Raw genomic sequence first — 72,089 nt, forward strand, 5'->3', positions numbered from 1 at the left:
TATTTTTATCCCTTTTAACTGCATGATCCAATCGTTTGGCTTTTTCCAGTCTCTTCCATGAATCAAATTGGGGGCATAGATCAAATTTTTATCTGATATTTATCTATTTCTCCTTTTGTAACGTAACTTCGTAGTTCCTAGACTTTAAACTTCAAGATTATAGTATGAGTTATGCCAACTCTTTAAAAAGGAAAACTTTGTATATTTTGGGTTCTTTTCTGGTTCTTTGTAGCAAAGATATGCTTTGCATTTTTAATTTTCTTTTTATTTTCATTAATAGAATTCTTAGTTTTACATTTTCTTACCATTTTTCTATTTGTGCCTTCCTTTTGCTTTGTAATGAATGTTTCTTTTCTCCTTTTCTAACTTGTATTGTAATGCCCCACTAGGGAACCCAAAATAAATTAACCTAAAGTTTCACTAAGTTTGCCAAAAAAAAATTTGGTTGAAAGATAATAACTTAACAACAACAAAAATAATATAGCGGAAGCATTAACATACACATAAACACATACCATAAAACAAATTACAATTCTTACGGGTCCCATGATGTTGAATCACATTTAAGTTTAATTAATACTAAAACCAATATAGAACACATCCAAATTAAAGAATAACTATAAGTACGAATTCATTTAAATACTATACAATTATCTTAAAAGCCACTTGGCAATAATTAGAATGCACAATCATCCACTGTACAAGTCACAAGGTATGAAAGATTGAAAGAATATTCTTCATAAAATAAATACAACATCTCATAAGATCTCTTATAATAAAGTACAGTACAATAGAGAATAACCATCCATTAGAAAGAAAGGTACATCTGCACAAACACATCCAAAAATGACATCCAACGGTCGGATCTCAATGGCATAAGAAAATGCACTACCACTCGACCTCGTGGAACAAAATGGCCCACTCTCACCGCGCTAAGGAGATAGTCTCAAGTCCCAAATATGATAATAAAACATAAGTCAAAACTAACATCTAGGTTCAAGGAATCACCTGAAAGAAAACTATCTCAAAGGGCACCAAGACACAAGTATCAACTAATCCCAGAGGCAACAAGATGCATAGAAAATCTACTATGCAAGTGGGTAAGTGTCATCGCATAAGCCAACTCTAAGGTTACCCTAGTAGCCATTATGGACTCTAGGCCCCCTATTGTCTCTATGTGGCATCAGTATCCTTTCGTACAGACAAGGCATACTAACAAGTCAGCTCTAAGGTTACCCTGATAGTCTTTTAATACTCTAGACTCCCTAGTGACTTTTTGTGGTATCGATATCTTATTAATTCATTTTAAACCCAATTTAATGAAATGTTATCACTTATTCAAATAACCTACAATCAGCCTCTTTAGGGCCTCGACCTCCATTGCAAGCCACTTCCCAACATGATGTATAGATAGCCTACCCTAAGCTTAGCAAAAACAAAAGATCTCAAATGACCATAAACCACACAATAGTTCTTAAACAAGCAACTGTAAAGTACTGAAAACAACATTGATCAAAATCACAGATTTCACCAATACGATCATCCAAATAGGACTGATCTAAAATCAAGTACACATAAACCAAATCCATCTCATAACATGACATCACCAAAAAAAAATCATTTAATCACCTTAGTCATATATAAGTAACTGGGAAGCAATCCAAAGATAATCGATCGAAGACTCAAAGGTTATATCAAAAAAGTCACACCATTCACCTCAATTTCACACAAGAACACTAGAAAGCAAATACCACCAATAGATCAAACTCATCATAAAACACACATGACACATTACCATGGTTGGGTATAAAAGATCGCAACCAAAATAAGCCATACCATCATCACAGAACAAAACTCCCAAGCCTCTGATAAACATCTTGATTTGGTCAAAGCTAAGTCAACCTGCACCCAACATCAGTAAACCACAAATTGCATATAATACATATAAAAGTAATTTTCTCAATTCATTAGGTTTGAAAACATAAATGTTCAATTTTCACTATAGGTTTTCAAGTTTCCATTTTTGTTTCCAAATATTATAGTTCATAATGTTTTCGATCTCAATCAAGGTTTCATTTTCCATTTCTCTAGTTGCCAGATTCACTAAGGTTTCTGAGTTCACTAGAATCCCAAATGATTCAATAATTCATATAAAGTTGTTTAACATTGTTTCATAGTTCAATTCATTATAAAACATAAGAGTTCAGTAACCATCACATTATAGTTTTCGTCTTTTCAAAGTATTATATTTATTAAGGTTTTTCGAGTTTACAAAATCTCTAAAGGACTTAACAATTCATATAGAAGTCATTTAAATATAAAACCCCCATTTTGTATAACAAGAACTATCGATTTAACAACACTAAGATCCATTAAAATTCTCTAATTAAAATATCACTATATTTTCTAAATTTATGGATAACCCTATAAACATACTCTTAATAATAAAATGATAAAAGACCTCAATTAATTATTATTAAAATTAAATCAATAATCATTACACTATTAAAGATAATAATTATTTATTTATTAATAAAGTAACTTATATTAAATAATTAATAAAATAATTATTAATCTAATAATAAAATAACAATTAATAATAATAATATTAAATTACATTTAATTTTTAACCATTAATAAAATTTAACATATTTAAAACATTTAACAATTAAGATTTAATAATTTTTTAAAAACATAAATTAAAATTATTAAAAAATAATTTAAAATAAAAATAAAAATAACTACTAATGTTTATAGCCCATTGGCTTAAAAAGGCATGCTACTAATGGTAGCACTAGTTGCGACAATAGGCTTGGCTGCCGCAACAGCTGTGTTGCTGACGACAGCCCTAGTTGCCTTCGTAGCTAGCGACTAGCACAAGGAGGAAGGAGGACAGGGGAAGTCATGGCCCCTGATCTCCCATTTTCATTATATATATATTTTTAAAAACATAAAACCCTCAAATCACCCCCATACAAAAAATGCAGATCCCAATTTATTTTAAATTGATAATTCAAAACTCATCATATATATATATATATATATATATAATGTGGTAACTTTATATTATATATTTTGTTTTTACCCAAATTACAATATAGATTTGATAGGGAAAATAAAAGCAATCAATCAAATTTAGACCCTATCAAATTTTATCAAAGTCCAAAATACAAATCTTTACTAATAAAAAAAGGTTTTCAAATCATCAAAAGGCTTATAGAGGTTTTCGAAAATGAAGACCGATCAAATTCATACACAAGGGTTTCAATCTTCATTTGTTTACAAACGATTTAGAAACAAAAACAATAGAATCACAACAAGGGTTTCATATTCAATTCATATACAAAGGTTTCTCAAATGAAGAATAATAAAATCACATACAAGGGTTTCAAATTCAATTCAATTTTGAAAACAAGTTCACAAACACAAAGAAGAGAGAGAAATCAAGAACAAGCAACCATAACATAAACCCACAAGATCTTACCTAGATCTGATGCTCAAACAATGAACACACAAAACACACAAGAATTTCCTTCCTTTCAAAAACCCTCTTCTAAAAAATTAGCTCCTCCAAACCTTCCATTATTGTAAAATGAGCTCTAGATTTTTGATAAAGAGTTCTCCCCTAAATTTAGGGCTTTGATTGTGCAATCACACAAGAAGACTCGTTGATCTTTATCTTTTATTATTTTATTATATTTTAATTTTATGTGCAACCTTTTGCCATTTAATTAAAATATCTTTATCAAATTAATTTCTCTCTCTTTAATTAATCGTGAGATACTTTTAATATAATATTTATTAAATTTAACTAATACTAGTATTTTAAGTTTATTATTAAAATAAAATCCTAAATAATAATTATTAAATTAAATAAATATGAATACATCTAAATCAAAATTTTAATTAATCTTCTAAATTTAATTCTTTTATTTAATTAATTTCTCAATTAATTAAATATAATTAAATATTAAATTTTCTTTATAAAATTTCCATCAAATTAAATCATTAAATTATCTTTTAATTTGATCTAATTATAACAGAAAATCACAACAAACCCACAAAACCAAATACGACAACTCAACTGAAGACAAAGAACAAAATCAAACTCTGGGGTCAAAGTCACAAATTCATGTCACTTGACGAATTCAGACGGGTAGACAACTCCAATACTTGTCCTACTTTTTAGGACACTTGGCTTAGGTTAGGATTTGGACTCAAGAGTTATCTCCCCACTTATATCATTGAGATACTGTGATAGGGTACGCTCATCCTGGCAATTCAGGGAAGTCGATACTCAACACCTACAATCTACATAAAATCCATACATGGAAAAACACATATATTCTAAACTAAACAAGCAATGGAAGGGAGTGGTACATTGTGTAGATCCTGACTAGCAGGTGACTATGACTCCCTCTCTTAACCATATCAGAAATGTCAATCATAACGTAAAACATACACATACACCATACACATGTAAGTATGGGGTAAGTAACCATAGAACTGCATATAAATCATTCCTCTTACCAACATCATGAAATAACTAAAATCACTATATGAACATATATATCCTCATCGAAATAATCTTGAAATAACTGAAATAACTAAACAACTCATCACATAAATCAATTGAGTATGAAATACATTTAATCTAATCCGGTAACCAAGTACCGATACTCATGAAACACAATAAGAAAATAGGCCCAAAAGAATCTGACAATACAACAAGAAAAGTCATCTAGGGGTAGGCATTGCATGTATGTCATGTTAGATCTTTTTATAGTTGTTGTGTTGTAAAAAATCTTTTACTTCCAACATCTGATAAGCTATGACCTTCATACAAGTTCTTGGATAATATATTAGAGTCAAGATCTCTGTATCCTAGGGTCTTTTGTTAATATTATGTGTAGTTATAGGTAGATATTAACCAAAGTTTCAATTTGGTGCATTACCACATTTTCTTTTTGCATTTACTTTCATTTCATTCCTTCTCCTTTTCCCCTCAATGTAGTAGTTAGGTGCATCTTGATTCTAAGGAAGTTGACCTTCTGGAGATCTATCCTCAAAGAGCAAGTTCCACACTTGGAAGTTGTTTCCATGTTTCATAGAGTTGGTTGGGGGTCAAGTCCTAAGCATGGGTGGAAAATTTTGTGATGACAATGACTTTTGGGAATGTAGTGATGAACTTTCCTTTATCCTCCAGGTCACCTTTAACACCTAAAATGGACCCAAATTTGGATCAAAGCTCCTATTCGTAGAGAAGATCTTGGAAAGATACGAGAAATTAGGTTGGGGTAAGCAAAAATGGATGCAAGAGGAAATGCATGCTAAAATACAACATAGATAAGTAGAAAATTGAACGTGGATGCAATTTATGATGTTACAAGTTCATCCAAATAGCTCTATGCTTGGTTAGCATTGAGGAAAATGGTTCTCTAAAGAGAGAGGGTATCTTATGCCCTTAGTCCTAGAGTACACATATGGCTAGGAGTGGTCAACTTGTGGCGACCTTTATTGAAAAATAATTTATATTACCATTATTGTATCAATATTTAGTTATTTAGGTTGGCCTTGGGCCCAAATAGTCATATTTAGGTCTTCCTAGGTTATATCCTAGGCATAAATAGGTTGTCGATAAGAGGCAGTGAGCTATAGAAAACATGATACATGGAAATCCAAAGTATAAAACATTCTATATTATAAACAAGCTTTTGTTTGACTAAACACTGAGACAATATGCAATGCACTAATAATTCTAATAGTGAACCAATTATTTTCATTATCATCTAAGTTTCATTTATATTTACTTTTATAAAATATTATTAATATTTATCTGAAATCATATTTATAACTAATCTCAAATAATTGATAAGAATCTTAGTTGTGATATTGCTACCAATATTCAACTTTGTAGTTTTGGATCCATGTTTCATTAGTAGTGGTGCACAAGAACCCATCTCTCATGAGAATGAATGAAACACTTAACACTCATTGCATCTAAGTTTGGAAACTTCGTGGTTAAGTGCACTTGAGTTAGAGTCATATTGGGATGGTTGACCTCCTAGGAAGGCTCGATGCTTCACCCTGGAAGGAAATTCCATGGTTAGGCGCACTTGAGTGAGTCATACTAGAAATAGTGACCTCCTAAGAAGGCTTGATGCTTCACCCCTATATGCATCACCTAGATACAATGAGTTGTGGGTTCTATTTATTCTCATAAGAAATGGGTTCATGTGAACCACTACTCATGAAAAATGGGTCTACGAGTTTGACTCCAAAACTACATAGTTGACTCCTAGTATCAATATCATAATTTGACTTACTATGAAAAATTACCTCCTACTTATAAAGAATCATAATTCTAAATATATTCGTTATTTTAATTATCTCTTTAATTTGAAATTAGATTACATTTTAATAATAAATTATTAATTCTTATTTGAAGTTATATCAATAAGAATTACTACTTAAGCCTTAACACTTATGCAAATATTCATTAATAAAGTTTGGGTAAAGTAAAAGAGTTCATGTCCCATAGAACCATATTTGTTCCATAAAGACATACATATTTTAATTTCCTTTCGAAGGAAGGACCCTAATAGGTCAATGGTGCGCCATACATAAAATCTTCTTCACAAGGAAAATGTGGGTCGATTGTTATCATTCTCTTGCGACAGCATAATGGTCTTCAAAATCTATCCCATCAATTAGCCCACTAGTACAAGTGTTTCAATGTGATATGGATTGACCTTGATGAAAATCAAGAATCTTAATATAGTATTTCAAACCTTCATAGAAAGCAAGAATCATAACATAATATAATATTTCAATCTTCTCTATCAATTAAAAGAATGTTTGGCAAGCTACCTATGAGTCATGTCAAAGTATCCTACCATGGGACAACTACTATATGCTTATCAACTTACATATTTCATAACACACATGCACTAAAAACAACAAAATTGACACATAACTATCCAATGACCCATGACCTCACCATGCCAAAATAATTACTTATAATGCTGAACTAATGCTGTACCATGATCTCTAAGCCAATCCAAGGGAAAAAACCACAAAAACGTTAAGGTATACCAAATTAGCACGAATTAAAGCCTCACAATCCTCTTCCTAATCCATCGAAACAAAAAGTCAGGGAATTTTTTTGTTGGCCACCATAATCCCAGTATCCTATTACGTCGTTACGTGACAGAAATCTGGAGCACTGGGAGTAGCTATACCCAATAACAACAACAACCGGCTTAACGACCGGGACCTTCACCACGTCAACAGACTCCGTCTCTTGCAAGAAAAATCAACCGGTCTATTCATTACAAAGTAGTTGAAATGGTTTAGCTGCTGCCTTAAATACAATTGGATTTCATTCTAAAATCCCCGCTAAAATCAGCACTATACCCACATGCTAGTTCCCACCATTTCTCATGGCAGCTCACATAATGGTCTCTGGTTCGAATATGTGGGATAGAGCTTACAGGCCTCTTCCCTATCTTTTTCTGGCATCTTTTATAGTATGGTTCTTATTGGTTTGCATATGGGTTTTCAACACGTGGACCAAACGCCATTTCCAGGTACACTCAACTCAGCGTCATAAGATTCTAGAGTAAAGCCAGCCGTCTTGGAGTGCTTTGTAACATACCCAGCTTGTTCAATTTTTCCCCTGTAGCATATACGCTTCTGTTTGAGTTGTTTTAGTTAATGGGTATTGATTTACAGTACATGATTGTGGTACATGTGTGTTTGTTTTTTCGTTTTCCTACAGAATGGTAATTTACAGTGGATGATGACGATTGTTCCCGTCATGAAAGCTCTGGTGCTTGGTCTTTCATTTCTGTTCTGGTAAGTTTTTATACTAATTCCAGTACATGACTGATGTGTTTTTACTCGTTATATGTATTTTCTTCGTATGAATATATGAATTTGACAATCCCTGCAATTTTTGACGTCTCCTTTAATCAATTGCACCTTTGACTGCGCTTTTGAATGTTCTTTTGAAACAAACGATTGTATGAATTGTCTAGCATAAGCTTGAAAATATTTAAGGTTTTCTTCTTCCGTTTTAAATTTTTTTTGGGTCGTTTTTCTCGGTAGAAGTACAAAAGCCTTGGCTACATGATTGATGATAGGATTGAAAGAAATTCACATGTATATAGCTTTATACACGGAGGATTACGGTTCTCAAACAGAAGATGGGGTTGGCTCTTTGACAAGGTACTTACGCTTAACGCACAGGCACATCTGCGTTAGACTTGATAAAGCACAAAGACTTTCATTCATCGGTGAGAATCGAACTGATGACTTTGTACTGGGGAAAGGGGTGGCAGTTTCAGGGCCAGAACTTGTCCCTGTGAAACCGAGATTAGTTATTAACGGGGAAACACTTATGCGAAATACTTTTAGAATCGTATGCTCGCTACTTACTATTTCTATTCCAATAACAAATCTGCGAATCTTGGAAACCTGGGGTAGGGTGCTGTTTTGGAGATGGGGACTTGTCTTGAGACAGAGAGACCAGCAGAAGAAATTTCTCAGAAGGGACGACCCCCAACATCTCCGGATGCCTCAGTAGATATGCTATTAGTAAAGGAAACAATAGAAAATTAACAAAATACTCTAAGACGTAGAATGTCAAAAAACCCCACTCAAGCATGCAAGCACTAATCACAATGGAACAACTACACTTTCAGCAAGGATTATATGTTTATAACAGTTTTACGTGGATGTATACCATATATATCATGTACAACTCTGATGCTGAGCTTAAGTCTGAAAATGCCTCTCCCATCAGCACTTCTTATCTGAATCATTTTACCCCTGTGATTGATATGGATAAAATGATAATTTGTGGAAACATCATAAAAGCTGCAACTTATACTAATAAATCTGGGAAATGTAGTTTATTTAGCAAAATTTTAAGTAAAATATTTTTTAATGTTTATAAGAAAAATCTGCAAAGTAATTAATCAATTGTACGATACCCCCAAAATTTTTCTCGGGCATTCTATTGTTTTACCACAGTTAAATTTTGTGTATTACTATAAGCACTATTTAGTATTTACAACTTACCTACATCTCCAATATAATTAATAGAGAGTACATACAGATGAATTAAATGTTTTTGTTTTGTAGATTGAGTCTTGATACTTAAGGAAGGAGAAAATGCGGTGGGAAGTGATCCTCAATCTCTTGATCAAAATAACATGTTTGTAGTTGAGCCCACAGTTGTTTTGAAGGTTCTTTTTATGATTATGAACTATACCTCGCAGCAACTTAAAAACATTCCCTTTTATTTTGATCTCACGTTCTTCAGTAAATCAGTTGCAACAATGAGACTTGATCACTGTGGTGTTCTAGATCATCTTCCTCTTTGAATGTCAATCATTCAGACACATTTCATTCTTCCTGAGAAACTTATTAGCAGTGAAGGCTGGGTTTGATCCACGGAAACTTGAAACATCTAAACTAATTTAAGTTAGACAGTGGTTAACTGAGCTTGTTAAATATTGCCTTTAATGATAACAAACCAATGAGTAATATGCTATGTTGTGCTCTCAATTTGATTGTAGGTTTAAAATGAATTTAAAGAGTCAACTTATAGAATGATCCTGCAACTTATGTGATCTTTAATTTGAGTATCTGGTTGTCATTGGTTAGAAACGAGGGTTTCAAATGATTATGCTACTGTTCTGCCTGGAATGCAAGTGACTGGGAAATGAAGGTGCTAAAGTGCTGCTCTTTAAACAAATGAAATACTGAGAAGTACATGCAATGTAACACAAATATCAGAGCTGGGAAAACCCCTATTAGTGGTGAAAAGTCCAGTAGGTAGGAGCAAATGCTATCTACTGGATTATATAACTGAGAATAATAGTACAAGAGAATCCAATCCTCATGTCCAACCTCGTTCTTTCAGATTCTAGTTATGGAAGTTACAACTTCCAATTGCCCTTTATCCCTAATTTGGACTTCCAATGGTTCTTATAAGTGCTAGAAGACTCTCTTGATATAACAAAGCCTACTTCTTAGGATCTGAAGGCACAACAATGCTTTTTATTTCCAAATTCAACTCGTTTTATGGCTGAGGCAGAACTGCTGCTAATTGATCTGAATCACTGCTAGATGATCGCACAATTTCTCCATTGATCAGAATATCACCCAAATTGATTATAGAATTGCCACTTCATCATAGATTTGCGCTGATGATCACATAATCATTCCTGTTGCTTTCAAAATCATCACCTGATAAAACTGGTAGTATTGTATATGGTATTTGCTCTTCTCCAACTTTTGAACTGAAGTCTTAGCTGGATGCAGTGGACCTCCTTAATGTTGTGTGCATGTATATATATATGGTTTTGTACTTGCAACATGCTAAAGTATCTTTCTATTTGAGAATTCTTTTTGTCTTGATCCAATATGAATAATTATGGGTAGATTGTTGTACTGGTACAAACATGTGTTGATTGTTTTATGTAAGTTTATTCATGTTGATATCCTGTTTCAGGGACTTTAAAGCATTTACTGGATCTATGCTTGAGGATGTGTAATCAGAACTAGCTTATCTGACTTTTCTTCTTCTTTTTCTTTGGAATTTTGTTGGACAAGGTAGTTTAACACCATTTTATCTTTGCGATTTTCAGGTACTCGTGCCTTCACTTAAGCATGTGTTCATTCTGGGTTGCATTTGGGATCTTTGTGACTAGAATATTCTTGGAAACAGCTTGTTTTGTTGCGTTTCTTCTTATTTCACATGGCTATTGCATTATGCGTGAGCAACTCTCTATATCTGAGCGCCGTTCAATTGCTGGCATGGTGTCCTTGTTGTACCTGGCTCTCACTGGTTATAAGGCTGCTGTGCCACAGTTTTCTGTAAGTTGCTTGAATATTATTGGTCCTCTGCTTTCCTATTTCCAATTCTATATTTATTTTCATTGATTTTGTGGAGAAGTGTAATTATCATCATAGCAGACACATGCCTTCTATTATTTTTGTCTTTATCATGCGGCAGTTTTGTACTCCTTTATTTGAGTGTATTAATGTAAACCAGATACTTAGATGCTAAGAGGATATTTCTGTACTCTGAAATAAGGATTTGATGAATTTCGAAATGCATTCAGCTTGCATGACTTCAATATGCTTGCCTATTTGTATTATCAATCCTTTTTTTTGGAATTTTGTGGATGAAGACATCCTTGATTTGAATCCTTTTTGTTGATATGTAGATGCAAGTTGTTCGGAAACCTGAAAAGTAAAAGTTTCTTTGCATGGTACTTACCTTGATGTGCTTCATGAATAATTCTGGCATATTTATGTGTCCTTAATCATGTCCTTAATCATGCCCAACACTTTTATGATGTTTATCCACTTTCAGTGCCTTAGACATATAGCATCGTACATAGGTAGAAGCATTGGAGCAACTAGTATGTTCAACATTTATTATTAAAACAAAAATAAATCAAGCAGTTAATGTTATCTTCTTTACGATATTAGACTGGTTCATCACCGCTTATTCCCTTGGTCCAGTTCTCTACTACAGTGCTTTCTTCCCCTGAAGGACAAACCTGAATATTTTGTGACCTTTGAGATCAACTCTGCAGGACGAATTGAAACTTTGTCATTCTCAATATGGTTTTTGAATCCTTTTATCTTTTTATAGTTTATGAGATCTATCTTACGGAACGTTACAAAAGGGTTATTTTCAATTAGCTTAAGTAGTATTTAATCATTGTACTCCTGGGTTTAGTGCAAGCCAAGATCCGTAGATTTCTATTTGTATTAATTGTTTAACATAAAATTTAAATTTCATTCAGATGTATTTGAACATGATAATAATCAGGCCTCATTATTATGCAGATTGATACTAAAATAATTTTGGATTGTGTGGATGAGGAGGGAGATAATCCTAACATAAATATATTGCTGAAGCCTGAAAGACAGTGACCATGAAGCTGGAAACTTTGTCTTGTAAAAGTTGGATGGGTTGAAGGTTGTGATGATTTCAATCTCTAAAATTTGAGGGATAACTCTCAATATTAGATCCCTTACTAGAATATTATGATCAACTTCAAGGTTATCATGGTATGAGGGTTTGGGGCTATGAAGGATGCGAACATGGAACATGATTTAAGGAGAAAATAAAATATGATTCAGGGTGATTTTGCAAGTTCTGTTCAAACTTTAAGGGATGTCTAACTTGAGGACTAAGATTTCCTACAAGGAATCATGGAGGATGCAAGTTATGATATTAATAGGAGAAAGAGGAAGAATCTCTTCTTTGGACCCATCCATCACCTCATATGGACAGCCCATGGAATTTTTAGCTTCATCCATCTATGTGAAATCCGAATGGTTTTGCCTCCTAAAACTGAGTGAATTAAAAAATAAAATAAAAACTAGAGGAAATTAAAAAATTAAAAATATAATTAGCAAATTGAAATATTAAATCTTACAATAACAATAACTTGCAAAATCACAATTTTTTTGGGATCAAAAACTTACTTCGATGATCATTTTTATGGTCTTGCAATTAAATTATAAAAATCATTCTGCACAATTCTCTTTGCATATACAATGTATCTTTATATTGCTTTTTTTTCATGTTTTGCCAGTTTTGGTGTATTTTTGGAGTGGCAGTGAAACAGTCTGTCTCACTGTAAAAACTGGTGTTTTTTTTGAAAACCTTCGCAATCCAAAAATCTGAGTAAAATCTGCAAATACTCACCCAGCTAAAAAATCACTCAAGTATTTCACAAATTTACAAACTATGGATCTGTATGAGTATATTTAAGTCATAAAATTCAATAATTTTTTTCGGATTGTATTGCTTTGTTACATGAAATGAAAAATATTGTGTAGATTGTTAGAACTTTAAACATATAAAACTTCACAACAAAATATAGATTAATTTATAATTATATTTTTAAATAAACTATATTCTACTTTTGAAAATCAAGTTTGAATGGATGAGTGACAAAAATAGGCTTGACGGGTAAGGTTGACTATTCATTGAGGCTCTGGAGGTGTATATTGAAGTGCTCTTATATTTGTTCAATTCGACATTTTAACAATATCACTATTGCTTGGAGATAATTTGAGAAGAAAAATAAAATATCAAAATACACGTGAATAAGAAAACGACAACTCGTTTTAATATATTGAAGTTAAAATATCAAATATTCAAAATACATATAGATATTGCAAGTTGCAGAAGACCTATTATCAAAGATTTGAAAGGAAGCTGATGTGTTTGTAGACTAGAACACTCTAATTGGTAGCATCAATATTTATGTAGAAATAAAACCCTTGTGATACATTATAAAAATGAGCTTTAAATATCCAAATGAAACTGCATACAAATGTTATCACTTTTGGTTGGCTGACTCAAATCGTAAGTTGCAAGTTTGGAGATTTTTTATGAGTTTAGGAAAGATTTTTACAAGAATTGTAGCAAGTATTGCTATGAGTAGGGGTTTTGACTCACACTTACTCGTGAGTCCTCTGATTGTCTGTAGGGTTTTGCATGTATGGTCTTAATACTTAACTTTAGAGCTAAATTCAGATTTCATGAGAGGTTACATGCAATTCAACGAACCCATTGTTTTCATTGTGGTTATGCATATATATTACATAAAAATTACAACAAAATGCCCAAAGGTTGCAAACTTCAACTCAAAAATATTAAAAATATTGAGAATCAACTGCTTGCCCCGACCAACATTTTCTGATATCACATCAAATTTGGAGTTTGAGTTACTGCCACAATGAGGAATTAGCTCATCCAATGGAAACCCCAAACTGATCCTTTCTATGTTTTCTCTTCATCAACTTTTGTTGGATCTTAATGATCAGCATCTCAATTTCTTTTCTCATTGAGGGATAATTCTGGTCCTCTTGACTGACCAGATGAAGCTATACGTGGATCAATTTCTCTTTGCAATAGAGGAACTGTCGCCTATGAAAGTAGGTTAGTAATAGACATGCTCACCTTTATCCTTGGCATACCATGTTCACCATCCAGAGTCAATTTGAACTAATATAGCTTGACGTGTACTCCCCTTTGGATTAGTAATGCTGGATTGTGGTGGATCACAATCTATTAGAATGACAATTATAGTATTTAAAGATGTACCAGTTGTTGTTCATTGACCAATCAGTTTCCAACGTAAAGGTCTATTAGGAAAGCTTGTCCACTTTATTTTCTTTTATGCTGTGGCTGCAGATGCCATGCATTCTCTCTTATGTGACTCTAATATTATGCTTCGTATTTGATGTTAAGTAGTTGCATAATATGCCGTTTCTTGCTGGCTCTACATTTTGGTTGAGTCTGAAGCACAGAAAATTGCTACATTTTGTCATCTTATTGCTTGATTTTGGGTTTAAAATAGGTTGGTCCAAATAAGAGACCTTCTTGATTGATTGGCAGCATGGAATTGCAAATGGTATGGTCCAGGACAGGTAATCAGGTACTTGGGCATTCATCTTGCACTAGGTGATTCTTTTGATGATATTTGGGGCATTGACTTTTAATAGAATTGAATATACTATTGAGAAGTGGCATTGTAATTTGCAATCTTTGACTGGTAAATTCGGGTATGCTAAAAGGTTCTTTCAAGCATTGCATTTCTTTTCTGGCTTTTGTTAGTTTGCAGTAAGTTCTTTGGATGGTTCAAAAGTAGAGAACATGAGGTATGGTATTAAGTGTTAGGAACCTGTGTGTTCCTTCTGTTTATTTTGTTAGAGTAGTGTTGTTGGACGCATATGCTTTGTAAGTCGTCCCGCGAGTATATTTTATTATCCCACATGCATAGGTAGTATTACTTTCTAGATCGTACCCAGTATATAAGAATAGGTTGAGGCCCTTGATGGGCACGGACGAATTTATTGTATTGAGCTTGCTCAAAGGAGGTTACCCCCTCGAAGTGGCCTGCGATCAGTAGATTCATTCTGAGTTCTGCTATCACTTTGTATTCTGTTATTTCGAGCATTCTCACGATATTGCTATAAGGAGGTTCATCACATCTGGTATTAGAGCACTCTCTTGGGCTCGCTGGGTGGAAATTACATCAAATTTTTTTTTCTGTCGTGGCCTTCAGGTTCCTTTCACTTCTAATATCTCTTGTTATTGCAATAACTCTTTTCAGTTGTTCTGTCTGTGAGTGCATTTTTCTAAGTCGACTGTTAAAAAAAAAAAAAAAGAGTAAAAATTTTTCTGTTTTTTAGTCGTAGCTTCCTTGTTTGCTTTCTGTTTCTGCTCATACTTCCGCAGAACGTCTGCAATATCATTTCGCATACTTCCTTCCTTGGCGACCCAACCCCAAATTTTACATATCAAAGCCCTAAATCCCTCATTTATCTAATTTTAGGGTTTGCCCTATCTTTTTCACCTCTCATCCAATCGCCACCAAACTGAGCCACAAGATTCAATTCCTCATTTTGCTCCCTTATCCCTCTTGGACTGTTCGCCTCATTTCGCCTCCCTACCCTTGAAACCCTCATTTTTCTTTTTCCCTTGTCCCCAGATAGTCTCCCACCACCCGTCGAACACCCATTTCCTATATGAGTTTTACCCAAATCCAAGTTTGCCGTAACTAAAAAAGTTTTTGTTTCTCATCTTCTACCCATTCCCCAAAAAAAAAAAAAAAAAAAAAAAAACCTTGTTTTATGGTTGTTACGCGTACAGGAGCAAAAATCATGGAAGAGGAAATTGCATCCCTCAAAACCAAACTTCAAGATCTGGATGACAAAATTCTGGGTCTTAACTTTCAGCAGTCAGCCATGAGCCGAAACCATTCAGGAGATACTGGGTCCTCTTCTGGCAATTTCCGTGGACCAAAGCTTGATTTTCCGCGCTTCGATGGTTCTGATCCGACTGGATGGATCTATAGGGCAGAGCAGTATTTCAGCTTGCATAATACTTTGGATAACCACAAAGTCCCCCTTGCATCTTTTCATTTGGAACATGAAGCTCTTCAATGGTTCCGTTGGTACATCAAGGCTAATGATGGCCCAACGTGGAGAGAATTGTGCACCCTCATTTTGGAGCGCTTTGGCCCTAGTTCCTTTGATGATTTCACAGGAGCACTCACTAAACTGCGTCAAACAGGCACTGTAAGAGAATACCAGACAGAGTTTGAAAAATTAGCTAATCACACAGAGGGCTTGTCTGATGAATTCTTCCGTAGTTGTTTTGTCAGTGGTCTGAAGGATGCACTTCGCTCAGAAGTCAAAATGTTTCGACCTACTACAATGATGGAAGCCCTTGGGTTGGCTAAGTTAGCGGAAGACAAGATTAGTGCTCTACAACGCTCCAGATCTAATTTTGTTCCATTCAGAAATACAGGTTCTCACAACCCTCCAGTCATACCAGCTCTCAGAACTACTCCGATCAAGCACTTGTCTGAAACAGAGATGCGAGTCAGGCGAGACAAAGGGCTTTGTTATAATTGTGATGAGAAATGGTCTCGGGGCCATAGATGTGTTCAGCAAAAGCTCTATCTCTTGGATGTGGATTCTCCACCGGAACTGGAAGAATATGTAGATGCTCAGGAAACAGTGGATGATGAGGTTGAGCCTCACCAGCCTGAACCTCCTTCACCAGAAGCTCCACCAGAGATATCTGTCCATGCTTTGGCAGGAGTCACTACTCCACAAACCATGCGGGTCCAGGGTTTCTTCAAGAAGATCCCTCTTACTATACTCATTGATTTTGGTAGCACTCATAACTTCATTGATCCACGAATAGCCAAACAGGCTGATTGCTTTATCCATCCCTGCTCTAGCTTTGAAGTCATGATTGCCAATGGGGGCACTTTACCTTGTAAAGGGAAATGTCGCAATGTGCGTCTCTCTATTGGAGATTATAACATGCGCTCTGACATGTTTGCCTTACCCTTAGGTGGCTGTGATGTGGTTTTGGGTGCCCAATGGTTACGCACTCTTGGCCCCATTCTCTGGGATTTTGCTGAACTTTGGATGCAGTTTTCAGCCGAGGGGCACCAACACACTTTGAAAGGCTTACAACCAGGGTCTCTCAGCATCATCAGTTCACACCGTATGGAAAAACTTCTTAAGAAGAATTCACATGGTGTCATCGCTCAGCTCCATTCCATTCAGATGCAGCCATCAGCAGTCTCTAGCACTCCTGCCGATCTCCAACACATTTTGGACAAGTATTCTGGTATATTTGCTGAACCTGTGGGATTACCTCCTTCTCGTCCAGAGGACCACCGTATTCAGCTCCTTCCTGGCAGTGTTCCGCCCAACATCAGGCCCTACCGCTACCCATTTCATCAGAAGACCGAAATCGAGATACTTGTCCGTGACTTACTGAAGCAAGGTATTATTCGCCCTAGTACCAGTTCCTTTTCTTCTCCAGTTCTGCTTGTTCGCAAAAAAGATGGGTCATGGCGACTCTGCATTGATTTCCGAGCACTTAATCATCTCACTATAAAGGACAAGTTTCCCATTCCAGTTGTTGATGAACTTCTTGATGAACTTCATGGGGCTCATTTTTTCTCCAAGTTAGATCTTCGTTCTGGGTATCATCAAATTCGGGTTAATGAGGAGGATATACCTAAAACTGCCTTCCGCACACATGATGGTCACTATGAATTTTTAGTCATGCCCTTTGGCCTCACGAATGCTCCTTCAACATTTCAGGCAGTGATGAATAACATATTTCGACCATACCTCCGAAAATTCATTCTGGTCTTCTTTGATGATATCCTCATATATAGCAAAACTTGGGCTGAGCATCTCCATCATCTGGAGCTTGTCTTGCAACTTCTCTCTGATCATCAACTCTGTGCAAAACTATCTAAATGTGTGTTTGGCCAGGAGGAAGTGGAGTATCTCGGGCATATTGTTGCACACCATGGAGTGCGGGTGGATCCTACAAAAATAGATGCCATGAAAACTTGGCCGCATCCTAAAACTCTCAAGAGCCTTCGGGGTTTTTTGGGGTTGACTGGCTACTACCGCAAGTTTGTCAAAGATTACGGGAAAATTGCAGCACCATTGACAGCTCTGTTAAAAAAGGATGCCTTCTCCTGGACCCCTGTTGCTGAGACTGCATTTGCACAACTGAAACAGGCTATGTGCAGTACACCTGTTCTCGCGATGCCAGATTTTTCCAAACCCTTCACTATTGAGAGTGATGCTTGCGGCAATGGATTGGGTGCTGTTCTCCTGCAAGATGACCATCCTATTGCGTTCACTAGCAAAGCCCTCTCTGGTAAGAATCTAGCCCTCTCTACTTATGAAAAAGAAATGATGGCTATTTTGCATGCTGTACAGAAGTGGCGGCCATACCTCTTAGGGAGTCATTTTTGCATCAGAACCGATCACCAAAGTCTGAAATACTTCCTGGAACAACGGGTATCCTCTCCTACACAACAGAAATGGGTCAGCAAACTCATGGGGTATGATTATGAGATCACCTACAAGAAGGGTAAGGAGAATATTGTGGCAGATGCTCTTTCTCGCACATGTGATAATCAAGCTTCCCTTTCCGCTATTTCTATGCCCATTCCCAATTGGTTAGCGTCTGTTCAGCAGGGCTATGACAGTGACTCTTCTTTATCTCAAATCATTCACCAGCTAGCCAATAATCCTTCTGCTATACCACATTACTCTTGGGATGGTGCTTCTCTTCGATACAAGGGTCGGCTAGTGCTTCCTCAGAACCCAGCTCTACATCAGGCTATTTTTTATGAACTCCATGCTTCTCCTTCAGCAGGGCACTCAGGCTTCCTCAAAACTTATGAGCGAGCAAGGAGAAACTTCTTTTGGAAAGGGATGAAACAGACGATTCAACAGATGGTGGCTGAATGTGATACTTGCCAACGCCACAAGGGTGAAACGACCCTCCTTCCTGGCTTGCTCGAACCATTGCCCATCCCTACACGGATTTGGACTGATATTTCTATGGATTTCATTGAAGGGCTTCCTAAATCCGGTGGCAAGACAGTGATCTTGGTTGTGGTTGATCGTCTCTCGAAATATAGTCATTTTTGTGCCCTCAGCCACCCCTATACTGCCTCCTCTGTTGCACAAATCTTCATGGACTAGATATTTCGTCTTCATGGACTCCCTTCTTCCATTGTCTCTGATCGTGATGCAACTTTTACCAGTCATTTTTGGACTGCACTGTTTCAGAAAACTGGCACCAAACTGAAGATGAGTTCGGGCTATCACCCACAAACTGATGGTCAAACTAAAATTGTCAATAAATGCTTGGAAACTTATCTTCGTTGCTTCACTTCCGAACAGCAACATCAGTGGGCCAAGTGGCTCCCTTTAGCTGAATGGTGGTACAATACCTCTTACCACACTGCCTCTAAATCATAGACTTTTGTTTAAGTAAAAATTATATTTTGAAACAAGAAAGGGGAAAGAAAAAGAGCAATTCAATGTAAGGCATCTTTCTATATTCACTCCAGTGTGTAACTGCTGTAGTGCCCTAATGGTATTTTACTGTGAAACTTTAATAAATGGAGCATTAAATGAATCTTTCCTAGTCTCCTGTTTGGAGTGATAGATTATCAATCTTCATTTCAAGTCCAGAATTATGCCTTTCCACCCCTTTCTTATACCTCAACAGAGACACATTACTGGAGCTCTTTTGTTTAGATTTTCATCAGTAGATGATTTTCATGTCTTTGAAACAAATAATTATTATATCTTATTATTTAAAATTTAAATCTTAGAAAATGAATTTACTTTCCAAGCTAGTTCTTTGGGTTCTTTTCTTTTAGACATAGACGTGAGTTACATTGCACATGCATTGAGAAAGATCTTTGCAGGGCGTTTTGCAAACACAACTATTGTTCTAGCCAACTGGGTTAAACACGAGAAGCTAGATCAAGTTCATTTCTTTTCATCTTGTTTGATATGCTCTATTTTTCTAGGGAATCGCAATGTTCTAAATCTGACCATTATAGGAAACAGATGATTTTTCAAACACTTGGAAGCTGGAATGATGAACAAAACTAAAAGTAGGTGCCAAACTCTGTTGAAAACTAATGTTGATCAACAAGATGTTAAAATTGCAATTCCTTATCTTTACTTTGGGCCATCTATTTTTTAAATTTTCATTTATTTTGTTTTTTCCCTCCCAATATTTAAGCTATATATTTAAATTTAAATTACATGCAAGGGCCCTTTTTGAAAAACATTTTGAATTGTGCAAAAGCATTTTCTAAATATTACATAGAACCTAAATAAATACAAAATGATTGGGCCTACTTAAATATTATTATTTTTATTTCCCTTGCTCTGTTCTTTAGCCTTTGGGAATAAGGGATAGGCTAGAGGTCTTCTTCATGGATTGAAAATTGTGCAAAAGGGGATATGGCATTCAAATTAATATTGCTTCTACAATCATTAAGTTCTGCATCACTGAATTGTTAGTCTTTCAGTTTGCAGTCGTTTTGCTCCATAATTAACATTTTTGACATACTCCTGAGATTTGCAATTATGGCTTTTGAGCAAGAAATTGGCCTATTAATTGCCATACTAGGGAGCAAACTGAGAGTCAATCAGCCACTATGTATGACTCTTATTATTTTTTGAAATATTGTTCTCATATTCAATTTTTGTTCCCCACCTTTTGAATATTCAGAATATGACAAGTTTTTTAAATCACTTGCCTCAATGTGTATGTGTTGAGTGAGAGTTTTTCAGCTTTGTTTTATCTTGTGTTTCCTATAGCTACTGATTGCATCAATGACTAAGTTATCTGGGCTTTGCAAGTATTCTTCCTTGACTCCTAATAAATTTAGTTCCACTTTAGAAGATGTTTTTTAAAGGAAATATGTGATGTATCTTTCTAGTCAGTTAACCTTTTTATGGCCATGCTCACATCAGAAACAAAATCTATTTTAATTTCCATTAGAATCAAGTTAAGGCATTTGATTCCCTTGATTGATTTCTAGTGAAGAAGTGGGTATGTAAATTACTTGCACGTCATTAAAGCAACACATATAAAAGTTGACATAGTACATTCACTGAATAAATCATAATTCATGTTCTGATCTACAGGTGTTTATGATGGCAATCTATATTTTGATGTTGTATGTAATCTTTCTACATCTGTCAAAAAACATTGCATTTCTAAGAGAGCAGCTGCGGAATATAGAACATGATGGTGTTCAAGTTATGCACACAGCAGTCTATACCAAGTATTCAATGTTCAAGTATGGGCCATGGATATGCCTGTTTCCATTGTAGAACTAGATGATAATGAGCAATTCATGGTTAAACACTCTTGTTATTTAAACACTACATTTTCTATTTAGATTGATTACTTGATGCTTATTATTTCTTTGCTTTATGCAGGAAGTTCAAGGCTGCAATGCTGATGATGGTGCTAGTTGAAATCATGGTATCAGATCTTTGTGCGACATTTTTCTCTTTCCCCCAGCCTCTACTAGAACTTGCTTAAGTCCTCTGACTCTTTGTTTTAATTTCAGATGAATTTAAAATGCAATGGAGTGGCAAGTGAATATTGGGTTCATTTGCTTGTACGTGAATGGACTGAAATCATCATATTCTTCTATATTGGGTATGTTTCTATCTTTTAGAGTTTTCTATGAAATGTGCAATCTTAGCTTCTGCTTTTTCCTCAAAAACTACTTAGTCAATCTTTTAACACACACACACACACACACACACACACACATCTTATCAAGTGTATAATTTAGATAGTCATAAGTGGTGTCCTAGGTCATAATTCATAGTAATAATTGAGACTTGAAGGAAAGAAGTCTCTTGCCATTGATTTTGCAAGGCATTTGTTCCAATTTTATAAGTTTTCTCAAAAGGGGATTTTACAATGAACCACCATAATAGTCCCAACAATAACAAGGACCAACAAACTGAGAAAAAGGAACCATGACATACAAGAACTTATCCAACTTCCCAGCACTTCATACTAGATGAAACATCCTCCCCACTCATGGAAACCTCCTCAACCTTCACCCAACTGCCTTGTTCACCAACTTGCTCTTGAGATCTTGGAGCTGTCACATCTACTGAAGTGAAACACACTCCATGGAACACCTCTTTGCATCTCTGAGCATGATTAATGGAGTTCACACGGAAAACAGGATATACTTGTTGGGAAGCTTGACGTGGCTTCTAGTAACTGAATGACATTCCATGACTTTACTTATGTCATCACAGTAAGACCTGTTGCAGATACAACACAGCAAGCATAATTTAAACTCTAACTTTCCTTAAACTGCCAAACCCTCTTTTATAAGTTATAACAGAACTCATTTTTAACTGATAGTGCCTCCCACACCTTAACACTTGAGGTCTTAGTATCTCAAGGCAAGACTGTGCTGCCAAATTCCATAGGAAGAAAAAGATTTAGAAGCTTTAGCTTCAATTCTTTGTTCAGTGGAGTCTCCACAAACTCTGAGTTATCGCAGATGTTGATATGCACATCCAGTGTTCAGTTTTGGTTAAAACCATTTGACTCCCAAATCATAGAACATTTCAATGGCGTGTGGTTGATTTTGAAAATTTTCAGTGGAAGTCATTATTTGGATTTTTTAATTGTACCATAAAAGGCTAGACCTAGATACATGTCAAGTTGTCAGCTTAAGGGTGGTAGACATTTTGTCCAAATATAAAGGGGTATTTCAGCTGATGAATTCTGACTGTGTTTCATCCCGTCAATGATTGTTACTAATTTGGCATACTATTCTCTTTGATTCAATGTACTTGAAATCTTACGATGACTCAGATTTCTTCCTAAAAATGACATAGGAGGAAAGTTAAAATGCAGGATGAAAATTGAATTCCTTCATATACCGCTACAGCAAACAACTTATGAATTGTGGACATGACAGAAAAATATGTGCCATTAGTTGTAGGATTCATTAGTATCCATCAAAAACTGTCCTTTATTTGTAGAAAATTAAAGACTCAATTATGTGACAAAAAACTAAAGGAAATCTAACCGCTTTAATGATTTCTTATGAAGATCTTTTCTTTTCTTGGATATGGAAACTTATTATTTGTTAGCTTTTTGCCAATTTCAGTAGATTCTCTCCTTTCCATGCACTTTAAATGTTAAAAGAAAACTTGTTATTTGAAATGTGCTTGTTCTTTTATGTCAGAAGATACAAGTTGACCAAGTCAATGGTCATTTCTGATTCCTGCACATTTCTTTAATCAAACAGGTGGACCTTCAGATCTCGAGAGCTTTCTCCATTCTTTACAATTGTCCCTACTCATAATTCTATGGAAGAAAGAACATTGCCACCTATGTTCAGTATTGTAAGTGCTGCACTTTAAGAATCTGTTTTGGATTAAATCATTTGAGTTTCCTTTTCCATTACTGAAATAAAAGGAACCATTGCTTTCTTAAAGCTGACGCAAATGTACATATAGGAATTTTTTCCCCTACAGCATGGCTTTATTAGCTTCTCTTTGTTAGTGCTATAACAATTAGTATTAATATAGAAATGAAAGCAATCACCTAACTTCTAATTTTTTTTGACCCATATGTTGACTCTTTCTTGACCATTTTAAAATCCCATTGAAAACAGGAATTGCATTATACCAATTCATTTTGGTTTTAAGTCACTGAACATATGCTAGTTGGGCTTTAGCAAATGAATCCTTCAATCTCTTCGTTTTGGCAAGATCATCTTGTTGCGTGCTTGCAATATTCATTACTTTCCCATGACTTCTTTGAAGGCTAATGTTAATCTGCTTAAATAAATATACAGTAGACACTTTTCTCCAGGCTAGCTTTCCCTTAGTGAAAGCTTTAAAATCATTTACAGGTCCATCTCAAGATTCTTGGGGCAGAATAAATCTGAAATTTTTCAAAGAAGAAAAAACACCGAGGCCTGAATAAGTGAATTAACATCACTCAGATGTCCAACAAGATGTCTGAACAATACCAAAAGAGCCTCGTCCCATTGTGTCTGAACAGTACCAAAAGAGCCTCATCCTATTGTGTCTGAACGGTACCTAAAGAGCCCTGTCCCATTGTGTCAAATATTGTTTTACTAACTTGAAGGAAAACAATACAGATGATTGTCTTTATGAAGCTGCAAAGACCTTTATGAGAGAAATTTTTGGGAAAAGCAAACCAGATTTTCTCAAATTCCAACGATGACCTCTCAAAGCAGATGATCTAACCCTATGATCAACTCAGTTGACCTCCTAATTTGAACTTTTTTGCCCTCTTGGATATCCTCTTTCTGACGTGGATGATCAGGGACAAGTATTTTTTTTTGGCATATTCTATGGTTGACTGCCACTGGTTTCCTGTGGAATACAAGGTTTATGGCAACTTCTCTGAAGAAAACTCCCCCTTCATTTTGGGGGAGTTGAGGCCTTTTAAGCAGAATTTAGTTATGCTTGTCAAAGCCAATCATGCATGCTTCTCTAAAAATGTGGATTATTTGCCTTTAGAGGCAGAAGCTCATTAGATTTCATCTTTTCTAGCTTTGCTAGGGTTGGAATTTTTATCATACTTCTTGATGTAATATAAGATTCACTATGTTTAAATAGTATATCACACCTTTTTAGAACTCCCACCCCTGTGAAGAATTTTGATGAATCAAAAGTTTGAATTTAGGGATCTGAACTTTAGGGTACACATCCGATCTCTGTTGAACTTCAATATCTACCTTCCAGTTTGCCTTGATGCTTCTGATCTGATTTAGCTAATTGGCAGTGTTTAGGTACTCTGTTGGGGAGTTTTCTAAGTAAGGATCGATTCTCTTTTAGCTAAACCTTTGGGCAGTGTGTAGAGAATGCCCTGTAAGCTGATGCAAGTAGATATTGATGTATTACTGCTTCAATTTTGATGCCAGATGCTCTTTAAATTATCTCTATTTGCTAGGTTGTAGATACCTGAGTGATGCGGAAATGAGTTAGTGCTTCTCCTTAAATACAACTCCAAATGTGGCAAGTGAAATATTCTGTGCTTTGAGATGGCACATAACAGCTAAAAAAAAGTGTTAAGTCAGCCCCAAATTTGAATTTGAATTTGAAAATTTAAAGTTTTGGGCACAATTTTGCAAATCACAGAATTGACCTTAGTCAAATTTGCAAACTGTAGATCTGAACTTTTATGGGAAATAGATAAAGTGAGGATCAAGATGGATGAGTGTGTACTGAATTTGGTTAAGGCTCTGGTTCTATGCCAACTCCTAATAGAAATTGTGCCACTTGTACACTTACTCATTGCATAAATAACAACTGGCTCAAAGTGAGCTCAAAATGAAAAATAAAAGTACCAGTATGCAATTTTTACCATTACATTTTGTCACCATATTACTTGTGTGCAAATTATTATGAGGATCAATCAGTCACTATGACAATAAAATTAACCCAACACTCAAAAAAATCTACAGATAAGGATCTGGATGCTGTTTTTTGGCATACGGTTTCTTGTAACAAGTGCTACATCATGGAAAGATGCAAAGATGGAAAGAAAACATTTTTTTAGTGAGTTGCATCTTATAGTCGTTTACAATAAGCAGTTATTGTTTATGACCAGAAAAAAGTAGAAAGAGGATAGAGATATTCCACTTTGGGTGGAACGAGGATACTTCTTGGGGGAAAGCACATTAATAGCCTCTGCTTTTGAGCAGCAAAAGTTATGCGGGATAATCTAAAAATAGCATAGGATCATAAGGTAGTTATTACAAGAACACTCAAATTAAATCTGGAGAGTATAAAAGATATATATAAATGATGTAAACATTGGAGTGATCAATAATCATAGAAAGGTTAGGATATCACATATGTTCAGAAAAGCAGGTAGTTTTGTGTTCCATAATGTTGCCTCCAATGTAGGGCATTAAATAGAGTGAAATTAGCCATGAATGTTAGATAAGGATCCTCTAGGCAGCAACAAATTTGAGATATCTCATGAGAAGCTGTGTCACAGGGTTCTTCATGCAAAAACAAAAATCAAAACAAATTAGACAATAAAAAATATGAAAAAAGACATAATTCCAAGGTTGCATGGGTACTCGTACCCGCACCCCTGGTACTCGTACCCATGTACCCAAGTACCGGGTACACGTATCCCACGTACTGGGTACTCGGTGGAGAGCATCATAGCTAAGGACCTTGATTAAGATTCTGATTTTTTTTTTCAGTTTTTTATTTTTGTTTTAGCTTGTTGCTTATCAAACTTAATTCAATACCAAATGAGTTTGAAACTTTGATACTCATTAACAATAAACTTTATCTCTGTTCATGTCATAAGTTTATCATTTGCAATATGTCATTGTCATATGATTTAGGATCTTCTTGTTCATGTTTAAAGTCTGCCTTCTTTGTTATGCATCTAAGCATTTATCATGTATTATTATTTCAAACATATAGGAAATCTGAAACTGAAAACAATACATTACATTTGCAAACTTTATCACTGTTCTTGTTTTGAAAAACCATTGTCATGACTCATAATTTCAGATTTTTTATAAATATAAAAGTATAATTGTTAAATAAGTTTTACATACCCAAGTACATCCGTCCCCGATTATGAAAAATAATTTAAACATTAAACATTGAGCAATAGCATATATATATAATAATTTGACTTATGGTTCATATTTTCAAATTTCTTGTTTTGAATGCTCAATGTCATGACTCATGACATATATTTTGATTTTTATATTTTCTATAAAATATTAATTATATAGAAACAATTAGGCATACACACGTACCCTCGTCCCCTATTTTGGAAAATATGCGTTCCCGTTCCCGTACCCACATATCCATGCAACCTTGCATAATTCTACTAATATAAATCTAATCTAAATATTCTACATGTATTAAATTAAATTTATTCAAATAAATAAAAATATAAAAATAAATACCTACACAAATATGATTATGAATTAAAAAGTAATACCAATGTAGCAGTCAAGTAGAATGACCAGGTGCAAAAAAGCACATAGCCTATATAGATGATCCGGGAAATTTGCATCATGCACACCTATGGACTAAGAAGGGAACGGAAATGAAATTAAGAAGGTTATGGTAAAGAAACAGAGATCATACTTAAAATTCTGATCTTTGCATTAAGCAGTGTGTATGAGATGGTAAAGCTCATGGCAGTATCCCTTCCCTCTACAATGGAAAAATAGATGTGTACAACTTTGTAGGCAGAACATGGATCTCAACTTTATTTTTTCTGCCAGCTGCAGTTTCAATTGAGTTTTCTTCTTGTTACCATTGCTTGCACCAAGGAAGACAATAACATACACGTGCTCTTTTATCAGGGCTGTTTAAACATGGAATAAAATTAGGGAGGTTTGGGTTGGACTTTGAACTAAGTTACTATTACTGGTAGAGGTATGGTATGAGAATTCGAAAAGTGGGTACATGCAATTGTTTTTGCCCTTGGGTACATGGTTTTGGGTACATCGATACGTGTACATATTATATTCAAAAACTCAAAGAACATACAGAATTTTAAAATTAAATACATTTGATAGTATGATACTTCATCGTTGGTCAATGCTAGATGCTAGTTGATAGTTCGGACTTTCAACATTATGTCATATATATTTAGGGTGACGTTCCAAATGAAAATCATTATAATTACAAAATTGACAAAAAAAATAAAAATAATTATCTTATATCTTCATCAATCATCAAAAGGATCTAGATCAAGATCATCATTATTTGTTTCAAGTTCAATGTCATTTGAACCCAATGCAATTCTACTCCTACTAGGTGCATCATGTGTAAGTATCTCATCATCATCATCATCATCACCCATATTGATTCTAGCAACATTTTTCGGTGGTTGCATCCAAGTTGGTACATGTAGTGGTTACATTCGAATGCTTTGTTGATCCATCCTTGTAGTGGTGTTCCTCGTATGATAGAAGAAGCAAATTGGAATGGACATAGACCAACTCTTCTGCTTTTTTGCAGCCAACCAGTTATTCTTCATTGAGTGGATAAAGTAGTATGTACTTCAAAACATTTAGCAGAAGAAAAACTTGCAACTTGTTGAAATTGGAGAGAGAGCGAACAATCCTTCTTGAGACACTCTTCGATCAATCCCCTTCGAAAAAAACCAGCCTCGCTTCAAAATGCCAAAATGAGAAAAGAGTGTATAGACAAAATGAGCTTTTTCTAGGCCAAAATGCTGTTAGCACAAAATGATTTTAAAATGTTTTTGTTTTAAAGGTGACCTGCACATTTTTATTTATGGGTTTGATCAGGGGCGTACCTTAGATCCTGAGTGCACCTAGGGTATGGTGCTTGGGGCATTACCTTGGGCGCATCTAGTTGTACCCCTGGAAAAACCTGTACTTAAGAGAACTTGGTGCAGGTGGGCTGGTGAATATGCACCTACCCAGTAACTTAGGCTTTGGACAAACCTATAGCAGTCCCAGCTTGGTATCTAAAACTAAATCATTTTAAAGAAACCCAAATCCTTTTCTGTACAAGTTTTAGGGAAGATCAAAATGAGTTATTCATATTTTCATTATGTTCACTAAATTTCAACATTCAATTTCTAATTTGATCGGCAAATCTTGTGACATAGATGAGAAGCATTAGAAAAAATATGATCACCATAAAACATGTTATCATAAGGTGCAAAAATCATTAATATTAACATGAGTAATCCCATGTTCCCTTGTAATTGCTTAAGTGCACTTTCTACTTAAATTTAAGTAGTTGTAGTGTTCCTATGCAAATTTAGAATTGTGAGAAAAGGATTATTTAGAATCTTCCCTATATTAGTGAATCAGCTATTGTTTAGGATTAGAAATAAGTTGTAGAAAAAAGCGGGGTCTGGAAATTAGCAGCAACTGCTTATTGCCAAATATGCCACATGGCTTCACAAATATCAACCCCTACTTTATAATTTATGGCCGGGAAATTAGCAGCAACTTCATATTGTCAAATATGCCACATGGCTTCACAAATGTCATTCCCTCTGTAATTTAATTTTTCTATTTTTTGCCTCGTATTTTAATTACATAAATTATTTTTAATACTATTAATAAGAGCTTTATGGCTGCTTGAAAATGAGTAAAAAATTTAAATATTCATGGAGCAACCAGCTCCACAAATAACTCCTAAATAGGCTGAGTAGTGGCTCCTAGCCAAAATAAACTAAGCAACTGCACGGGGCTTTGTCCTAAGTAGGGGTAGCAAAAAAACATGAGATATAAACACAGTGGTCATGGAAGACCCCTTAATCATTACAATAAAGATCATGTTAGTGAAATAAGCATAGTTCTATGGAGTTTTTTTGATGAAGATGAGGGACGAAGGGTTTCAATTTGGGATGGGGGGGTGATGGAGCAAGGATGGTGAGGTGGTGGCGTAAATACATATAGTACTTGAAAAATCAATTAAGAAAAGATGCATACGAAATAAGTAAAAGCGTTGAAAATGACATTTTGACATACTATATAGAGTTTAGCCTAATAAATGCTAAGAACATGAAAATGATTGCATTGAAACTTGACCATTAATAATAGTGGGTAGGATTTTGGAACTTTGGGAGAAAATGAAGATTCAGTATAAGAATTGCAAATGAAACTTTGACATGCCAAGTGAAGTTTAAACCAATAAACATAAAATACATAGCAATGATTGCATTAACAATGACAATGGTGGATGGAGGATTGGGTTTGGGGGCAGAACTCCCAACGGGATCAAGGTGTTACGGTAAATCTATGTTGTATTAAATAGAGGATATGAACACTCTTTATATAGATTTAGAAAGACGGTTTTTCTAAAAGAAATAATCATGAAGTAAAGAAGAAAATAGAAATGACCTAATAAACTAAAGACTAAGTAAGTTGACCATTAAAAGAACATTACAATATTTTAATACCCCCCCTTGATAGGCACTGTCTAACTACCTTGCAGAAGATTGTAAATGTATTGTGGTCATAAATTCTTCAGAATATTCTATTGTTGTTGAGACCCTCCTTGGATCTGTAGAATGCCAATGACCAAGAGTGGCAAAAAATGTCCAAAAAAAACAGGGAAGTTTTTCCCTTCTTCAAAAGACTCCATGACAAGAGACAAAAGACTGTACATGTATTGTGGTCATAAATTCTTCAGAATATTCTTTTGTTGTTGAGACCCTCCTTGGATCTGCAAAATGCCAATGACCAAGAGTGGTCAAAAATATGTCCACAATAATAGAGAAGGTTTTCCCTTCTTGAGAAGACTCTGTGACAAGAGACAAAAGCCTACCACTAACTCGACCATTGAGATGAGTCTGCTACTACCCTCCTAGAATTTCCAAAACTTCTAACTAGATTTCATCACAAAACGTACAACCTGATGTTGGATAACGAAGTTTTCCCTCCTTGTTGCCAGAGGCATACTGAGCACAACTGTCATGATTTTGAGGAAAAGTCACCATACCCTCCAATTTTTTGCAAAAAAGCACGACACCTCAAAAAAGATTTCAAAAAGTCAATATTTTTTAGGAATATATTGACAAAACGAAGATTACAAATCATTGTTCCTTTTTCTGAAAAATGTTTAAACCCACAAAGGAACCCTATGCAACTTGTGCAAATTATAGAATCAAACTTTTTTTAAGGGAAAATTTTATGAAAACCCATCACTTCTTAAAAAGTGGAAAAATTATGAAAATCGGTCAGCATTGTTTTAAGGGAAGAAATTATGAAAACCCATCAGGATTCTTTTAAGGAAATTAATTATGAAACCCATCAAAGAAATCTTCATGCGAAAAAATCCACATTGTAAACAACATATATAAGCAACATACAATCACAAGAAGTACATACAAGCAACGTGCAAGTCCATGCAACTTTTGAAAATTAGAGACTTTTGCTTAAACCAAGAAATTACATGATCAAATGCTCGATTAAGCTCATTGTAATGTCCCTTTTTGGGACTTAGCATAATTTATCCTAAATTTCGTAATTAGGGTTTGGATTGTAATGTCTTTGATAGGATTAGTCATTCATCTCATGAGATTTAAGTTATCTTTAATGCTTATGTCCAACCTTATTATTATCCCTGCTCAAGATAGAAGTAGTGGTTAACCAAGTTGCCTAGATGCCAAGTTTGCAATGGATTCCCTCAAAGTTTACAGATCCAATCCCTTAAGCATTTCTTGGGATGATGCACGCAAGGCGCTCAGGGCTGCTGATCCCCCACCCTATCTTGGGACGAAGGTCCATTACTTGGATTTATACAAGCTCCTCCTTGGTAACATTACAACTTCCCTTATATAAGTCAATAGTAATAAGATTTGGTTATATGTATATAAGTTTATCAATTTGTTATATATATATATATATGATTTAGTATTTCTTGTGTAAATTAGTATTTCTCATTAGTATGTTACAACATTAACTTTGTTAAATAGTGCTTGCTAACATTGCAAATAATTCATTTCCTTTGATAATAATCATTTTGTTTCTTTATATTCAGTGATGTAACTCCTCCTTCCTTTATGATGAGTAATAATTGTATTTATAATCTGCTATTCTTCCATAGAATAGCAGATATGATATATATTGCATAGGAAATGTTTGATGATGGTGTTGAATGGGGTGGGAGAGATTTTATTTTTATATCTCCAAAATTGAATGGATGAAATCTTTTAATAATTGATAAGACATTCCTCGATAACTATTAGTTTACAAAGAATACCAATTACATTTTATATTATCATTTATTAATAATTCTATCGAATAATATAATTATAATATTGATTATATTAATCCTTTGGATCACACAAAGATTATCTTACCAATTGATCTCATTGTGAATATATTTGTTTATCCTTGAATATATATTTATTACTTATGATTTCAATATTATAATTTAAAAAAATTATTCATCTTATTATTATTTAATTATATATTATTAAATTCTATTTTTGAAGGGGGACATCACACACACGATTTTCAGCCAAAATCTTCGAAGACGAACCACAAAATCTTCATAAGATTCCTCCAAGGATTTTTGTTTTAAAAAAATGAAAAAAAAAATTGGAAAAAAACTTCCAGATTAGAAGAGGCTTAAAGTTTTCTTAAAAAATTCATCAAATTTAATAGAGAAGCCATTATTTATCATATTTTTTGGTTTCACTTGGAGTTTCCAACTAGGCATCCCTAAGACCTAGTTGCATTACTTGCTGAAAACTTTATGAGTTTTGAAAAACTTGCGAGTTTTTCTTGGCGCTTAAATACTTGCCCACATTGGTAAGAAAGGCTTGCAACAGAAAAGGTTCATTTCATTTGCATTTTTCTTGCTCTTGCATGCTTCTGATAAGAAAAAAACCCTTCTAAGCTTCTCCAAGGTCATTTGCAGCAATTTTAGTTGATTTGAAAGCAATTTTGGATTACTAAGTTGGTTTGCTGGTTTTTTTTGTTTTTTTAAAAAACAGTTTATTTATTTTTTGTTGCATCTAGGTTTATAGAAAATCAACAATGGCCTTTCCTAAGCACGTAAATTGTTCGAGTCCAATGAACAAGATTATAACACCTTTTTTGACAATTTTACTAGTTCTTTTACTGTTTTCTTAAGAATGTCAACTTTTCAAAAACAATTCTGTTCAAGTTTACTTTGGAAAGTGCCTTTCAGAAGTGATGTATGGCCATAACTTTTGAGAGGTTAATGTGGGCCCCACCTCATGTGTGTTAGGATTCTCTATTCTGAGCTATCCATTCAATCTCTGCCATGAGAGGATTGATGGAGTTTGGTGCTGCTGCCAAATTTTTGGTACCTTTGTAGATGAAATTGTTTGGCAAGAATTGGATCTGATCTTAGGCTCAAATTGAAAGTATTAATTACAATATGAATTGAATAAATAATTCTTTTTCTATATTATTGGGAAACATGTTCCCTATATTTGGCCTTCTAGTAAATGTCCTAGAAATGCATCCCTTTCCGTCCCCTCATCCTCATCCCCAAGTCACCATGGAACACTTCAAAAACTAACAAAAGTCAATGTTTTTCTTAAAACAATAAAGTTACAAATCCAAGTGGACTTTAACATTAACTAATGGTTCCAAGCTGGCACTAAGTTGAATCTATGTTTCATGCATGCATCAAAGTGTTCTAGTTGCAAGCTTATTTTGTGTCTCAAACAAGACATTTTCTGATTTAACAATAAATGTTGTCATTAAAAATTATTTAAAATATTATAAAAACTATAATATATTAATACATTTTGGAAAATACACACATATTTTTAAAATTGTATACTGCTTTCTCCACCCTTCCCCTATTTTTGGCCCTCTAGGAAATGTCCCAGAAATAGGTCCCCCCATCCCCATCCCTGAAACACTGTGGAACATAGTTTTTATTCATTCCTTGGGCCAAACTTGCTAGGAGATTCACCTCTTTTGAAGATTTAAATTAAAGTAGAATTCAGTGTTGTTATTGGGGTTGAACCCTGTTGATTTGGGCACCCAATTTGGATGTTAAACTAAAACATTTTTTGGGCCGACCTTATCTTGGCACCCAAGTTTGTGTTAAAAAGAATCTAAAAATAAATAAATTAAAACAATGTTAAATTGGCTGAAGTGTCAACTCTCTTTTTCGAGCAGATCTAAAACGTTTTTTTAGGCTGACCTTATCTTGGCACCCAAGTTTGTGTTTAAAAAGAATCTAAAAATAAATAAATTAAAAGGATGTCAAATTGGCTGAAGTGTCACCTCTCTTTTTCAAGCAGATCTAAAAGAAAAAAATTAAATCAAGTGTATAGCAGATCTAAAAGCAAGATTATGGGAGATTGTGAGGAGATATTAAGGCAGATTTTGATGAAGTCATGAGCATATTTGCAAAGTGAATTAGAGCTGATCCAAGAAGTTCAAATATTTATCATGCAATTCTTTTGGAGGTTGGTGCCTCCTTACAAAGGAATTCAAGATGTTGCTACCTCTCATTCAAAAATATTGCGTCTCTCGCTGGGTTGGTGCCTAGTTGTAGGGGATTCATGTGCCTCGTTGGTTGGTTCCTACAAAGCTTTGTAAATAGTATTTCATTTTGTTGAGGCTGGATTTGGACGGTAGACCTAAGCAACCATTCGTTGCGGTTTTCTCTTGAAAGAATTTCCACATAAATCTCATGTCTCCTTAGGGTGTGGATGTTTTTGATTGCCTCATCATGGTCACTAAAGTTTTAATAATTGCAGATTGTCATAAACACATTCAGCCCCCCTCTGAGTATAACTATGTGTGTTCCATCAACGCTACCCTCCAGCACCCTTGATCTACCCCGTTTATCGACATATTTATGTGGAGCATGGGAGCTCCAAAACTCATCCATATTGTTGCAAGGATTGTTTTACTAAGTCATCTTGATTCCAATTGTGTACTCGGCAACCACCCTTGAGAAAGTGGCCTTTTCCTCATGATAAAGAGTTACTACTTTTGGTAAAATTATTTAAAATGTGATTTCATAATAGTAACGTTCTTTGCAACCTAAGTAGTAGGAGGATTGCAAAATCTAACTTCCTCTATTTTTTGATAAGGATGGAACCCTCCCTTTCTTTGAAAAATAGGGATGAATTGTGTGCTTGTTCTTTTCCCTTCTAATGGGAAAACTCTTCATTGCACACGTAGAGTCCTTGAGAGCATAGATAAGGGTCTATAGTAAGTGACTTAAATCTGAAGATAAATGACTGGGACTGCAGTGACTCTCCCTTCACTTACATATTAAAGCTATTGATGTATTATAGCACACAACTTTCACGTGGTATAGCCATGGCCTACCAAGTGAAATTATAAACCTAACCAAAAAGGGAACAACATATGTATGAATGACAAATACTTCTACATTAAATTGACTTATCTTGAATTACACGGGTGCCTTCATAGGCTGAAATATTGACTTCTAGTTATGATTTAACTCATTAATATTAAACTCAGTCATCTAAATATAACATTGATTTAGCTAGAAAGATTTAGGGTACTAAGTAGTGTTGCCTTCTAATCAGTGTTATAGAACTCTGTGAGTCCCGAGCCGAGTTAGGGCTCCAATGTTTTTTGGTCTCTGAACTTTGACTTGGTTGATTCCTGGTAATGTCCTACAGGACTTGCAGAGTCCATGGACTCTCTTGATTCGGAGAGTCTTGTGGCCAGGACTCTGCTACGACCAGTTGAGCCATAAAGTAAAAATAAACATTTTAATTTTTTTTTAATGATTTGTTTTGGCTTATATAATTGTATTGCAATATCAAGTTCTAAAAATTTGTAATGGTGATTTCCAATAAGGCAATCAATTTGGAGTAGTAAAAGATGTCTTGCATTGTGGCAAGTATAAGACATAACAATTTGTCTATAAAGCAGATTACAAATAGGATTTCACTAAAATTTTGGCCAAAAAATTCTGTAATCACAAAGTCTTGGAACTGAGTATTTAAAAATTTAAAACAACTCTATCGCATTTGAAAGCATTGCATCAAATCAAATACTTCCCTTTTAAAGAATTGGACAACTCCAAAACAAAAAAAATACAATTTTAGGGTTTGTGAAATATTGAAAAAATTAAATGTATGCTAAACCAGTCATTTGAAAAAGTTAAAAGATGATGAAATTTGAGCTATTATCTACTTGATATCATTGCAGAAATTTGTAATGATCTTTCTAATCCACTAAGAACAAAAAATTGAAGCGAAGCAGTTATGAAATTTCTTGCATGGTAGAAGAATATAATATGAAAAATTCTGTAAATATTTTGATAATAATATGCCACTTCGAGGGAGCAATTTTTGTAGTCCACTTCAAGGGAGATACCACCAACAGTCTTTAACATGAACACAATTCTCAACATGATGATAATAAATAACCTATACCTTCTATAATTTCAGTTTAACTTATTTCTTTCTGAAATTTACATTGATTCTTATGTGATCAATGCAAACTTGTGCATGTGTGCAAAGTAGCTTCTATTTATCTCAATTATGGCGCCTTTGATGTTAATTGACTAAATGATGCATGACAAAAAGTTTTGAATCCTTAAATATTTGAATTTCTTGGGTTTTTCAATTTTCTGAGTCCTTGGCGAGTCAAATCCGAGCCTGAAACCAGCTTGCTGAGTCCGAGGCGAGTCCAAGTCTTGTAAATACGCTTCTAGTTGAACATGAGATGGATATTAACTTTGTCGGCAATTAAGTTATTTTTCTGAAATTAAATAATCTAATGGTAAACATAGCATGATGAAGTGTCTAAATATACGACTTAAAATGCCCTGTGATATTTTTATTAGGAGGCTAATGTTTTTGTCCTTTAGATCATTTAAACTTGATCCATCATCAGTTTAATTAGGAAGTAAACTAGGGTGTTAAGTAGGACAGACTTCTAGTTCAATAACCCGAGTTGGATGGTATGATTTATTAGTATCTATTAAATAATTATTTTGCATAAAATAAATAACAGTAACCTAAACTAATTAAAATAAATTAAGGTAGACTTAGTATAATAAAGTGTATAAGTGTTATACAACTGAAAAGGTTTTTGTTATGTTTTTGAAATTAAAAGCGACCAAAAACAAGGGGGTCAGCCCTTAACAGTCAAAAGGCTGGTAACCAGCACATTATCAGCCAGTAACAAAAACAGACAAATAGAACAGGAGTACCAGCAGGCAGAGACTTATACCATAAACCAGAAAGTTAGAACCAGAAAAGGAAACAACCTAGTTACTAACCACATAGTCCAAAAAGGCACCCAGGCCTAATAAAATCTTAAATACAGCTGATTACCAGCAAAACCATAACTGCCATAAAAGTATATAAAGTCTTTGGATCCTTAGATCCCCATAACTGAACAGAACTAAAAAAGACAAATTTCTTTTTTCCCTTTTCCCCTTGCATGAAGTAGAATCTGGGCCCAGTCATCGGCAAGAAACTTGAAGAGTAATTTGTTGTCCTCCATGTCCAAACCAACTTCCTTTTTCTTCTGTACCAGCAATTGGAGGGTAGTGGCAACCGTATGAGTAACTTTAAGTCCAAATTTGGAGAAGGTGAAAAACCCCTCCTCCAAAGCTTTGACCCTTTCCTCCAGGTTCATGTAATGCTCCTCCATCGCCTCAGTCTCCTCTTTATGCTCTTCGACCTTCTTTGCAGCAACCTCCTTCATTTCCTGTCCCTGTGGTTTATCCTGTAGCACCCGTGGGTTAGAGGAGATCTTCGAATTTTCCTTAATAGGGGAAGAAATGGTAATTGGGGAATTATCCTTTTTGCTCATCTCATCACAAAAAGTAATAGGTTTAAGTGAGAAGCTCGCTGAAACATGGGTTGTCTCAGTATTCCTTTCTTTGCCGTCCGACACTTGAGTTTGAGTATCATCCATCAAAATGTTCCCAAAATTGAAACTTTTTTCCCCCTCCTCATTATCTTCATCTTTTTTGGAGTTGGAAATATTTTCCTCCTCCCTTCTGTCACTGTTATTACCTGAGCTATCTTCTTCAACTTCCTCAACAGGGTATCTGATGGACTTCTGATTAACCCTAGCCTGGGACTGAGCTAACCTACCAGACCTTCTTCTTGCTTTTCCCCCAATATCCTCACCAGAATCCTCTACAACAACCTCAACCACCTTATCAACTTTAATTTTCTTGTTTCCCTTTTGTTCTAGGGCTATGTCAGGTTTTTTCTTTTTCTTAGTATCCTTGCTAGGAGATGGCCTAGGAGTATAGATTTTCGTCCCCGTATTGGAGCTCGGGGGGGAAATTAGACTATGGCGGGGTTTTCCACTACAACCTCTCTGGGGGGACACAAAGCTAAGTGGAACTGATACAGACGGAAAATTAACCCTTGATGAATAATGGTGAAGTTTAAGCCTTTACCCTTTTTTTCCCTTATATCATTAATCATATCCTCAAGCGAATGCAGAAGGAAAAACGAAATGGAAATGAAATCCCTATTTCTAAAGTGATTCAACAAAGGAAAATGATAATAACAGCACACTCCAAACCTGCCTTCCAGCGTGAGATACTTCATCAGGACCAGACACATATCATCCCAGGGCTTAGGTAACTTATCCCTTTTAAACCCTCCTCTGTAGCGAATCAGCTCCTCATTCTCCACAAAGAAGTTATTCATGCTAGCCTCATCTGAGACTTTAGTGACTTTCTTCTATTTTTTGCCCTTCACTGTGAGTCCTGTTGCCATGGCAATTACCTCCTCCATGACTTGAAATGTAATGCCGTTGATTGTAACCTTCCTATCGTTCCAATTATTCACAAGCACAATTTTCATCGTACCCAGCCATGGACATCATATAGGGCAAAACACCCCCTTCTTTCAGAAGATACCAAGTCGCCATCCTGTCCTTGAAGTTCTCTAATCTCGTTGGTTCCAACCAATTCAGATCACCGCCCATTTCAATTTCTCCACCATCCGGCCTCTCTTCCTCAGAAATACGCATCAGAACTTTATCACTTTCAAATTCTCTGTGGCTACTCTCTTGCTTAAATCCTTTGAGGAAATAGGGATCAAAATTGCAGACCCGTGTATGATGTGCTCCAGAATCCCATTACATCTTATTATGAGATTCGTGGGTATTAAAAAACCTAATTTTCTCTCCCTATCGATTTCTGACATCCCAATCCATAATATCTATAGTACTTCCTTTTGGAGAGCGATTCAAAGCTTGCAGCGAGTTTCCATAATTACGAAAAGACAATTTCCTTAATTCGTAATTACTCCACTTGTCATTTGTACGGTCACATCTGTCTCTTATTCCAAAACGCTAAAGTTTAATTTAGCGACAAAGTTCTCCATCTTGCCAAATTTGGCCTTACTTTTAAATTTAGTGATCACCATTTTGAATTTTGCCGCCTTTTTCCTTGTATATCAACATCCTTAGATTTTCGTTGATATCAACTAAATTTTCCCAGCACGTGATTGCCCTAACGTTAAATCCCATGGAAGCCGCAGCATCTGCCACTTGATTACCCTCCCAGTAGATATGCTGTAGGTGGACCATTCTCATTTCCTCCAATATATTTTTAATATCCAGGATGATATTTCTAATCTTCCATCCCAATTTTGCCTCCCCCTTTACCCAATCGATCACTAGTTTAGAGTCCCCTTCTATAGTTAACTCTAAAATGTTTCTTTCCCTAGAGAGTTGAAGACCCCATAATAACGCCGTAGCTTCTGCCACATTATTGCTACCAATCCCCACCTGGCCTGCATAACATAAAAGGTTTCTGTTATGTTATTCAAATCATGATGTGATATTTTTATTAGAAGCCCAATTGTCTTCTAGATCATGTAGACTTGATCAATCACTGGGTTGGAGATGCCTGTCAGAGTGATTTCTCTTTACGTTGTTTGGATCTTTTCAATGTCAAGAGCCAAACTTCCATAGAGGAAATGATCTTCCCTGTTAGTGTGGTGTCTACATTGGCAATGTAAATATTAATATCATCTTTACCCCCTTGATAAATATTAAAATAACTAAAGAAAAAGCTTTTATTTTAAGATTCATTTACTATTAAACAATTGTAGATATATGGGTCTCCATCACTAAATGCAACATAGCGTATTTTCAAAATCCACCTGTTAAATAAATGGATAAAAACATAATCCTGCCCTAAAATTATCAGTTCTAGCATAACTACTTACCCATAGATTGGTTTGTGGTGTATTTTCTATTGCTGTGAAGCTCGTCAGAAGATTTATTTCTCTCTTTTTAGAATACACAATTCTGAGTTGGAAGACACCAAAATAAATCTGCTTCAATTTTTGGTTGATTATACTTCGCTATAAATATACTGTATCAGGATGTTCACACCAGAATTTTCTTCTCTGATTGGGCTTGTTCATTTTAAAATAAAGGCTATTGGATTTGTTTAACTTAATGTTTTTTTTTGTAATCCACTTAAGTGATGTAAATGCATTTGACACTCAATTTTCTAAACACAATGCTTGTCTCTGTCTATTGGATTTCAGTTACCTTCTTTCCAGGAAGATGGATTTATTAAATATAAGAAAGAAATCATTATTTTTTTGCAATAAAAGCTCAATTGTTGTCTGGCTTTTGTGACAGGAAATGAATGAGAAGGACTTCAATAACTTGAATTTTAAAGAGTGGCATATTGGTGTGGTAAGTTCAATTAAACATTGAAATGAGTTTCCTGTTGGCATGTTGACTAATTTAGGAATACTGTTATTCATCTTTGTTCAATCTACAAATTCTTTGAAGTTTCTTATGCTTGGGAAGTGGAATTTTTCCTTGTCCTGCAAGTGACAATATTTTGATCATGCGATATTTTCATTTTCATCATCTACTGTATGTACATGTGATAAATTTATTAAGAAGCAACTGGGGGAAAAGATGGGGATTCAAAAAGATGGATTCTTATTTCTTGTCTTTTACCTATTTGAATAAATGCCTTTCTTTGACTGGCAACATACGTCATCCAAATGTTGTTTAACATACTCGTTTGTTTGAATGTGGGTATGGATAGAGTATGAGAAATTGCATGTTCATAATGACTCATTTTGTAGTACTTTTTGGAAATTCAGTTGGAATTTAATCCTTGATTTGAATTTTGGTGTAAATGTTGTCTAGTGGTAAACATAGCTACATATATTAAGGCTGAGTCAGACTGGTGTTTGCACTGCAAAGTCCTAGGATTTTATAATAGTACCATAATCCTTAGGCTAGCTTCCAAACTTCTGCATTTCTCTCTTCTAGAGCTGCCCGTGACTAGGCCTTGATTAGTATGGTTGAGCAACTAAAACTGAATTTCTTTGATGATGTTCGAGTTATCAGATCCTGGATAAATCCAGATGAGGTTTGATTTGAACTAGACTTTTTGGCTGGAAAATTCCAACCAGTTCAATCCAGACACCTTTTTTGATATTGTATATATTTTTTAAACAAAAACATTGTTAAAGAAAAAGAAAGTGAAAGTATACATGTAAAACAAAAAATTAGAAACTAGCTTGTTTATTCAAGAAATATGCACCATTTTTATCTTTTCAAATATATTCATTTTATTTTTAATTTTTTCTCAAACAGAACTAAATTAAATTAGAATCCTGGTATTCCAAATTTCGTCCACCTCCCAAATGAATGAATTGAACTTTTGGAAGCTGGTAGCTAAGGCTAGCTTCCAAACTTCTGCATTTCTCTCTTCTAAAGCTGCTTGTGTCTAGGCCTTGATTAGTATGGTTGAGCAACTAAAACTGAATTTCTTTGATAGTGTTCGAGTTATCAGATTCTGGTTAAATCCAGATGAGTTTTGATTTGAACTAGAATTTTGGCTGGAAAATTCCAACCAGTTCAATCCAGACACCTTTTTTGATATTGTATATATATTTTTAAACAAAAATTGTTAAAGAAAAAGAAAGTGAAAGTATACATGTAAAACAAAAAATTAAAAACTAGCTTGTTTATTCAAGAAATATGCACCATTTTTATCTTTTCAAATATATTCATTTTATTTTTAATTTTTTCTCAAACAGAACTAAATTAAACTAGAATCCTGGAGTTCCAAATTTCGTTCACCTCCCAAATGAATGAATTGAACTTTTGGAAGCTAGTAGCTAAGGCTATCATCTTATATCTATCCATATAGATCTTTGCCTCAACTGCTTTCTCAGCTATATAGTCCTTGGGGTTTTTTCAGTGTTCTACAATTTCTGCAGCAGTATACATTGTTTTTAATTAATTTAGGAGTGCAATCCTTGTATTTTCTCTTTTCTGGCTTAGAAATATGATCTACCTGGAAAAAATATCCTTTTACTTCCTCATGGTCAGTCAGGGCAAAGACGCACAAAATTTGGAGCTGAGGGGAGGGTGGGCACAGGGGATGGAGCTATTATATAAAAGGGTGTTGGAAGTTGGAACTGACATGCTTTGCTTTCAAGTTGCCCCGAGGATTGCCAAGATTTGATCCCCAACCATATTGCTTTTAGGTCATATCAAGTAAGAGATATGCTTTATCCATCAGGCCCTTGAAAGTGAGAGGAAAGCAAGAGGCAATCTTGGGCAGTTAAAATTTGCAACCAGTCTTCCTTCCCCAACCTAGACTTGAAGTTATAAAGGATCTTAAATCAAACTAGGCATTAGCTAGAAGCCTAGAACATTGCTAGCCTGTTTGGCTCTTTCTAGCAATCAGCAAAGCTGATCAATCAGGAACTTGGAAAGAGATTTCATACTTTCTAAGTATACACTTTAGTTTCAAGCTGGAAAACACTCTCCTCTAATCACCCGTGAGTCTCCTTCCACCTTTAGATACAATATCTTCAATTTTGTTGTCATTCATAGACCTTTTACCAAGTTTATTGGTTCCTCTGCTTGTTAGTATCTGTAATGATAAAAATGGAGGAAGAATCCACATAAACTTTCAACTTATTTCTCAAGATGCATCTAGCCCTTTTGATGGTATCCACACAAATAATAATAATGGTAATAAGACAATGTAGAAGATAGATCACACATCACAGAGAGATTTACGGGAGCCAAGATGTCTTAATATCCAATCTACGTAAAAACTGTAAGGTACAGTTACACCATACAATACTCTCTATGGAAGAAGGTCACTACATGCTATATCTCCAAGAGATCCCAAATATAGTATCGTTTGCAACATATCCTTACAACGATAAAAATCCCTATTACACAGATCTTCCCCCAGTAACATTAAGGGAGGGGTAATCTACTGACACCAAATATAATTAATTACAGAAATTATCTAAATTATGATCTAATATAACTAGTTGAAGGATGATGCATACTCAAGATATATATCTGGCTTCCTAGAGGTAATCTTTTGGTTTTTATTGTAAACTCTTTTACATGTATTAATATAAAGGCTTCTGCCTTTGACCAAAAAAGAAAGACTAATTAAAGGATGTGTGCCATAAGCCAACATCTCTATCCACTTAGATACATTATAGTAAATTAATATTATATCCCTAAGTTTTAACTGACCCAGTTGTAAATCACATGTAGTAGTGTATATATGTGTTGGTTTAGGTCTAGTTTATTTGCTTCTGATATAAGCTTCAAGGTAATTGCATTTGTGTTTACTAGCAGGAATAGTTTTGCAGTTTAGTTACACGTACACATATTGGTAATGGTTACATTCTAGATAGAATACTGATTTTGTCAGGTAACTTTCGCTTGTAGAATTTTGCATCTCTAGAAACTCATTACACACCAAAGGGATTTGCACAAGTTTCCTGTTTGATTTGAGAACTAGAAACATATTGTATTATTTTGAGTGGAACGTAATATTTAAGCATCTCCCATGCTTCCAACAGACATGTAGTTAAAGGTATTCTTGTGTTCGCTATATGGAATGAATATGATTGTGTTTGCTATATGGACATGAATATGATTCAGAATATTATTTATTTTCCATTCCATCGCTGATGTTGGATTTTTAATTTTTTCAGCCTACACCACAGCCCATGGATGGGGATGTTCACTGGCCAATGTTGGTTGTAGTACAGCATCCAAGTGCGTCAAGGGATGAGTCTTTTAAAGATGTGCCTTGTTCTAATGAAGCACTGAGTTGTGTATTAAAATCTTCCAAATCCAGTATCAACATTTCTAGAAGCATAAGTTCCCCTTTACTTCGAAGTCACTCATTCTCTCTGGTACCTGATTCTACATCATTAGAAAGTTTGCAGTCCTCTTCACAGAGCTCTCAATATCATGTCTCAAAAGGTTCAAAAGGAGAAAGATACTACAAGAATGATAGCCAGAAATTTTATTCCAGGAACAACAGAGTACATGAGAAGGACAGTGTGGAATATATGCCAGATGTACTTGTAGATATTAAAGGCATCAGAAATTTTTCATTTGATCCGTCTGGTAGAAGCAAGAGAAGAGAATGGCGGGAACTTCAGCAAAAAAATTTGGAGCAGCGATCATTTGTTGATTCAAGTGCTTTGGCTTTATATTGAAATAAGAAAATGTTAACCAAACTGTGCAAAATTGTCTACAGGGAATGGGCAAGATAAAAAAAAAGTCATTGTTGTAACGTGTTGCCCCCGATCAACCAACCTGTAAAACATAAAGAAATAAAAGTTCACTCTGATGGCATTATTTTGTAGAGTTTACAGGGGCAAAGCAGTCATGCGTGATCAGCTAATTTGTAAATTTTCGAGAAAATAGAAGTCCACTCTAATTATAACGGTGCTGTTTAATAGATTTTACAGGGGCAGAGCAATCGCGCCTCCTCAATTGTACAGAGATGGGGATAATACAAAAGAAAATGGTTCTCCTCCTTATTCACACGTCTCTTGAATATCTTAATGATTTCAAATGAATTGCATGTTAACCAGTTGAGAATAATTTCCTAAATTGCATTATAAACAATGTGATATTCGTGAAGACTAGTATAGTACTACCATATTGGTAATTATCAAGAATCTCTGCCATAAATAAATAGATTTAAATGTTAGAAACAAAATACTTAACAATTCATGTGGCCCTTTATTTTATCGTTGCTTCTAAATGGCTTACCACGAAGTCGACTTGAGAGGATCTGAAAGAGTGTATTTAGACTAAAAGCATAAAGGAACTTTTCTTGGCTGAAGATTTTAATTCGAACCATTAACCATGACATCTTGGCAAGAATCCAGTTTGTGAGATCGCTTTAGCCTTGATTCTGCTCTTAATTTGTATGTTGGGTAACTACGACAGCAGCCATTGCCATTTAGCAAATAGAGTCGAATCCAGGAATGGTACACCACGGAATCTAAAACGAAAATCAGTAACCCAAGCAACATATCTGGTTCTTCAACCCCTTTCATATTGTATGCGCTTGAAATTGGCGGAGACTTATGTTTTCACATCGTTTTACATTAATTAATTAATATATATTTGGCAATGGTATAAATTACTCTTACTCTATAGTTTCTAATAGTTTTACTATATTAATATTTTTTTGACTGTATTTTCTTGATTTGTGATTGGTCATCCTTATTTTAGCTAGTGATTTAATTGATTTTTTGGTTTTAAAAATAGGATTATTGTACTTGCATATTACATTTAAAAAAAAAAAAAATTGCACCAACCAAAATATTTTATATAGAACCAATTTTTTAGTAGGACCAATTTATTTCACATTTTTTATAGGACTATATTTTAAATCAAAGTTTAAATAATTATAATATTAAATTGATATTAAAATAATTTCATTTAATCATTTTTAAAAAATCTTGATATCATTATTAGATGACACGCAATAATTTTATTCAGATTATTCAAAAGACCCACACACTTATTGAGAGAAATAAAGAAAAAACTATATTCCTATTTACAACACTCTGCACAATTATCTTACTCTTACTATTTTATTTATTTCTTTATTGTTACATATTGTCATCTAAAAATTTCAAGGATTAAATGACTCTTATTGTAGCCTTGAAAAAATAAATAGTTATAACAATTGGTTGAGCTATAATATGAACGCTGACATAATAGAAGAGACAAAAGGTCTTGCATGAACAATTAAAAAGACTTTCCATTACAAAGGCTCAAATTTTCATTCAATAATTTTAGGCTCTATACCTCAAGTATATTCTTGGTTATTCAATAGTTTGACATTTTAATCAGAATTGACTACTGTTCTTTATAAACTTATTAAAATTAATTTACATAGAGCTTCTATGATGTTTTATTTATCTATGCTAAAATGATTTGCTAGTTTCAATATATTAAGAGTTAACTCTTTAAAATGTAAATTGGAGTCAACTTGTAAAACTAAATCAAAACAACATTTTAGCAGAGTTTACAAATCTTTTTTAACATTAGGCGGGACTTTAGCTCTCCAGAGCTCTTGTTATTATTCAATTAATTATGTATTTCATTAATTCATCTACACTATTTCTTATTCTAACTCTCCTAATTACTCATATTAAATTGTTTAATTACACACTCCCCTCATGACTAAGTCGCTTAAATCCACTTTACTAGACCAACTCACTTGACACCTCATTTTAGTCGAAATAAATAATTTTTATTTTTGTTAAATAAGTCTATTTTCCCTCACTCATGAGCCCTATTTGTAAGGGTTAAAAAGGGTTATGTAGCCTTATAGGACTTGGTCTCATGACCATACATCCTTACAAGACCTAGTCTATGTTGCCTACAACTTAATGTCTTGCATAGCTACCTCATGGGATCATAGGTGACTCATAGGGACACTTGTGGAAAGAGTCCCAATGAGAAATAAGTCCTTCAACCTTCTTCTCAACAATCATTGAGAAACACTTGGACATGTGTCTCTTCTTCCCTCGTCATCATAGGAGGAACATGTTTCCTATTCCTCCTCTCACATTCCAACCAATCTCTTGTTTCTCTCAACTTTCCCAAACAAGTTAATCTTAGCCCTTGATTTTTCCACTTTTCAATCTCCATCATAGAATCTTGCCGCATGGGTTTGAGGCCTCCAAAACTCTATAGAAAGAGCACCATTTCCCTTATTCGAGCTAATTAACATTTTTGGAGTGAATTTGCAATATTTTTAGAATTAGCAATTTGAGAGCATTTTGTGATATTGTAGTTTAAATTATATCATTAGCATAAGCATATTAACATCATTTTCATCCATCTATCTTTGTGTATTTTCATTTTGTCTTGCATTTTGAACAATCTTGGAATTAGCGTATTTACATTTCAAAGAAATTCAACATCTCCAAACTTTTGAAGAAATCTTAGAAGAATGCTGATTTGAAGATTTGAGAGCTCAACAACAAGATTTCAAAATTAGGAAAGTAATGAAGAGCTACAAAAAGTTAGTTTAAAAAGTAAAAATTGTAAGTTTAAAAAGTAAGAATTGCATTTTAAGTTTCTTTACTCTTCATTCTTCATTGTATATGCATCTTAGATAGAATTTGTAGCTAATTAGCGAGTTAGCAATTCATTTCTATAGTTGGATACATAATTTGCATATATTTTTGGTGTCCATCATGGGGCCCTACCCTCAAAATTTAACACAAAATTTGAGTTTTTTCGTGTGTAGAACATTCACATGTCATTTATGTGTATTTATTTTCTGCAGACCTGTGCATACATACACGATTTTTTACACATTCATTAAGTGCTAAGTGTTTCATTTATTCTTATGAGAGATGGATTCATGTTGAATCACTACTCATGAAACATGGGTCAATGAGTTTGACTCAAAATCACACAGTTAAATCTTGATAGCAATATTGCATTCATTAAGACTGATAATATCATTCTGTTCCATGTTCTTTATTATTATTTTGCATCTGTGCATATGTAGTATGTTGATGTATATTTATCTAGAATACTTGTGTATTCATTCTTGTCAGATTTTGTTGATTAACACTTGCACTTCTACATTTTACCTACACAATTGTAGAAAATGTTTGCACTTTTGTCATTATTTGTTGTGCTTTTGTCTTTATTGAGCACACATTTTGATTTTCTACGCTTTCATTTCATCGTCTCACACTTTCATTTGATGTATTTAGGACTTAAATTTTATTAGTTTTGATTTTGCATTTTGGGTTTTAGCTAACAATATAACCATTTTTTCATTTTTTGTTATTTAAATCTAGGTTGTTTTGTAGGTACATTTGACAGAGGCCCATTTTAAATTATTATCTTGTTTGCAGGTTCTTTAGAAGATCAAGGGGTTGTTTTTTAAAACCATAATCTTGTTTGGGCTTTAAAATACAACATGCAATTTCTTTTTCACGTGTCTTCTCTAGATTAGATCAAGTGTTTGTTGTGTATGGCTTGTAAAGTATTTTGTGTAAACCCAAGATTGATACAAATGTATCCTCTCCCCTTGCCTTCTTGAATCTTGAGTGTAAGAGAAACTTGTATCAATCTTTTTAGAGGGTGACCTTTAATGCGATAAATGGTATTCAACCAAAGGGATGACCTAAGTAGTAACAACCGAAGCTAGCCACTACAAACTACAAATGTGGTTGTGATTAGTCTCACAGTCAATGGGTTTAGTGAACTATGTCGGTGAAAATGTCCCCTGGTACCCGTGTGGTGTGTTAAAATCCCTCATTGCAACACATAAACCACATTGCTTCGAACGGAGTAGGAGAGACCCCTCAACCAAAGTAATGAGACTCGGACTCGGCTTGGACTCAGCAAGGGTAGCTTGACTCATGACCCGGCTCAACGGTGACTCGGCAAAGTGAAAAAACCTCAAAATTTTGAGATTTTTTAGGATTTAAAGAACATTCCATGCACCCATTATTGAATAAAGCGTAAAGACACAATAACATCATTAAATAGAAGATAATTTGATCATAATGCACATACTTAAAGTTAAAACTTAAAAGTCAAACATTGATTACATAAGTACAATACTACAAAGGTAAATTGCTAAATACTATATTACTAGTAATTAAAGTTTAAAGTTTAACTTTAACGTTTAAACAGTAGCTGAAGCCTGAAGGAAATATTATAAAAGTAAAAGTGTAAAACATAGAATCATATATAAAATGATAAATCCATGCACATTGCAAACCATCAAAATGTATATGTATTATGTATTATAAAATCCAACACATCAAGATTCAATAGTCATCATCAAATTCAAATGTTCCAAATTCTGATCATATATTAAGTTAAACAAAAAGTTAAAAAAAGACTATAAGTCTACAACTATGACTCCTATTCGGAGTCCTCATCATCATCCTCATCCTCATCCTCATCGTCATCCTCATCGTCATCATTATCCTCATCCTCATCCTCAACCTTAGGCTCAATATAATCTATAAAATGCCTCTTAGTAAGGCGTCTAAGGTAGGTCCTAGATATCTTAGTAGCCATAGCATCAGCTTGTGAGGTGCCTCTAGGATCAATTGTAGTCTCTGCCAATGTCTGTGAGGTGCCACTAGGAACAACTGGAGTTCTCTGGTCCTCTGTTGCCATAGCCACAGCCTCAGCCTGGCCCTCTCTATCTGCCTGGTCAAGCCACTATAGGTCCTCATCATCAAAGATAGGATTAGAAGCCTCACTGATCCACTTAGACTCTGGATCAACCTCCTCTAGAGTAATCAAAGAGGTGTCACTATCAAAAATCTCCCTAATCCTAATGCGTGGATTGTAGTGCACAAAGAATAGCCTATTCATTTTCTCCACTGACAACCTGTTACGCCTCTTCGAGTGGATGTGCTCGAACATGCTCCAGTTGCACTCACATCAAGAAGCGCTACTTGGCTGGCTCAAAATGCAGATGGCGATTTACTGAAGGTTTTTGGTTGAAGGCCCAAACATTTGCCACCATCTATTTGAATTTTGATAAAAGGAAAACAAAAAAATATTAGTCTCATTTCAAAATTTGAACTTTAAGTTTAAAGCTAAAAATTTAGAAACTAGATTGTATAAGGCTTAAGCTGCAATTTTTACCTTGCTGCAATTTTATACGACCTTCTTTGCAAATTTGACTTGAAAAAATGGTCGTTGATGCATTATTATAGGCATCCATCTCAAGCAATATATCTGTGAGATTAGGGGACATCTTCAATATCACTATGTATAGGCCATTAAGAACGTCCTCATTCGCCTTGAAATCATCACGAAAGTGGTATGTCGGATTGAGGTAATAGGCTGCTGCATGGATGGGCTTATGAAGCTGATTTTTCCATCTCCTATCAATTATCTCCCAAATAGGGCCATAGTTTTCCTCAACTCCTACATATTTGGCCTTAATAGCCTCCTTGGCCCTATTCATGCCCTCATAAATGTAGCCCATAGAGGGCTTCTCACCATCAACAACTCGTAAGAGGGATACAAGGGGCTCAATGATCTACAAAACAATTAAACAAAAAAAAAATTAGTGAATGATGAAACTTTGTAAAGTTGCACAATGAAAATAAAACAAAAATATGTATGAGATAAATTAATTTATAAAATTTTAAGACTTAAGCTTTTAAAATTTAAAATTTAAATTACCTCCACAATCTTCAAACACGGCTCCCAAAAACCTTCATCATCATAAATGCATTTTGTTGCATCTATCCCTACAAGGCTGGTGGCAAAGGAGGAGGAACTCTATTTTGTACCAACAAACATGGACCTCAACTCTAACCTTGAAGTCAGCAAGGATTTTAGTGTGATAAAGTTAGAGGCAAATCTTGTGATACTAGGACGAGCCAACTCCTTTCCCTTCGTGTATTGCCTCATAGTGCTGAGGACCAAGGCATGATTATAGATGAACTTGCAAAGATTTTTGGCCTTGGTAACACATGATTTCACCCATACAAGCTTGCCAATATCCTCTAACATGAGGTCGATGCAATGGGCTGCATATGGAGTCCAAAAGATTTTTGGGTGTCTCTCCATCAAAAGTTTTCCTACAACAATTTTAAATTAGTTAGTAAACAATGAAAATTTTTGATGTATTAAAAGACTTTTAATTTCCAAAATTTAATGAAAAACTAAAACAATTTTTTTAGAGTAGAACTTAGAAAGTTAGAAGTTAAAATTTTACATGCAGCAACATAATTAGCTGCATTATCAGTCACCACTTGGACAACATTCTCTTCCCCCATCTCCCTTATGACCTCCTCAATAGTCTCACATAAGAATGTTGCATTTTTCACACATGAGGAAGCATCTATGGACCTCAAAAACATGGTGGATTTTGAAAGTGAAAATTAAACAAAATAATTATCATTCAAGAATCAATAGTCAATAAAACAAAAATTTTGTTATTCAATAATAGTATACATTAAATTTTAGACTTCAAGAAGTAGAGCATGATGAATTACCTCCGCTAAAAACAAGAAAATTTAGGAGGGTTCTATTCCTCCTATCTGTCCATCCATCTGTCATAATGGTACACCCCTTTTGGCTCCACATCTTTTTATGGTCCTCCAACTCAAGTTTCATCTCCTCAACCATATCTAGTAAGAAGGGGCCACTCAACTCATCTTCAGTGGGGGCTTTGAACCCCGCAGATGGAAACTGCATCAATCATCCCCTGCCAATAAGGAGTCTTGTTACATTTATAAAAAAAATTTAATTAGCATATTTCAAAATTTCAACATCAAGTTAAAAGTATAAAATTGAATATAAATTTTAAAACTTAAAATGTAAAACAATCAAATATAAATGAAGTTGAAAACTTGAAGTACCTGGCTGCTATAAATGGAATGTTACAGAAAAACCAAAACTTGCAAATTGCTCTTACCCTAGCTTCATGTATCTTCTTATTCCAACCCATGCTCTCAAGTGAGCGTTGTGCATCGAGAGTGGTACGTGGTACAAAAAAATTGTCCAACCTACTAGATTTTCTGACTCTAGGATGAAAGGTAAAGCCAATACTACTACAAGGGGCAAAAACAATAGCATCACTAGAAGTGTAAGGAATAGATGTAGAAGAAGCACAAGCAACAAAAGCACTAGGACGATAGGGGGGACGGGAAGAACCTTCTCCAACACAGCTTATTGACTCAGAATTAGAAACATTTGCAAATGAGTGTGGAAGGGAACTAGAACCAATCTGAGCTAACTCTTCTAATTGTTTTCTTTTCAATTCTTTTTCTTGTTCATATTTTTCCAAGGCTACATAACAAAAACGTTGAGCCTCAACAGTTGCAGCTCCACAAGGCTCAGTATCATGACCATGTATGCCAACAATATGGTATTTTAATCTATTTATCCCCCCACTATTAATGGTTTTGCAAAATAGGCATTTTGTTTGGGTTCTCTTTCTACCCAGAAAGTTTATGGTGAACTTCCAACACTCATCTTTTTTGTTGCCTTTAGAGAGCTTGGGTTTTTTTTACCTCTAGAAGCCATTATGACTTAATTAAGGAAAAATATAAAGGTTGCTACAATAAGACATTTTAGACTAAATATTACCATTTCAACATTGCATTTTATAATGATCTAAAGTAAAAAAAAAAAACTCATAAACAAACAAAAAAAATTCATGCAAAAAACCCATAAGGATAGACAAAAAAATCATCAAAATCTAAACAATCAAGTCTTACCTCTTTCAAATGCTTTGAGAAGTGTTGAGGAGAGCTCCTATAAACTCCTTGATGATCTAAATGCAAGCTCCAATGTCACAAATGTAAGTTTTTCTCCTCTTCCTTTTAGCTGGTTACAAAACAAGAAAACTCTATTTCTCTTCTACCTCTCTCTCTCTTTCTTCTTTTCACTATAGACTGTTATGGGAGCCCTTTTAGGGTATATGAGTGAGAAATGTTAAAAAAAATAAAAAAAATAAAAAAAAAAACTTGTAAAAAATAATCTTTTAATGGCCAAATTTTAAGTTTGTCATGATCGAGTCAAGGAGGGCCAGGTCACGCGAGTCACTCCATGACTCGTGAGTCATGCCAGTCATGCGAGTCACTCCATGTGACTTGCTGCTCACGGGTCACGAGTCATTGTGACTCAGCAAGGTTAGCGTGGCTCGCTAACTCGCGTGGCTTGCTGACTCGCCACGAGTCACATTACCTTGCCCTCAACTGGGAATACCATAGGAGCATAATCATCCAAGTAGATGCCTTTACTAAATACTTTTGCATCAGAGACCAAAAACCTTCTATCTGTTGGCTCCAGGGGTCACCCAAGCCCGTTAAGACACCTCACATACTTGCAGTTCTTAGTAGAGATAACAATTCTCTGGGAAACGATGCCCCATTCAATCAAAGTTTGATGCGTCAGAGAATTGAGTGCACTATAAGGGGGAGTTCGTGCCTCTAGTCTCCTAGGTTATTTTCTTTGAATAAGCACGACTCAAATTTATCCGCAATGAGGATTCAACAGGTACTATCATGGCGAATCATAGGAGCTGTAAGCCTATTTGTCCATTTCATACTAGTTATACATTTTTTAGGATCAATCATTCTTTTTTGCATGTGCGCATATATTTTTCTAGTCGAAAACTAGAAAACACCAATGTTTTTAGCAATCTAGGAAGTTTTACAAAAAAAGGACCAAAACTAAAAATGTATGCATACATTAATTATATTTGTACATTTATTTTGTTTGTTCTGTGTATTTGAAATATTGCTACTCAATGTTGCCAATAGAATTGTAGCGAGGGGGGGGGGGGGGGGGAGATGTAGAATAGTCACAAACATCATTAAATGTTGCACAAACATTTGACTATTATACACATTCATTGTTGTGCATTTGTTGCAGAGTATAGAAGTCCTCATTTTGACTAGAATTCAAAATTACTTCCAGATTCCCTTTTTATTGTACTTTCAAGTTCTAAAATGAATAGAGACACTCTAGGATCTATAACACTAGTTTGAACTTCATTTCCACCTTTTTACCATTCTATCACATTTTCTGCATTTTGATAATCTTTCAAAAATCAATATCTTAGAGTTAATATTGTCCCAAAACATCAAATCTTAGTAAGTTTCACAAATTAGGATCTATAATCTTTATCTAGAGACTTTACACTAGACATAACTTGATAATCATTTGGCATATCATAGTGAGTTCATCATCTCCTATAGACTTAAATTGTCATTATCAACTTTATTCAAAATCAACACCCTAGAAACTTATCATATCTTAAGCATTCATTGAACCTACATTGATTTCATCTTTCACCTTTTATGGTAGTTAAAAATAGAAGAAAGATAGAAGGAATAAGAACACCAAGACAACATGAGAGAAATAGTGATACTAAGAACCCCAAATGATGAGGAACCAACTAATTAGGAACTTAAGGAAGCCATGCAAGATCCTAGATTTCACAAAACTATTGAACGAATCTTAGACATGGATAGAGAAAGGTATTTCCTCATGCTTTTCAAACAAGGTGTGAAACTACCATTGATTTTGATGTATCACAACTCACACAAACACTTAAAGAGTCTAAGAAAGAACAACCTATAACTACTAAAAAAAACACAAGGATCAAATACATCTTTGGAACCTTTGATGCAACAAATCTAAATCCTCGAACAACATATCATTGACATTCAAAAAAAATCTTCAACAAAGGTATTCCTTAGATGATATATGTCCATACCATTTTGACAAAAATATACCAATAGTTCCATTCCCTCCTCATTTTGAGGTAGTAAAAGTTGACAAATACAAAGGGAGCACATACGCCCAAAATCATGTAAGAGAATTATATGTTGCATGTATTGAATTGGTTCAAAATGAGATCTATCTCATGAGACTATTCCTACAAAGCTCACGACTTCAAGCTATGGAAAGGTTCTCCAAACTACCTCCTTGAATCAAGTCTTTCAATTCGCTAGTCGATAACTTTGTGACACATTATTCTTATAACATTAGACATACTATGCTCGATCTTTGCAATACACATCAAAAGAATAGGTAACCATTCCTTAGTTTACTGCAAAGATTGTGATATTTTTTTGTCAAATATCCACAAATAATAATTGAACAAGAAAAGATAGATATCTTTGTGCATAACCTCGCACCCAAAATGAGTTACCAACTACAACTCCAATGTCCTCCAAATTTTAACAAACTTATGAAAAATGGACCTAAGATTGAGCAAGCTATGGTTTGCAAAGGAGAGATCAAACTTTACACTAAAGATAATGTTGTCTCTTCTAGTTCTAATAACAATATGTAATGCCCTGCCTGGAGATCCTTGGAACACAAGGATAAAACATGCACTGATTTTTTTATATTATAGATAAGTTACTTAACAACCACTTAAAGAAACCAAGTGCAAGAATGAAACATCTGGACAAGGTAATAAGAATAGGGAACATGGCTAAACTCACATGTGTGACCTACACCAGTGGAAGTCTTACAATCACTTCCAAAGATCTCCAAGCACTAACCCATAACTTACAAACCAAAGATCACACGAATCATGATAATACACAAGGAGAGATGTTCTTTTTAAGCCCCAAAGAACAAGCTTCTAGCATGGTTAAACATACAAGTCCATTTCCACTAATCATAACATAATAAATAATTACAAGTAGAGACCAACAAAAATCATGCATAAGATGAGGGCTCAAAGTTACAACCACTCATCTACTGGACTCCATGCTGAAAGACAAATGTTGAAATACTGAAATTATCCTAAAGCCCTCAAATTTCCTAGAATCTTTATCTTAACTCAGAGAGGTCTAGAACCTATCTCAAATGAATCATCACATATATTAAAATATATCTTAAGTAACTTATACTTAAATGATATATTTTATCCACCTTATAACTGATTTGTTTTGATATGGGAAGATGTAGGACCAAGATGCTCACACGTGTCAGCATTTGCTCTCGCATGAGCTTTCCTAGTGAGTCACATGAGTTTCACCATCAGATGTACATGCTTGCATGAGGAAGTACATGATTTCACATGAGAGAATGTATGCTCATGTGAGACAATACATTCTTGTGCGAGAATCTGTCCTTCTCATGCAAGAAATGCTACCAAGACATCAACAAGGCAAGAAGAAAAAACATAAAAATATAAAACCTCCACATTGTGGAGTACCAAATCCATGTAAATCAAGGAATTATCACTTGAGAGCATAAAAGGGACCAAATAAATCAACCTCTAATCCATAACATCAAATTTAATCATGCAAAAAATAACATTGCAGTGAACATACATGCACATAAATCAACTATCACAAGAAGGAAAGCACAAGCAAAGAAGCCACCAAACTAAAAACAACCATGCTGATTTCCTCCCAACCGTAATGGCATCATGAGACCTTAAAGGCCCTAACCATATCAGTAAGCATGAATCTCAATTTCCAACAAGATACGTGGAGTTGTCTCATGAGATCATTCTTACCAATCACCAACAAATAACATCATAAGAAAAAGTACATCCAACATGCTAATCTACCAATAGCATAACTAACCCAAATAAGTGGTAAGAAACCTCATCTAGCAATATGATACAACATCATGATAAAGGAATGCATCAAGTAACATACTAATCATCATCTAAACATGATATCAAATGCATCCAAATTAAAACATAAATCATAAGAGAACATACTCCAAATACACCAAAGTACAAAAAGAATATCCAACACTGGCCTCAAACTAGAAGTAGACCATATCTGTACACCAATCACTAGTAGTTGTATAGGTAGCTATGCCTCCTAGCCACATGGTACCCATAGGTCCACACCCACCATGATCATGGAGATAATGCCCCGACCACAATCACAGAAGACAATCACCCATGGTTAACACACACACCAATCTAGAACATGATACAAATGTCTAAATGATCAAGGAGATAATGCAGTGCAACAGGTCATTGGTCAGACCCACCAAGGATAAATATGTAGGGACTCTAGTGGAGTGTCATTACTTGCCATCAGGTAGTGCAAGTACTTCTAGCCTTCAGCCAACTCCCTTGGGAGGCCAGACTTGGAATGTATCTTTGATCAACTCCATAGGAGGGTAGATATTGTGCCTTCGATCAACTCCCTTAGGAGGCCAGACACACACACCTTCAATCAAATCCCTTGGGAGGCCATGTGTTCCATAGTCTTACCTTTCATTAAGTATATTTTTCCATTTGTTAATTTTGGTTATCACTTGTTAAAAACCTCTTCATGTTACCTTGTTGGCCACTTCCAGGCCAAGGTACATAAGAGAAGCCACTCCACACATCTACCCTATATAACCATGCTCATCATATGATGAGTTCCAAAAGGAAATGAAAGTTCCCAATCCAACCCCCAAATGAACAATCCCTCAATTGGCCTATATCTGGGAGTTTAGGTCTCGCAAGAACCCATCAAATGCACATGCACATGCTCATGTGTGGGCAACACCAACTACATGAAACAATCAATATAACCATTGAAAGGGTTGGATATGAGAAATGAAACAATGAAACAAGTACAATCTCACTCAACCAGCCCATGTTCAGGAGTACAGATTTGAGATGAATCCCAAAGAGGCAACAAAACACCAAACATCATGAACTCACTCAACTACCCTAAATCCAAGAGCATGGATTCTTCATGAATCCCAATGATGTGAAGAGAAACCATGGTTAGATTGGAAACCTCACACATAAACTGAATCCACAACCAACATCGATGCCAAGAAATGCCCAAGGAAATTGGGTGGCACAAAAATTGAGGCAAAGTAAAAAAATGAGTAAAATTCATCAAAATTAAAACCCTTTTTACAATTGGGTATAAAACCCTATATATCAAATAAAATATGGGTTCAAAGTCCCTATGCAAAAATAGCCAGCATAATGGTATGAAAACCCAAAACTCCAAGTCAAGAGGCAATCAAATGCTTGTACTTTCTCAATTGGGTAGAGCCAACATATAGAAATGGATGGGAACACTTGTTCTCTACCTCCTAGCAAACTTCTATCCAAATCAAACTCTAAAACAAAGCCAAAATGTAAAAAATGGGAGAGCCCTACCTGGAATCCAAAAGGACAAATATGGGAATGGTCGCGATCAAATAATCACTTCGCTAAAGCTGCCAAAAGTCTCGACAAATTAAGGCCTCCCTGAGCTGGATCCAACAAGATCAACCTTGCATAGATCCCACAATTGCAGCTCCCACAACAAGCAAAACAATAATTCCCCCTTAAGAGGATTTGAGAGTTTGCTCTCCAAAATCAAGTTTGAAAAGTGAGAAGTGAGAAATAAATCACTTTTTGGGATATATATTCACTTTAAAAGAGCAATATAAAATTAGGTAAATAATTGGCTTACTAGATTAAACCCCTTCTCAACCCAAACAAAATTAGGCAATTCCAATTAAATGGAATTCAACTACATCAAAGCTACGGATAATTAAAATAAAGATTAAATCAAATAATTAAAATCCCTTTAAGCCATTAAAATAACATTTAATTAGATAACTTCTACGACCATTGTGGATTCCTAAATGCATAGACATGCTCACAAGTCTACACACACATGCATAATGAATCCGGATTTACCAATTACCAGAGGGTTAAAATAATAATAAAGATACATTGCCCATACATGGACGATATTGGCTCAACATGAAAGGTCTAATCACTAACTCCATGTGCCACTGCCAAGGATATAAGTTCTGCATAATAAATAAACATAATCAAGTGTAGATGCACAATATATAATAATTGAAGCAACGAGTATACAAAATTGCATAATTAAAGCATCTAATTAATTTCATTAAAATAATCTATTTAAATCATTCATTTTCACAATAGTAAAATATTATTGCAAGAACAGTGTAAATATTCGTAGCACAATCACATCACAAGGAAAGATCATCAAAGTTGCATCCATTAGGATGACTTATATAAATCAAACGGGAGAGGCACTACACAATAGCCACAATAACAATGATAGTAACGAATTCACATTTTGGAACAAGAACAATGTCAATAATGGGATTATTGATAATCAACATGTCAAACCAACACAATCCACATTAAATCTAGCAAGAAAGACTAGCTCTCTTCAATCTAATCAAAACAATCAAAACATTTAAAACATCCATGACAATAATCAATCAAAATCAAAACCAACTTTTATACCAAGAAGGAGAACATTCATTCCTTTAGTCGAGTCTCTCAAATTTTCTTTGAGGAAATTAGTTACCAATAAACTTATTGCACTTCCTAAAGTTAGAGACTATGAATTGAGAGTGAAACTATCTTGGTGGAATGACAATTATTATTGTGAGTATCATAGAGGAAAATGGCATAAAAAAATTGAATTTTAAATATCAAAACATGCGATTCAAGACTTGAACAATAGGGGTGAAATATTTTTTGATGGACATAACTCAAATGAGTCACATACTTCTTTCAAGGACCCACTTCCTGAACATTAGAAGGGTAGTGCCTCTAACACCAAAGATGGTAACCAAGTGGATTACAATGAGTCATCTTATGAATACATAAATCAAATTTCCAATTTTGATTCCTATGCTAATGTGATCACTATCAAGTAAAAGAAAGAGACAATTGTATAAATGCTACCACTTGTGCTCAATTAAAGGTTAACCTCCAAAGTGTCCCATCCAAACCATCAACTTCACAAAAGAAGTCTATACATGTCCCTAAGTACACCTCCAATGCATCAAACCAATATAATTTTTTGGAGCAAGTAAAGAAAACACCTATTTAGATTTCCATATTAGAGCTCTTGCATTTTTCAGCTACCCATAAACATATCCATGAAAATGCTCTATTAGAAACGTATATGCCTACTAATCTTGATCAAGCTCAATTCCAAACTATGGTGTAACACTGAACTACACATCCTTTCCTTTATTGAACATGATGACCTTTCCATTAACCAACCTCATAAAACTCCACTTTACATTAAGGTCCTTGTCCAAAATCACAAGATCAAAAGAGTCCTCATAGATGGAGGAGATGGCTTGAAATTTGCACTTTAAAGCTAATCCTTGCATTGAGATTTTTTGAAAATGTCATAGATCCAAAGAAGAAAATCATAATTAAGTCTTATGATGAGGAAGAAAGGAAATCCAAGGGTTCACTTGTTCTACATATAAGAGTTGGTCTTGTGGTCAAAGATGTTTTTTTCTAGGTACTTAAAATGGATATTGCATACAACATTCTCTTGGGAAGGCCTTGGACACATTTTAAGCAAGCAGTGCCTTTGACCTGTCACTATTACTTGAAGTCCCCCTATAATGGACATGAAATAACAATAAAAGTGGATCCCAATCCTTTTCAATACTATAACACTGTAAAATCGATAGTGGAATCATTAGTACCACATAATAGAGTTGCATCCTCTACAGAAAGAATTTATTCTTGCAACATAGATTCAACATCAAAGTCTTCTAACATTAAGATTGACATTGACTAATAGAGCACAAGGGAATATCCTTTGGGTCAAACATTTTTTATAATTGAATTACCATTTTCCCCTAAATCCTAGGCAAGATCTTTGATAACAAAACAAAAATCAGATGCTCTTGTCACAATCATTCATGACACTTTTGTAAGTTGGGATACCTTATTAGATGAAGCAACTAGGAAAAACCAAATCAATGGCTTTATAGGGATAAAAGTGATGAAGTTATCAAACATGTGAATATATCACCCGATCATTAAGGGAGAGGATACCCTATATTGGAAAAGATGGGTTATGAAGGAAATGAACCTGGCATCCTAAGTAGAAAAGACACAGTGGAACCAATTTTGACAAATCCAAATTATCAGAGAGAGACCATAGGATTGGGATTTAGAGAAAAAGAAATATATGAAGATAAAGGAAAGAAAAATTCCACACCCAAGTTCATCAATACAATTAGAGATGTACAATAAGATAGTGATGATGTTGAATCCAATGCATATGAGTGCGAAAAAACTTTAATCATTTCTGAGGATAGGTATGTTGATGTGGTAAAATATTATAGTGGTACTGACCATGAGAGAAAGAGTTTAAGGGTAGAGCCATTAGAGTTACTCCCACTGTTGGTCTTAAATGGTTTTGACATTTGAGTGTCAACACACTTAACTACTTTTTATATTGAAGTCGAGTGCACTATGTATGCCGAGTGACTTCAGGTGCTGAGCATTATACAGGTTTTGAGTGATATATAGGTGTCGAGAAACAGTTGATGCCAAGAAAGCCAAGATGCTTCATATGCCGAGTGAGCCAGAGTCATACATGTGCCGAGCAAGACAAAATGCAATAGGTACCGATCAATCTAGGATCAAACATGTGTCGAGCACCAGTAGTCCAGTGTGTGTCGAGTAACACATAATCAACATATGAATTTGTGCCCTCACAAACTCAGATGTAAACCATTTTTGGAGCCAACATAGAAGGATAACAAGGATAAGGAAAAATCTTTTACATTTCCTATGCAATCAACATACAGTAAATTAAAAAAATGGAGAAGGCATGCAACCAATAAGAAAAATGCAAGGAATGAATGAGAATTCAAGATTTAATATGGATCGTAGATCCATACCTAACCCTAAGTCTTCACAATCTTTAAAAAGAGGATGAAAACACCATTGTGTGTGTGAATGAGAACAATGTATGGGGAAACTATAGCAAAATTTAGTGTGAAGTGTGAAAGATTTAGAGGAACAGAGTATAAATTACATATTTAGTTGACCAAAAAAAAGCAAGGGATACGTATAGATATCAGATCAAGTAAGGATCACATTAGAGTGAGTAGATCAAGTGCCTAAAATTAGCAATTGAAGATTGTAAGCAATCAGGTCAAAGATTCCTAATACTTTCTAGCAATTGTATTAGATAGTGAAAAACTTATGTTGATAGGTTAGCTTAACAGCTATTTTGTAGATCCTTTGAAGAGGTGACTAAATCCTTTAACAGGGTGACACTTCATGTAAAGTGTTTGCAAATCCTCTAACCAGGTCACTATTGACACAGTGTAAAGCCTTTAACAGGGCAGGCCTTTCACAGGGCAGACCATCGGAAGTGGTCAAACAATTATTGCTGCAGTAATTTTGTGGGTATCATCCCCACCCCAATTTTACCTTCTTATTATTGGGGGGTTTCTGGATTACCAAATTTGGTTTTATGTGTGTTATTTCATGCATTTTCTTTATGTTCACTTAATATGTTTACATGCATGCATCTTATTTTTAGTTATTTGATTTAAAGGACTAGAAAATGTTAAAAGTGTGATACTTCTGATTCACCCCTCCTCTCAGAAGTACTCTTTCCATTTTGAACATTCCAACAATTGGTATCAAAGCACTAGGTTCTCACAAGGATAAGCCTAACAACTTAGAGAAAAGGTCTGAAGATGGAAGTTTCCAAACTTGGGAAGATCATAGACAATCAGGTGATTGATGTGCACCTCATTCTATACAAACTGGAGGAAACTAGAGAACAATTGAGAAAGTCCTTAAAAAGAAGGAAGGATATAGCCATAGCTGAAAATGACATACACTAGGAGGAGATTGATACCACACAAGTATTTTCCAATGGAGATTCCAAGAAATTTGATGCAGCAATAGCAGAACTGATGGAGAAAAATAGAGAACAAGCTGAAGAAATTAGAATACTCAAGCTTGAACAAGAATCACAAGCCATAATGCTTTGTGAAGTGATTGAACAAAAGAAGAGAGCTATTGAAGACAAGGCCATGATAGAAGATGATGAAATAAATCTTACCAATAGACTAGAGGAGAAGACAATTGAGTTTGAAAGAATCTCAAACATGTAGCTGGACACCTTAAGTTAGATGATGAATGCTCATCATGAGTTAAACATGAAGGACATTGAGATTTCCATCTTGAGAATGCAAAATGAGCAATTGTAGAATGAATTGAAAAAAGAGGAGATAGCAGAAAGCTTCAAAAAACCCAATGAGGCTATCAAGTACTTTGAGGAACTAATGAAATCACCAAGGGCTAGTAATGATACTTTAGGACTTGGTTACACTAGCACTGAGCAAGGAGAATCATCCAAGACTGCAGAAGAAAGGAGTAATAAAGGTAAGAACACTAAACCCACTTGTCATTTTTGTGGTAAAAAGGGACATACTTCTAATGTATGCAAGAGAAAGAATGGTCATCAACATGATAAGCCTACAAATGAAAGCTTTTGTCACAAGTGCAAAAAACAATGACATCAAGCACATAAATGTAGAACCAAGACCATGAGGACACCAAGATTTGAAGGTCACTGCTACAAATGCAAAAAATATGGACATAGAACATTTGAATGCAAATCAAAGCCTATGTGGACACCTAATCAGCCTGCAAAGGGAAACAACCATGGTCATCACTACAACTGGGATTACAACACCAGGTATAACTGTCACTATTGTCAAAAGTATGGACACATTCCTAAAAATTGCATAAGGACACATTTTAGAGGAAATTACAGCAGATGGTTAAGTCAAACTACATGTTAGTTGCTTGAAAATTGGTCATATCAGTAGGAATTGCCCAATAAAGTCAAAAGCACCCAAGATAGAAGTCAACAAGGGAAAAGAGAAGGTTGATGTTGAACAAATAAGAGGGCAAATGAACAAGACTTGGAAGAAGAAAGATGAGTGCAACACATCAAATGGAGAGATCACTTCACCCAAGAGGTCAAGTGATCACATCTCATCCAACTAAGCAAGAATAGGTGTATGGGATTGATATACAAAGTTATATCATACATTAGTTCCAAGACAAAGAAGTATTGCAAGGAAGAAATTTGCATGAGTAAAGATGCCAAGATAAAATTTGAAGTTTTTGCAAAATGTTATCGATCTATCCTTCAGATGCCAAGTAAAGCTCCAATGGATGTCAAGTTTGTTGGAAATTATTGAAAGGATCATGAATGAAGAATAATAGAACAGGTAAATAATGTTTTCAATCATTGTTTTGTCATTGATGTCAAACTTGCTACTTGTAGGAATGACAATTGCTTAAGTGATCCAAATACTATCAATTGGTTGATTGACAAGGAGGAGGCAATCAATAAGATTTAACTAGAGCACCTAGAGAAAGGTTGAAGTTATGATGTTGTAATGAAGTATAAGGATCAGCTAAGCCATTGATGAAATAGTGTATTGATGACATACTCTAAGAGGATGGACACACTGAGACACATCAAAGATGTAAGATTTAACTAAGTCATTTGTAAAGCCTAACTAAGTTCATTGGAGAGAGCTGAGCAAGTTCAACTTCAGTGTGAGCCAAGTGATTATTCAGGTGTCAAGTAACACAGAATCCTTCAGGTGCCGAGTATCAAAAAAAGGTAATGGATGCCGAGCAAGTTTCTTTAGGTGTCGAGCATCAGTAAATATAGTAGGAGCCGAGTAACACAAAAGGTGTCGAGCATCAGTAAACCAATGATGCCTAGTTGCTGCATTATTTGTTACGTCAAAGGTTTACCAGATTAGTAACGATAAGTTTGTTACATTGAAATTTGTGAATTAGTTGGATGATAAGGATGATGAGTAGATGTCATAGAATTTCATGTGAACCATGCAAAATAATTCAAGGTGAATGCTAATGGATTTATCATGAAGTTTTTAGAAGAAGTAATTTGGAGGGAAAGCAATATCGTTTTCTCAGATCAAATTAAGATTTGAGTGGGAAATGAAGAACAAAACTTCTTTATAAGGAGTTATAGGTCAGAGATCAAAAGAGCGCGAGAGGGAGTTGATCATAAGTGTGGTCATGCAAAGAAGCCAAGAGAAGGCTAGTGTGAAGTGTCAAGAAGAGGACACAGTGAGGAGTAAGAACATAGCATCAAGACTCTATGTTGATCAAGTGACCATAAGAGTGCATTGGCATTATGAGTGGAAGAACTCAAGGAGACAGATCTTGAAGGGTGAACAAGCTGTCAGCACTGCAAGGAAGAAAAGCCAAGCAAAGAAAAGAACTAAAGAGTGATCTGAAATCTGCAAGGATAGGGTTGCAATATTTATCAAGTCAAAACCCTTCTAATAATTTCTTACCATTGTATTAGATATTGAAATCCTACATTGCTAGGTTAGCTTAATAGCTAGGTGGATAAGCCTAAGGAAAAGGATAGAAGATCCCCAGGAGAAGGATAAAGAGATCCTCAGGAGAAGGATAAAGAGATCCTTAGGAGAAGGATAGGAGATCCTTAGGAGGAGGATAGGAGATCCTTAGAGAGGGATAAAAGATTCTTTTGAGAAGGTAACTGTAAATCCCATGGACTTAGGTGAGCCTAATAGCTCTATGTAAACCCTTTAATAGGGTGGCATTCTAAGTTGAATGTTCTTAAGTCCTCTAATTGGGCACACTCCTAACAGGGTGTAGAAATCCTTTAACAGGGTCACATCTTACAGTGTGTAAATAGGGCAGACCATCAAAAGTGGTTGAAATTAATTGTGCAGTTATTTTGTGGGTGTCATCCCCACCCCAGTTTTACCTTCTTATTCTTGGAGGGTTTTTGGGTCACCAAAATCCTTTGTGTTATGGTGTGATGCATGTTTACTTTTCATGATTGTTTAATGTTTAATTGCATGCATGATAAGAAAGTAAAAAGGATAGTACTTCTAATTCACTCTCATTTTATTAGAAAGTTTTGATTGGACATTATTGGACCTTGAATAACTAATTCACCCCCCCTCTCAGTTATTTTAAAGAATTCTAATAGAGTTTCTAGTAGCGAATGAGTTGATAGTTGAGGCCGAGTGAAGTGGAGAACTAGTGGAAGCCGAGTAAACAAAATACAATGGGAGTTGAGTCATGGTGAAACCTTCAAGTCCCGAGTTTACAGCTGTATGCAATAAGCATTCAATGCTAGGCTTTGATAGGTATAATGTCAAATTTTGATCATTTTCATGCCATTTGAACACAGAGCAAAGACCAAAAGAGTGCATAAGCGATCATACAGTAACTTTGAAGCCATTTGCATTGATCTCAACAGTGATTCAATATACATTTCAACAATCTAAGGTATTTTTCAAGTGCTGAGCTACGTAGAGTTAAAGTTTTTAATACATTTAAACACTAGTTCGGTATAATGGCTTCTAGTTCAAGAAACCCCAAAGGAAAGGAGGGTCATGAGGTCCAATTAGTTAGCAATGACGTAAAAAAACCCGAGTTTAAGCCAATCCTTGAAGTCGCCTACAAAAATGATCCAGCTGGTGCATTATCCATTATCCCACCTAAAGTTGTCATGGTAGAAGATGTGAGGAAGTCTTATAACTGCAAGGTAGGAGCACTAAAAGATCTTGATATATTCCAAGCCTATGAAAAACTGTGTGAGAACAAGATTCTGAAGGATGAATTCCAAATAGTCGAGAAAAAGGGTTTGACCAATGCCCTAGTTTACCCTATAGGTTTCAAAATTGAATGGATATGGATTGTCCTCAACAAGATTCACAATGGATGTTTGTGGTTAGAAATAGGACCAATAAAGATTACAAAAAGGATACTGCATAGGGTTACGAGTTTCCCAACCCTAGATCGGCTTGAGACCCTATGCAGTGATTCCAAAGAGATCATTGAAAGAAATATAGGAGCCAAATGGAATAAGAGGGGTATGACTATTGATACTGTAACTAATCCCCTTCTAGATTTTGCTGTGAGAGTGATATCCCATAAATTCTATCAATCTAGCAAATTGAACAATGTGCCATGTATAACTATTGATGTAGCCTACAAACTGGTAAAGAAAGATCACACATATGATTTGTCAGAACTAATGTTGCAGCAAAGAAATGAAAACCTAGGAGCAATAAGGAGATCAAAAGGTGCTCAATGCAAATTTGGGCCAGTTCTTATATGTATATTCTTTTATGTTATGGAAGAGTTTCCTTCTATTGGAAAGGTGAATTAGAACCCTAACAAAATTGCAATTACACAAATCAATGAGTTCATTGATTAGACGGGTGACAATTTTGAGGCACAAATAATAAGTTATTTTGAGGATTTTAAGAAATCCATGAAGCAAAGGGTGAGAATACCAATTTCCCTAGTGGAAAAACACATCAATGACATAATCTTTTTGGTTGACATTGATTATACCTACATCTAGGCAGCAATACAAAGAGTAAGATGGCTAAGGCCATTGGGATACGAGCTTGATATAGATGAAGCCTCAACAACAATCACAACATTGCTTGCAGAAGAGATAGATAAGGCAGCTCCTCACTTTGGCACATATGATGTTGTCAAATCAAAAGTTGGAACTGAACTGAAGACAACCTCTATTATTAAGAGGAAAGATAAATTAGTAAAGAAGATAAAGAAGAAATTTGAAGCAAGAATTGAAGGATAAGTAGGTGGTAAAGAAGAAGAAGAAGAAGAAGTAGAAGGAGAGAGTGAAGAAGAAGAAGAGCAAGGGCAAGGTCCAATAGAGTTGACCCAGGGCTTAGGAGAAGACAAGGAGGAAGGTGCCAAGTTAGACGAAGCCAAGGAAGCACCTACACTAGCAGAGAAAAAGAAAAGAAAGGCAAAAAATTAGCCTCTAGCTTAGCCCAAACCCAAGAAGGTCACTAAGCCTGCACAAGATAAGCCAACACCAACAACAAGGGCTACTACAAGGGCATCCACACAAAAGGCCAAAGAGGCAACAAAAGAGAAGAAGAAGGCTAGTAAACAGACTGATGAAGTGCCAAAGAAGAGAAGAAAATATGTGGCACAACTAGACACAAATGATGAGGAAAGAACAGAATCAGAGGATATTTAGAGTGGTAAGTCATCCTCCTAGATCTACCTTATACAAAATTTGTGAAAATGTTAGAAATGTAGATTTGAATGACTTGAAAAACATTGATTTCAACAAGTTAAGTAGAAAGGAACAAAATAGATTAGAGGAATCAGTAAATGCCATGATGGCAGAGTTTAAGAATACACCTCTAGAGCTAGACAATACCACGCCTATAGACAATATCACCTGAAAATGGAAAAGGAGATTAGAGAATCTACCTTAGCTCAAGTAAAGCCTAACATGAAGAAAGGTCAAATAACAAAGGCTAATAAGAAACATGGTGGAAAATTTGCACCTAAATATAGAGCCTTCAGCATCCTACAAAACAAGATTGAGGATGTGGTGAATAAATCCACACAATTGTGGAAAACAATTTATAAAATAACTGATGAAAAGGATGAGGAAACAAATTAGGTAGAGGCTAGTACCAAGGAAAAGGAAATAGAAGAAAAGAAAGGAGAAGAAGAGAAACAAGAGGAAGAGAAGGAAGCAACAACAAGAGCAGATGAAGAAAAGAAGAAAGAGGAGGAAGATAAGAAAGATGAGGAGGACAAAGAAAAAGGTGAGGAGGAAGGAACACAAAAAGAAGAAAATATGGCAACAACTGAACAACAGCAAGAAGAGGAAGAGAGTGTGCAAGACACACAAATTCCACCTCCTAGCCCTCCTCATATAACAATCACACCTGTAGATACAATAATCATTAAGGATGTTCCTGACAATTTAGCTTAGAAAATCAATCCCCTAACTACAGAGGATCTCTCCAAGATCCTTCGCCAATCCACTCTATAGGCACAACTATGTACAAACCCTATATTAGTGAGTGTAGATGAACTACAAAAGGCAATAGAAGAACCACAGAGAGAAAAGGTGAAACCACAAGAACCACCTTTCACCTATAGCTACTAGCACCAAAATTTTTATGCTTCCACCTCCTATAGCAGCAGGTGATACCACATACAAGCCAAGTGCAGAGGAAGGGAAGTCTAATGAGAAAGAGGATACATCAAAGGAAAAGGAGCAAGCCGCCATTCAGATGTTGGTAGAACTACCAAAGACAAGAACTCCTACAAAGACCCTTTAGAAGCCGAGCACTGAAGCCATTCCTTTGCAAATCTCCACACCAGGCTTGAGCTCAACCAGAGTGGCCAGGGTACTTCACTGTGGAGAACCTGAATTAGATGAAAAAATTTTAATACCTACTTATGACTCCAACACCATCACCATGGATTAGATAACGCAAAAGAATTTTGGTTGCAAAGAATGTCAAGGCATAGTCAGCTTGGGGGGACTTACAAGGTATTTTGAACAAATTTTGAAAATTTGTACATATGCAAAATAGATTGGATAGGATACTCATAATGATAAATGAATAATGTTTAGTTAAGTGTTTTTGACACTCATGTCAAAGGGGAGATTTTTGGTCCTAAATGGTTTTGACATTTGAGTGTCAACACACTTAACCACTTTTTATATTAAAGCTGAGTACACTATGTATGCCGAGTGACTTCAGATGTCGAGCATTATACAAGTGTTGAGTGATATATAGGTGCCAAGTCACAGTTGATGCCAAGAAAACCAAGATGCTTCATATGTCGAGTGAGCCAGAGTCATACATGTGTTGAGAAAGACAAAATGCAATAGGTGCTGAGCAATCTAGGATCAAACATGTGCTGAGCACCAGTAGTCCAGTATGTGTCAAGTAACACAGAATCAACATATGAGTTTGTGCCCTCACAAACTCAAATGTAAACCATTTTTGGAGCCGACATAGAAGGATTTCGAAGGATAACAAGGATAAGGATGAATCTTTTACATTTCCTATGCAATCAACATACAGTCGATCAGAAAAATGTAGAAGGCACACAACCAATGAGAAAAATGCAAGAAATGAGTGGGAATTCAAGATTTAATATGGATTGTAGATCTATACCTAACCCTAAGTCTTCACAATATTTAAAAGGAGGATGAAAACCCCATTGTGTGTGTGAATGAGAACAATGTATGTGGAAACTATAGCGAAATTCAGTGTGAAGTGTGAAAGATTTAGAGGAACAGAGCAACAATTACATATCCAGTTGATTAGAACAAAGCAAGGGATACAAAAAGATATCAGATCAAGCAAGGATCACATCAAAGTGAGAAAATCAAGTGCCTAAAATCAGAAATTGAAGATTGTAAGCAATCAGGTCAAAGATTCCTAATACTTTCTAGCAATTGTATTAGATAGTGAAAATCATCTGTTAATAGGTTAGCTTAACAACTATTTTGTATATCCTTTGAAGAGGTGATCAAATCCTTTAATAGGGTGACACTTCATGTAAAGTGTTTTTAAATCCTCTAACCAGGTCACTATTGACACAGTGTAAAGCCTTTAACAGGGCAGGCCTTTCATAGGGAAGACCATCAGAAGTGGTCAAACAATTATTGCTGCAATGATTTTGTGGGTATCATCCCCACCCCAGTTTTACCTTCTTATTCCTAAAGGGTTTTTGGGTTACCAAATTTGGTGTTATGTGTGTTATTGCATGTCTTTTCTTTATGTTCACTTAATATGTTTACATGCATGCATCTTATTTTCAATTATTTGATTTAAAGGATTAGAAAGGTTAAAAGTGTGATACTTTTGATTCACACCCCCCCGCCACCCTCAAAAGTACTCTTTCCATTTTGAACATTCCAACACCCACATGATACTAATCATGATGATCAGAAGGAAAGAGATAGTTATCATGAGAAATATTTTTGGAGGAGAGTATGGAAATAGATCTCATTGATAGAATCATTAACCTTGAATGTTTTTCCAATAATACCCTTGCTTCCTTCAAGATTGACCCAAATGACCCAGTACCTCTTTTTCATCCTCAACTTGTAGATTGGGATTCTCTCAAGACAACTGAACTAAGACAATTTCCATGATGATGATGCAATTATCGACTATCTTGGAATAAAAAATTAGCTACTATCGAGGACTTGTAAGTTGGGGTTCCATATTGAAATCAAATGCATGACCTATTTTGGTGAGGATGTCAGTCCCTTTAGTCATACAAATAAATAAATAAATTGATCTAATGGTGAAAACCACATGGTGATAGTGTTAGATCCAATAAAAGTTAAAAGTAAAGACACTTCCAAAAGTGAAAACCTCTCTAAGATGCCTAAGGATGAAGAATTGACACTCATCCCAATCAATTATATTAGGATAAATAAACAATACTCATTGAACCAATAATACCTATCAATATTGGAAATGAAGAGACTAAAATAAATCATGTAGCTGCTTTATTAACAAATTGGGAAAGGAAGAATTTTTCAAAATTTCAAAGAAAAGCAAATAAACTTTGCATGGTATTAAGCCGATATGCCTAGTTTAGATATCAATCTCATCATGCACCATCTATCCATAACACCCACGTTGAACTGGTATAGAAAAAAAAGAGAAGGATGCATCCACATCGGCCACACTTTAGTAGGATATGAGCTTTACACCAATTGAACGCACATGTCTTGCAATGGTTTTTCTTTACAAAAACTACACAGCTACATGTTATCTCATTCAATCAATATCATTGCAAAAACAGATCCTCTGAAGTTTCTCCTAAGTAAATTTACATTAGCATAGAGTTTAGAAAAGTGGGTAATGGTTATCAGTGAATTTGATATAGAATATGTGGATCAAAAGGCTATCAAGGGACAAGTAATTACAGATCAACTAACTGAAGCACCTTTATCAGATGACCATCTGATACAAATTGAATTTCCATATGATTTTTTTAATACTAAATACTTAAGCATAGAAAATATATTTTGATGGATCATATACTCAACATGGTTTACGAGCCAAAGTTTTATTTGTCACACCTCAAGGATGTACCATTATAAAATCTTACAAGCTACTCTTTCCACGTATAAAATATGACATAATATGAAGCATTGCTTATTAGATTCAAGATGGCATTGCAATGGAAAATCACAAAGTTGAATGTCTATGAAGACTCATAGTTGATCATAAATAAAGTAAACGATGACTAAATCAAACTAAGGATGATAATTTGTTTACATATAAATGTAGAATAGATGGCTTTAAACAATATTTTGCAAAGATAACCTTTAAGAAAAGTCCAAGACAAGAAAATAAAGCAAGAGATGCCATGGCTACAATTTCTTCACTTCTTGATATGGAAGATGCACATACATTTTTTGAGTTCATGGTGGAACCTTTGTCTTATCCCATGTGTGATGATCTAGATACAAGTATAATGTGCCATATAATTGGAAAATATTCTTATATTTATGGAAATATCTACACTTACCTTAAAGAGTTTACCTTACCTCTTGAGTTATATTTGTTGGCATAAATGATGTAGTGATGGTAGGAGATGATCAGAGTTGTTATGATACATATTTAGTTGTATGATGATCATTTATTGTGTTGGCATTGATGTCAAGTGTTGACTTAGCGGTCTCAATAGGTTTCAGCATATGAATGTGATGAATTAAGTGTTTAGTGAGTGGTAGTGGTTTCTATCCTTATGGGATACTAATGAGTGTCTTGGTAAGTAAAATGTAGTCAAATGTATGTTTTCTACTCTTAGTGTGAAGATTAAGTTCTGATCAATTGAAGATTAACTGTGAAAGTACCAAAACAAATAGTGATAAATAGTAAGTGATTTGATTGTTTTGTCAAATCTATAAATATTTAAGTGGGTCAGTCATAGGAGTAAGAAAAATATGAAATGGAGATGATGTGGTTATGATAGAAATTTTTTTTCATGATTAGTGAGTATTTGTTGTGAGAATATGTAAGGTTAGAGTTGATTTGGATTCTACTAAAAATATTATAGCCCTAGAAATGGTACAAAAATTGAATTTGAAGAGATTAGCTCATATTAATCCTTATAACGTGCCATAAATTGATAAGGGTCAACAAGTCCTTGTAGATGAAAAAACTTGGGTAGAGTTTAAGATTGGGGATTATAGGGACAAAGTATTGTGTGACATACTCTCTATGGATGCCTTCCATCTATTACTACTTACT

At 34.9% G+C, this 72,089-nt stretch overlaps 1 protein-coding gene across 1 annotated transcript; it reads left to right on the top strand.

Moving 5' to 3' along the window:
• Window positions 1-7,026: 7,026 nt before the first annotated feature.
• Window positions 7,027-44,230, top strand: LOC149555111 (uncharacterized). Its single transcript, XM_089829121.1, has 9 exons — window positions 7,027-7,589; window positions 7,781-7,857; window positions 10,659-10,887; window positions 21,058-21,212; window positions 21,355-21,400; window positions 21,489-21,580; window positions 23,208-23,304; window positions 40,029-40,085; window positions 43,391-44,230. Exons 1-9 carry the CDS (start codon window positions 7,443-7,445, stop codon window positions 43,901-43,903), a joined length of 1,413 nt encoding a protein of 470 aa, XP_089685247.1. The 5' UTR covers window positions 7,027-7,442; the 3' UTR covers window positions 43,904-44,230.
• The last annotated feature ends 27,859 nt before the right edge of the window (window positions 44,231-72,089 follow it).

The sequence above is a fragment of the Cupressus sempervirens genome, chromosome 5 (genome assembly GCF_028749045.1).
Source record: "Cupressus sempervirens isolate cs-2001-9-10 chromosome 5, ASM2874904v1, whole genome shotgun sequence".
Lineage (NCBI taxonomy): Eukaryota > Viridiplantae > Streptophyta > Pinopsida > Cupressales > Cupressaceae > Cupressus > Cupressus sempervirens.

What these genes read in the sequence shown, in the direction of transcription:
- LOC149555111 (XM_089829121.1), top strand. Translation starts at nt 7,443, where the DNA reads ATGGCAGCTCACATAATGGTCTCTGGTTCGAATATGTGGGATAGAGCT. An exon ending in TGGTGCTAGTTGAAATCATG is followed by an intron (nt 21,401 to 21,488) that starts GTATCAGATCTT and finishes TTTTAATTTCAG; the next exon opens with ATGAATTTAAAATGCAATGG. An exon ending in TGCCACCTATGTTCAGTATT is followed by an intron (nt 23,305 to 40,028) that starts GTAAGTGCTGCA and finishes CTTTTGTGACAG; the next exon opens with GAAATGAATGAGAAGGACTT.